The sequence below is a fragment of the Trichosurus vulpecula genome, chromosome 3 (assembly GCF_011100635.1).
Source record: "Trichosurus vulpecula isolate mTriVul1 chromosome 3, mTriVul1.pri, whole genome shotgun sequence".
NCBI classification, from domain to species: Eukaryota; Metazoa; Chordata; class Mammalia; order Diprotodontia; family Phalangeridae; genus Trichosurus; species Trichosurus vulpecula.
In genome coordinates this window covers 206,270,682-206,322,779 of record NC_050575.1, presented here as the reverse complement: position 1 = coordinate 206,322,779, position 52,098 = coordinate 206,270,682, and the positions used below count along the sequence as shown (strand labels likewise).

Here is a 52,098-nt window from a genome sequence, read left to right as displayed (position 1 = left end):
AACTCATCCCTGCAAGTAGGTGGTTTCAGGATGGCTATCTTAGAACATCTAGCCCATTCAAAGATAATAGGTTCAAAAATTAGAAGAGGTCAGGCATGGGTATGTACATCCTGCAATCCCTACTGCCAGGGAGGCCAAGACTGGTGGATTATTTGAGCTCAGGAGTTCTGAGCTACCGTAGAGCTAAAACCAATTGGATGGCCAAACTAAGTCCACCCCCAATATGGTGAACCCCCCACCCAAACCCCAAAGGAACAGGGGGCCAGTTGGTTGCCCAAAAAAGGTCAGAAACAGAGCAGATCAAAGCTCTGACAAAACAGACAGACCCAGTCTCAACAAAAATAAAATAAAAATGGAACTGATCTTGTTGTCCAAATCCTTCATTTTACAGATGAAAAAAACAAGGCCTAGGATGGAGAAATTATTTGCCAAAGGTCACACACATAGTGAGTAACAGAACCAGGATTTTAACACAAGTTCTATTACTCCAAATTCAGAGTTCATTCCACTGCATCACCATTAGTAGTATCAAAGGTTTTCATAAAGATGCCTATCCTTAGTCATTTTTCCTCAGGAATAGGTGATCAAATTCAGTCGTGAAGGATCAGATATGTGGCTCTGATGTCATCAGCACTTACATCCTTTCTCTGTTATACTCTGTGTCCTGGTTCTCAAATGGTACATGAACAACACAACACATTAAGGAAAACGTAAGCAGGCCACATATGTTCCTGAATGATTGCCTTCCTCAGAGCCTCCCCCATCATTCATTTCCCTATTCTCCCATATACCTTACTATAACTTGCACAGGGTTGGGCCAGTCTCACCAGAGTACACCAGAAATGAAAGCAGTGCAAAGATGGCTTTAATGCCTATTCCCATCCTACCAGATATGGATGAAGACCTTGCTACTTACTGCCCAAATAACTTTGACCAAGACATTTAAGAATAGTATAGTGGACAGAATGCTGAACTTGCAGTCTGGCAGATCTGGGTTCAAATCTTGCCCTAGACACTTACTGGTCATGTGAACCTGGACAATTGGATATAGAAATCTATATTACCCAACAAGGAAAAAGGAGGAGAAGGGGAAAAGAGAAAGAAGGGGGGGGAGGGTAGAATGAGGGAGGCAATGGTCAGAAACAAAACAAATCTTTGATGAAGGACAAGGGAAAAAGAATCTATTATGCCTCAGCTGAAAGACAGGGGTAGCAATCATGATTTCAGACAAAGCAAAAGCAAAAATAGACCTAATTAAAAGAGATAAGCAGGGAAACTACATTTTGCTAATAGGTACTACAGACAATGAAATAATATCAGCATAAAGATGTATATGCCAAATGGCCTAACATCCAAATCATTAAAGGAAAAGTTAAATGAGTTTTAGGAGATAGTAAAACTATACTAGTGGGGGACCTCAATTCCCACCCCCCCCCCCAGAACTAGGTAAATCTAACCATAAAATAAATAAGAAAGAAGTTAAGGAGATGAATCGAATGCTAGGAAAGTTAGATGTGATAGCCCTCTAAAGAAAACTGAATGGAATAGAAAGGAGTATACCTTTTTCTCAGCTGTAGATAGCACCTTCACAAAAATTAACTACAGTTCAGGGCATAACAACCTCACAAACCAATGTAGAAAAGCAGAAATATTAAATGCATACTTTTTAGTCCATAATGCAAGAAAAATTACATTCAGTAAAAGATTGTGGAAGCATAGATAAAATATTAATTGGAAACTAAATAATCTAATCCTAAAGAATAAGTGAGTCAAAGAACAAATCACAGAAACAATAAATAATTTCATTAAAAAGAACAACAACAGTGAGACTATACAAATCATATGGGATGCAGCCAATGCAATATTCAGAGGAAAAGAAAGAGCAGACCAGTAAATCGAGCATTCAACTAAGTAATTAGAAAAAAAAATTTTAAACTCCCCAATTAAACAGCAAAGTGGAAATCTTGAAAAACCAAAGAGGAGAGTAATAAAATTGAAAGTTAAAAAAAAATGAACTAATAAGTAAAGCTAGGAGCTGGTTTTATGGAAAAAGATAAAACAGATAAATCTTTGGTTAATTTTTTTAAAAATCCAAATTACAAGTATCAAAAATGAAAAAGGTGAATATACCGCCAATGACGATGAAATTAAAGCAATGATTAGGAGATGTTTTCCTAATTATATGCCAGTAAAACCAAAAACCTAAGTGAAATGGAAGAATATTTACAAAAACATAAATTACCCAGATTACCAGAAGAGGAAATATAATATTTAAATAACTATCTTAGAAAAAGAAATTGAACAAGCCATAAATGAGTTCCCTAAAAAAAAAAAAAAAAAAATCCTAGGATCTGATGTATTTACACATGAATGCTACCAAACATTTAAGGCATAATTAATTCCAATGCCATGTAAAATACTTGAAAAAATAGGCAAAGAAGGGATCCAATCAAGTTTCTCTTATAACACAAATATGGTCTTGATATCTAAATCAGAGAAAGAAAACAATAGGCCAATTTAGCCTGATGAATGTTGATGCAAAAAGTTTAAATAAAATATTAGCACAGAAAGGACTAGCAATATATCATAAGGATCCCACACTATGACAAGGTGGGATTTATACCAGGAATGTACGGCTAGTTCAATATTAGGAAAACTACAAGCATAACTGACTATATCAATAACAAAAACAACAAAAATAATATGATTAAAACAATAGATGCAGAAAAATCTTTTGGCAAAATATAACCACCACTCCTATTAAAAAAAAAACACCAAAAAACATAAAAGATTTTTTCTTCTTAAAATTTATTTCTCCTTTTATTTTTAAAATTTTTCTTTTAAATTTTCCTATTTTATTTTTTCCAATTATACATAAAAAACAATTTTAACCTTTTTTTATAATTTTGAGTTCCAAATTCTCTCCCACGCTCTCTCCCCTCCCCCCTTATTAGAAAGCAAGCAATTTGATAAAGATTATACACATGTAGTCATGCAAAACATTTCCATATCAGTCATGTTGTAAAGAAAACACAAACCAAAAAAAAAGAAAAAAGGAAAGAAAAAGAAAAAAAAAGTATGCTTCAATCTGCATTCAAATTAAATCAGTCATTTCTCTGGAGGAGGATAGCATTTTTCATCATGTCTTTCACAATTGTCTTGGATAATTGTATTGATTAGAGTAGCTAAGACTTTCACAATGGATCATTACAATTGTGGCTACTGTGTATAAGTCTCCTGGCTCTGCTCACTTCACTTTGCATCAGTTCATGTAAGTCTTTCCAGGTTTTCCTGAAACCATCCTGCTCATCATTTCTTATATCACAATAATATTCCATCACAATCATATACCATAATCTATTCAACCGTTCCCCAATTGATGGGCATCCACTCAATTTCCAATCCTTTGTCACCACAAAGAGCTGCTATAAATATTTTTGAACAAATAGTTCCTTCCCACACACACATACCTTTTTTAAAAATCTCTCTGGGATAGACTTAGTAGCAGTATTGCAGGGTCAAAGGGTATTCACAGTTTTATAGCCCTTTGGACATAGTTCCAGGTTGTTCTTCCATATATATTTATATGCTGTTTGTTAGATAGCAGGCACAGAATTTTTAATTTTTATTTTCAATTAAGAAGTATTTATTTTTCAACCCACCTCCCAGTCTTTGAAAAAACAAAAACCCTATCAAAAAAATATGCAGTCAAGCAAATTCCCACATTATCCATAAAACATATAGCTCATTCTGCATCCCAAGTTCCTTATGTCTTTGTCAGGAAGTGAATAGCATGTTTTATCATTTGTCTTCTGAAATCATGGCTGGTCATTGCGTTGATTCTTTGCCTGGAGCCCAATCATGGGTTCTTATCTTTTCTTTCATTTTAAACCCCTCTTCTATAATCACCCTCTGTGATTAGTTTGCCTAGTAATAATCCTGCTCTTAATCTATCCTCCCTCCTACTGCACCCCTCTATTTCCCACTTTCTCTTTTGATTGAAATGTATTTCTGTACCCACAAGCATATGTGTACTTCTCTCCTTTGATCAGATGAAAGTGAGGTTTAAGTGTCGGCCTGCTGCTCCCACTCCTCCCTCCTTTGGAGGGACTTTTACTTGTATACCCCAACTGAAGATAATTACCCCCTGCTGTCTGCCTTTTTCTCCCCTAGCATATTCCTCTTCCTACCTTGGTTATTTGGCTACAGCCTAAGGTCCTCAACCATTCTTTTCCCTGGACCTAGGTGCAGGTCCTCATCTCAATCTGTACAAGATGTTATCCAGCACTAGGTAATGAGTGATAGAGCTGCCAATTGGCACCTCTTCTTGCTCCCGAACAAAGCTGACCCTTCTGTACCAGATAAATACTGCTCTGGCCCTTGTGCACAACTGCAATCAAGACTTTGTTCAATCCTTCTGGAACACTCTGTGTGGCTATTCCTAAACGAATCCTATTCCCAATGTCCACAGATAAAAATCTGCCTCCCTAGGCTGCATGGGGCAGCTATGAAAATATTATGCACTGTAATTTTTTTTTCTTGTTTTCCCCCATCAGGACTTAATCTGGTCCATTTTCTAAATCTCTTTGTGGCACTGTAGGGGAGAGCTCGACTGTATTACATCCTTCTACTCCACCATCTTGGCTGGTCTCCAGCAGATACAATGTAGCTAGGACCTTAATCAAAGGTTTTCCAGCAGTGTAGAATCATTTGGACCTTATTTTCTTAAGTTTTTTTTTTCTTCCACTTTAAGGCAAAAATAGCTGGGAGACAGGAAGGAGGTGCAGTTATGCCAAGAGGCTGAAGTCTCTCATCTCTGCAGGAGCTTTGGAGGATAAGGTGGGCATTTGGGGAAAGGCACTAGAGTGAGAAGATCCCTAAGATGGTACCTGTGTTGGGTAAGTGCTTAGTGAAGGACTACAAAGTGAGGCACAGAAACAATGGTCACCATGGGAAAGAACTAAACTCAAGGGAGCATATTCCCCCAGATGATGTCAGGGCCCTGGGACAAAGCCCCTTTTCATTTTGTGAACTCATTTTGCAAGATAAAATCAACTCTGAAACCCAGGCCTTCTCAGTACCACCTGCCCTTGGGGTCCCTCCCTCCCTCCCTTTGATTGAAGAAGGTGGAGAGGTTGCACATGAGGGATATCCTCCCAGGTCCTCTGAGGCCCCCCAGGGCATTCACTTCATCATTTTCCACCAGGCTGATCTGGTGATTTCATGACCTTCAGAAACTCATCAATCTGCAAGATGAAATAAACTCTGAAACTCATACCTCCTCAGGTAATTTCCCACCCACAGGTACAGGGCACTCTCTGCCCACCACTGCCCTTTCTCTCAACTACCCACACTTCCTCCTCCCTTTCAGCTTCTTTTTATGTGTTGTCTTCACCCATCAGATTGTGAACTCCTTCAGGGCAGGGGCTATCATGTTTTTCTTTGGATCCTCATTGCCTAGCACAGTGGCTGGCACATAGTAGGCACTTAGTAATATCTTTATTGACTGATTCTATGCTAGTTATAGTCACCTCCATACTATGAGACATTAGACTAGAATTTTTCTAAGACTGGTGGTTTTAGAACTTAGGGATTTAAAAAAAAAAAAGAAAAATGGTATAGTTCCTGCCCACAAGAAATTTAAGTCTAATAAGGAAGATATGATACCAGGTTGATCAAAAGGTTAAAATGGTTGGAGGGCTGGAGTGAAAAAGTATGCCTAGGCAAGCAAGAACCGGCCTACTACAATGATAATACCTGGTAGCTAAGGGGAACATTTGACAACTACTCTCCTGCTCCCTCCCTAGTCTAGGCTAGATTTCAAGAAATGGGCTTGTCTCACACAGTTTTAATCTAACCTATGAAGTTTATTGGCAACTTACAAACATTCACATGCACAAGGAAATATGAACCTGTCTCACCACTACCCAGGTCCCTGGGATCCTAAGAAATAAAAGAGCCTACATAATTGTCTTTGGAAAACAGCTCTTCTGAGAACTACAAGCTGATTCTGAGAGGCCCATGGCAGTTATAGACACCACCAGTTTATATCCAAGATGACAAAGGGAACTAGATCCCTTTACAAATTCATCAACCCCAGATACCTTTGAATCCAACTATCATGAGGCTACTAAGGATGAACACAGGGACTGGTAAACTCTCAGCAAATGGTCTCAATTTTTTCAGTAAAATATTAGGCCAAGTTCTCAGGTGAGGGGAAGGAGTAGAAGAGAGGTATGGGAGATTTGAGGAGACAGAAAAAAAATTTGGAAAATCATCTGTGGTGAGGATAGTGGATTGATGAAAAAATAAATGTTACCTATGAAGCAGGCATTCTGAAGGGCACAGTGAAAAGGCTATGTAGCTTCATAGTGTGACATGAGAGGGGTTGGACAGAGGGTGATGGGAGTAAGGGACTGGGTAATGGGGGAACAGAATGAAGTTTGAACAGTAACAACTGTGGGTTCAGAACCACTACAGTGTATGACAACATGTGAGTTTGATAATCTGAGGAATGAGTTCAGGTGGGTTATCTCAACAAGCCCAAAGATTCAGTTTCAGGGTGATGTCCTCTCAGGTAGTAGTGAGACAGTGGTGTGAGGAACTTGATGGAGTTGTTTCCCTCCTTCAAGACCCAACTCGAAAAGGTCTCTCCCCCACATGGGCTTCTCAGAACCCAACTGGAAGTGGTCTCTCTGTCCTGTGAACCAACATAGCATATGGCTTCTCTTACTGCCCTTTAACATTCTGCCTCATAGTAAAGGAATGAAATTCCCTCCTAAGCAAGCTTCCCAAAAGCCAGGACTTGAATTACAAATCTCCTTGCAAGCTTGAGCCAGAATGTATATGATGGCTAGATGTTCCAGAAGAGCAGGGATTTCATCTCATTCACCTCTGTGTTCCCCACCACGCAGGGCACAGGGCCTTGTACATAGTAGGCTCAGCAAGATATTTCCCAAATGAATATGATAAATAGCGTAAGAAAATCCTTCATCTATAAGGCTTCTGTAACACTGGGGCAATCGGTAGAAGATCAGTAAAATATAAACAATTATTTTTTCATTGAGACATTAAAAACAATACAATGATGCCATGTACAGGACTGAATACAACAAGAGCAGGAAAACCACATAATAATTCATAATCATGCTACTGGTAAGATAATACTTGAACTTGTGACTAAACAAAACAGTAACTTTTAAAGTCCTGCAGGCTTCCTACAATTTAATCAGATTGTCTAAACACCTACTACTATGGAAGTTTTGAAAGAAGTGGGAGTAAGAAGAAGGTATATCAAACAATTCTGATGCATGAAGTCCTAAAGGAAAGGCAAACAGGCAGATTAGGGTGAGGGGTAAGGTGAGGGACTTTGGTTAGCCAGAAGGCTCTGAAGGGGGAAGAGTACCAAAGCACATCTACTTAAATTTTGTATCCAGTTCCACCCCTTCCAACATTCCCAGAGATCCAAGGCATTTGCCAAATCTCTCTTGGCATCTTCATCTTCACCCAAGGAAAATTAAAGGTATTACTGAGGTTAGTGAGATGGAAGGGCTGCTTCATAAAATTTAGTTCGCAAGCCTGAAATTACAATTTTGAAGGAAAAGTCTGAGAAATTCGTCCTATCTGAATACATACTGTTTCAATGCACGGACAAAAGCAATGCCTAGCCCACCTCAGATTCTTATACTGAACTCAGCTTATTCATTCTCACCACAATTCCCTCCCCCAAGTGAAGGTCTAGGGAACAGATATGGTATCTTCACTAGAAGGTGGCTCAGCACAGTTGATACTTTGTCTAGAGTTTACGAATTAATTTTCTGAATGAGTCAGCCTTAGATTCAAGTTCTATCATTTGGCATTTCTACAACTTAAAGCAAGTCTGACAACATGTCTCTTACTCATCCATCAAGTTTGAATATTCCCCAAAATGCCATTAGCCTCCTCACTCTGATTCCTCTTGAGAATATTTAACCCATTTCTACAGTAACACAAAAGCACCCTCTACTGTTGAACAAGACACAACATTCTCAGGAAATTACTATACTGTATTATCAAGAGTTTTATGAATAATAACAGGTAATACAGAGCTGGGGGAAAAAAAACCTTTAGTAAAACTAGAGCGGGAAAGCACTACTAGACTATAGTCATTCTGAAAGATCTTGAGGGTTTACCTCAAGTTCAAAAGTGGTCAACAGGGAACCATGGCAATAAAAAAAGTTAATGTTTTCTTTGGCTATACTGAAGTATCTAGAATATTTATACTATTCTCTAGTCAAACTACAAATTAGCATATTATAGAATACTGTATACATTTCTGGGTAACACATTTTAACTAAAGAGATGGAAAAACCAGAGATGGAAATTTTTGGTATAGAAGGCCTTTAAGGTTTCTTCTCAATCAGATTCTGTGGCCCTATTTTCCCATTGGTGAAAAGGGAATAATACCTACCTGGCCTAAACCACAGGGTTGCTATAAGGATAAAAATGAAATAATTTCAAAAAATAAGTTAGCAGCACGCCACGGTTTATTGTCAATGGAACATAAGAACTGCCACATTAGGTCAGCCCCATTTCCCAGCCAGGGTACATGCTCTTCTCAAGGAGATTTCCTCAATGTTGAGGGAGGCTCTCCAAAGCACTTCTTATTTTCTTTAATGACACGATAGACCTATCTTCCATGCATTTACCTAAGCTATTGCTGATCCCCAATTATATATGTGAGTAAGACCACTTACAGACAGTAATAAATTCCTTAAGCTTACTCTTCATTGTGCTAAAGGGCACTTGCTTTTCATCACTCCATTCCAGCTTTAAAGGGAATCTACTCTTCTTAAAATTTTGGAGTACTAATTCACATTCACCCTTCACAATTTTATGGACTTCAACTGCCATGTTTTTAACCTTGCTCTCCAACCTGGAGAACTTTAATATTTATATCAAGCCTACGATATTCTTCTCTAGTTCTGTCATGTCTTTCTTAAGCTATGGCAACAAGACAGATAGAAGACACTGTCCATGTACAAACAAATCAGTTTTGCACAGGGGGTCCATAATGTTCTGTTTTCTGTACTGTTCAGGCTGGTGCTCATCATTTGATTAAACTTTCCGGCTCCAGCAGTACCCTGAGTGAATCATATCAGGGAACATTCTCCCAACAACTTACAGATCTTTCCTGGGTCATGAATGGAATGGATAGTTAACTTAGAAACCAGTTCTAGATAGTCTGGATCACTGTCACCTAAATCTCCTGCTTTACACTTGTCCCCATGGAGGATTTCTGCCTGTTTCCATCAAATGCTACTACAGTTTGCCTTCTGCTAGCTCAGCATTTCAGTGCTACCAGGAGTCTAGCGCATCACCTGCACACCTGAAGAGCTCTGTGAGCCAGTGTTAAAACACATGAGCAAAATCACAGGTCCCACTTGCTACCCAGCAGCCTGAGAGACAATGGACCCTCTGCACGTGCCATGCCACTGAGGGGCCAACTGTTCTGGAAGGCTCCTTTCCAAAGGAAAAGCAGAGCCCTAATTCAGTGGAGTCTGACAGGCACAGACACCAGAAACACCATAGCAGTCTATACCAATGGATATAAACTTCCCCACCACCGCCTGCAGCCATTAAATAACTAAGTCTGCTGCTTGGCTGGGCATCAAAAGGCTGGTTCCTTCTCCCACCCAAGTTCACTTCAATTTGTTAGGGAGGTTGGAGAGGAAGAGGAAATAATATATCACACCTAAACCTCTTTCCAGTGTCAAGTACTGAGGAAGATGGTGGTCTCCATTTCTAACAACTTCCCTAGAGATCTTTCTGCTTACTGAGCTGGGCCTGACAGTCATCACTTGGCTACTTAACTATCTCCAACTTCCAGATGAGAAAATAAAAAAGGTAGCCACCCAGAAAATGGAGGAAGGAGTGGCATTCCTGACTCCCACACACTTCATGAAGTGTCCAGCATTTGGCATGTTTGGCTAAACTCCACAGCATCCAGGTAGTAGAGAATAACTTGGTCTTTCTCATCCTTTTTGCTAAATATGGGTAACAATCCCTATTCTGACTCATTTGGCCTAATTATTCCTGAGGCTCAATAGCCTGTGCCCCACAACTCACACAGACACCAATGCTTGAGTAAAAGTTGAATGGGATGCAAAGCCCAAGAACAAATCATGTTAGCTAACTTGCCTACTGCTGCTCCCTTAAGCTGTTCCATTATTTACTTCCTTCTCTGCAGTCCCTCCTGACTTGCTAGCCTTCTACCTACTGGAAGTATCCAATGTGAAATGAAATAGGCCTTGGCTGGCACTATCCTCAGGTGCTGCTGTTTACTCAGCAGACAGATGGGTTGAATCAGAAGGGCCTAGAGATGTCAACTGAGTCTTCATCACCTTCATTAAGACAGGTTTGAAAAAGAGTCTTCAGGTCTCTAGGGATCCTGGTTTGACTTCTAGATCAGAGAGCTGTGTCAGATTTATTGCCCTATAAGGTACTGCAAAGCAAAACTGCTGGGATGCCTTCATGACCATATGTAGAGTCAGGAGGCTAGGCTTTCTTTCTGCTAATCCTTATACACAGTCTCCTCCCATTCTTGCCACAGAGGGCAACAGAGACCTTCAAAGAGAAACAGCTTTATTAAACCTCAAAAATGCAACATTTGCACTCATGTTCAGATATGGCTGATGAGGAGGGGTGACTACCAGCCTGGCTGTCACCTGATTGGCTTGGCTGGTATCTTATCACGAAAGCCATTGCTTCTTACTAATCTCACCTTTTGTTTGTTTTGACCTCAGTAACCCTACTAAAAGGCAAGAAGCTTTTTCCTCTTTGAGAATGAGAGCTTCTAATCCCATGTGGTGATAATGCCTATAAAGTGTGCGAGCCCCAGTAGTATAGCTATCCACTGCATTAAAGGGGGTTTGGGGAAAAGGAAGGGGAGGGAAGCGGAGAAAGGAGTGGCGTGGAGGCCAAAACCTGCAGATCCCAGAGGATGGTATTGCATTTTGCTGAATAGTGAGGTTACCTAGCCCACTGGCTCTAAAGACTCAGATGCCTATCCTTGATGATTGAGCAGGCAAACAAGGACAATCTCAAAGGAAGTCTTCAAGAAGGCAGACAACATCACAAAGCAGTCATTGTGCCTGCGGGGTTCTTGGAAGGCAGCCATCACAGACGATGAGAGTGGAAACGTTACACAGGGGTCTTCAAGGAGCTGGCGGCAATCGCTATAGGAGGAAGAAAACACAGAATCAAGACTTGGCCAACCAAAATAAAGAAGCCTTTGTTCTACAGATCAGGAAAGAAAGGTAAGGGTAAGGTGGAGGATTCAGGAGTTAAGATCAGTAGTTATACCCTCATTCTTGGAGGCAGCATAAAAATCTAGTCAAGTCAGAGTCCTACAGCAAGACCCTTCCTGAAACTCATATCCTCCTCGAGGCAGTTTTTCCAGTTTCCTTCAATGATTGAAACTAACTACTCAATAAAGAAGAAAGTTACCACATGCAAGACCCCAGTTACACATGGCTGCAAGCAGCAAAGTTCACAAGTATTCACAGGTCATCAGGTACTAAAATTCTTAGAAAACACCAAGCCCACAGTGGTCTGATAGGAGGATCAAGGGTGCTAGCAGAACCGACACCCTTTTCTTCATAAACCTGTAGCATCTCCTAGTTACAACATTTTGTGAAGTTCAGGATATGTAGCAGAAAGAGCTCTGCTGCAAAGCCAGCTGGGGGATTATGTTTAGTTCAGCTTTTCAGGGCAGGAGTGAAGCTAGACCATCAGTCAGTTGACCCAAAGCATCAGAAAAGCTCTCTGAAAACAAGGGACTCAAGCTGGCATGGCATGTAATCATTGCACAGTTCTGCTAACTTGAGCTTCCTCTGATTTAGCTCTCAGATAGGCCCTACTGTGGTTCTATAAAAAACAGCCCAACTCACAGAATGAATATAAAGGTCGTCAGGATCATCTGCCCTTAGAAGAGCCCTCTCTTGGTGATCCCCTGGTCCCTCACTTTTTTTTTAAGCTAACACATACATAGTACTTACTATGTGCCAAGCATTGTGCTGAGTGCTTCACAGTTACCTCATTTGATCCTGACAACAACCCTAGGAAGGGAGGTGCTATTATTATCCCCATTTTACAGAAGAGAAAACTGAAGCAAAGAGGTTAAAGTGGTTCACCAGGGTCACAGAGCTAGCTAAGTGCCTGAGGCCAGATTTGAATTCTGCTCTTTTTGACTCCAGGCTCACTCAATATATCAAAAACAATTTATCTTTTCCCCCAAAACCGTTCCTCTCCTTCTGACTTCAATTTTGTCAATGGTACCCATTCACCTATGTCAAACTCCTCAGTCTCCTTTTCGGGCTCAACATCCATATGACATCCCATAAAAGTGAGTGTAACCCAAGGCTCTATCCTGGGCCCTCTTCTCTTTTCTCTCTTCCTCTTGATACTATGGTCAGTTCTCATGGTTTCAATTATCATCACTAATGCAGAGGACTCCCTGATCTATATATCCTGATCTAGTTTCTACTGAGCTCACTCATATATCACGAACTGTTACTGTTTATTGCATATTTCCATATGGATAGCCCATAGGTATCTCAAACTCAACATGTCCACAACGAAACTCATCATCTTTTTCCTAAATCCACCCCAGTTCAAAATTTCCTTATTTTTTGTCAAAGGCACTAACATACTTCCCATAACCCAGGTTTAAAAGCCTGGATTCATCCTCTTCCTCTCTCACCCCGCCATGTGCAATCAGTTGCCAAATCCTGTCAATTCTACCTACACAATCTCTCTTGCACATATCTCCTTCTTTACACTCACATAACCACCACCCTAGTTCAGAGGTCCTTATCACTTCTCACCTGAACTACTGCAATAGTTTAATTGGTTTCCCTGCCTCCATTCTCTCTGTTCCTCAATCCATCCTCCCCACAGGTAAACAAATTGATATTCTTAAAGCTCAGTTTTGACCATATCACTCTCCTGCTCAAAAGGCTCCAATGCTTACCTATTGCCACAAAAATAAAATACAAATGCCTCAGTCTGGGGGGCAGAGCCAAGACAGTAGCTGGAAAGCAGGGACTTGTGTGAGCTCCCCCCCGCCCCCGCCCAGGTCCCTCCAAAAACCTATAAAAAATGGCTCTGAACAAATTCTAGAGCTGCAGAACCCACGAAATGACAGAGGGAAGCAAGGCTCCAGCCCAAGAAAGCCTGGATGGTTGCTGGGAAGGGTCTATCGCTGGGAGTGGAGCAGAGCCCAGCACGGGCTGTGCCAGGAACAGCCAGACCAGGAGCCAGGCGTAACAGGCCCTAGCGCCCTGAATCAGTGAGCTGTGGCAGTTACCAGACTTCTCAACCCACAAACACAAAAGACAACAGAGAAGGTTCGTGGGAAAAGCTGCGAGGGACAGAGTGAAAGGAGTTCATGGTTTAGCCACTACCCCGGGGGCAAAGGAGGTGGTATAGCTCTGAGGACAAAACTACAGCTGCAGTTGCTTCCAGCCCCAGGCCCACCTGGTGGGAGGAATTAAGCAGCGGATCAGAGCAGGAGCACAGAGCCTGCTTAAGATCTGAGTGGTGATTTGGGTTGGCGGTTCTTGGGAGAGGAGAAGCACTGGTGTGGCAGAGGTTGCTGTGTAGAAATAGCTCTGAAAACAACAGCACAGCCCCTCAAGCTTGGGACAAAGTACTCTCTACTCTACAAGCAGTCATACACTGATTAAAAGCTCAAGGGTCAAATAGTTGGCTGGGAACATGAACAGGCAGCGAAAATGGACTCGGATTCAGACTCAGATTTTGGAATCTTTTTCTGATGACAAAGAAGACCAAAACATACAGCCAGAAGAAGTCAACAAAGTCAAAGAGCCTACATCAAAAGACTCCAAGAAAAATATGAATTGGTCTCAGGCCATGGAAGAGCTCAAAAAGGATTTGGAAAAGCAAGTAAGAGAAGTAGAGGAAAAATTGGGAAGAGAAATGAGAGTGATGCAAGAAAACCATGAAAAACAAGTCAATGACTTGCTACAGGAGACCCAAAAAAATACTGAAGAAAATAACAGCTTAAAAAATAGACTAACTCAAATGGCAAAAGAGCTCCAAAAAGCCAATGAGGAAAAGAATGCCTTGAAAGGCAGAATTAGCCAAATGGAAAAGGAGGTCCAAAAGACCACTGAAGAAAATACCACCTTAAAAATTAGATTGGAGCAAGTGGAAGCTAGTGACTTTATGAGAAATCAAATATTATAAAACAGAACCAAAGGAATGAAAAAATGGAAGACAATGTGAAACATCTCATTGGAGAAACCACTGACCTGGAAAATAGATCCAGGAGAGATAATTTTAAAATTATTGGACTACCTGAAAGCCATGATCAAAAAAGAAGCCTAGATATCATCTTTCAAGAAATTATCAAGGAGAACTACCCTGATATTCTAGAGCCAGAGGGCAAAATAGAAATTGAAAGAATCCACCGATCGCCTCCTGAAAAAGATCCCAAAAAGAAAACTCCTAGGAATATTGTCACCAAATTCCAAAGCTCCCAGATCAAGGAGAAAATACTGCAAGCAGCCAGAAAGAAACAATTTGAGTATTGTGGAAACCCAATCAGGATATAACACAAGATCTAGCAGCTTCTACACTAAGGGATCAAAGTGCTTGGACTATGGTATTCCGAAGGTCAATGGAGCTAGGACACACACACACACACACACACACACACACACAGGGCACAGGGTGAGTTGAATATGGAGGGATGATATCTAAAAAAAAAACAAAATAAAATTAAGGGAGGAGAGAGGAATATATTGAGAGAGGGAGAAAAGGAGAGATAGAATAGGGTTAATTATCTCGCATAAAAGTGGCAAGAAAAAGCAGTTCATTGGAAGGGAAGAGGGGGCAGGTGAGGGGGAACGAGTGAATCTCGCCCTCATCGGATCTGACCTGAGGAGGGAATAACATTCACACTCAAAGGATATCTTACCCCACAGGGAAGAAGGAGGAAGGAGATAAAAAAGGGGGGGACGATAGAAGGGAGGGCAGACAGGGGAGGAGATAATCAAAAGCAAACACTTTTGAAAAGGGACAGGGTCAAGGGAGAAAATTGGATAAAGGGGGATAGGATAGGAAGGAGAAAAACATAGCTAGTCTTTCACAACATGAGTATTGTGGAAGGGTTTTGCATAATGATACACATGTGGCCTATGTTGAATTGCTTGCCTTCTTAGGGAGGGTGGGTGGGGAGGGAAGAGGGGAGAGAACTTGGAATTCAAAGTTTTAAAAGCAGAGGTTAAAAAAAGAAGTTTTTGCATGCAACTAGGAAATAAGATATACAGGCAGTGGGGCATAGAAATCTATCTTGCCCTACAAGAAAGTAAGGGAAAGGGGGATGGGGAGGGGAGTGGGGTGACAGAAGGGAGGGGTGACTGGGGAATGGGGCAATCAGAATATATGCCATCTTGGAGTTGTGGGGGAGGGTAGAAATGGGGGGAAAACTTGTAATTCAAACTCTTGTGAAAATTAATGCTGAAAACTAAAAATATTAAATAAACTAAAAAAATTTGAAAAAAAAAAAACAAATGCCTCAGTTTAACGTTTAAAGCACTTCTCAATCGGACTTCAGGCTACCTTTTCCTAGTTTATTATACAGTATTCCCCCCTTCACACACTCTACAATCCAGGCTAATGGTCCTTCTTGTTGTTTTATTTCCCATGTCCTTGTCTTTACACAGCCTGATACTTGAAAGGCATCCCTCTCTCTTCTTCTCCTCAGAATCCCTGGCTTCTTTCAAAGTTCACCTCAAGTGGCACCTCCTACATTAGGCCTTTCTGCATCCTACCCAGTTTAGCTGCAAGTACACCTATCTTCACCCTGAAATTACCTGGTATTTACATAGATGTGCATATGTTATTGAAACAAACAAAATATGAGCTCCTTAGGGAATGTTTCATTATCTCTGTAGCCCCAGGATCTAGCATAGTGCCTTGCACACAGCAGGCTCCCTAAAAGGTACTGACTGATAGTGCCAAGATCTCTCCCTGTATCAGTTCATCAACATTTCCCAGAATGGCCACTCACTGATGGTCTTAGAGAGGGTGAAGGGGGCTGCTTTTCTACCATTAACTGATGCCAGCTAGGAATCGTTATGCCAACTTCTCCCCCAATAGAGAAATGTCAGAAGAGTGATGCCTATGAAAAGCTTCTGAAGTCATCTAACCACCAACTACTTGCAGCACCTGCTGAGCTTATTTAATAATCAAATCAGGCACAGTACACAATAATAGACAGTGCCCATGAGTCATGCTCTCAGCAAGTGTGCTCAAGACTAGAGTAAGATCCAGTGTTTCCTGGTGCCACCAATCTGTGGAGAGCCTTCCTGAGTTCCATCCTGTGATCTGGAAGATTTCACATCAAAAGCTCACAGTAGTGATCAGATCAAATAAAGAAGGCCATAATACTAACATCCTCAGAAGAAGCAAGGATCAAGAAGCAATGGAAATGGGACAGCTGGGTGGCACAGTGAATAAAGCTCTGGCCCTGGAGTCAGGAGCACCTGAGTTCAAATCCAGCCTCAGACACACTTACTAGCTGTGTGACCTTGGGCAAGTCACTTAACCCCAATTGCCCTGCCATTCCCCCTCAAAAAAAAAAAAGCAGCAATGGAACTGCAGTAAACACAGAAGAAAATGAAGAATGAAGCTCGCAGAGAGTTGGGAAATGGAATACCATGTGTAAAGAACAACAAGAAGGCCAATTAGGGTGTGTGAAGGGGTATAATACATAATAAGCCAGGAAAAGGTAGAAAACTTAAAAGGTTGTTAACTTGAGGCATTTGTATTTTTTCCTAAGTTTATCCTATGTTTAACTAAAAAGAAGCATTACTGACTAAATTTGTGTAAACTCCTAACCTGCAATGCTACTGAAAAAAGGAAGAATATTTTCGGCAAAGACTGCCTCTATAGCTGCTGAGTGATGGATTAAACAGACGGCAAGAGTATCCCACAAGCACTATTAGGTAGGTCTATGCCTTCCACCTACACAGGACCTCCTTTCTCACCAACAAGACTCACCTGTGGGGTAGAAGGCAGAGCCTGAGAAGTGGACTCCTCTAGGGAAGCAGCTCCTGTGCCCATTGGGCTCAATGTGGTGACACGGCTGGGTTGGCCTCGCAGAGTTACTGTAATGGTGGTTGGGGCCTTCAAGCCTATGGAAAAAAGGATCCAAGTTATCATTACAATCTACTATATTGAATGGGGTCTTCCCAGCACTTCCCATTTCCTTTTCCTGATCAATTTCCTTCTGCTCACCCAACCAACTCAATTGTGCCCCATTACTCAAAAGTTCAGAAAGCAACAGCAAACAGCTTGTGTTCTCAAAACCTCTTTAGAGGATGAACCAAAAGAAGGGACTTTAGAGATCATCTAGTCCAAGCTCCCATTCAATGCAAAACTCCCTACTCCATTACCCTTGACACATGGTCATTCAATTTCTGTTTGAATACTGCTAGCAATGGAAAACATACTACCTCACATAGCAGCTTATTCTATTTTAAGATGGTTCTAACTGTTCCTTATATATATGGCAGACTACATCTGCCTCCCCTAAAACTTCTGCCCTTTGGTCCTAAGTCTGTCCTCTTAAGTTACACAAAAATCCATGGAGCCAAATCAGTTGGAGGATTCCTTCCTAATTCTCTTGGGTTTCAGTTTAATGTCATGCCTCACCCATATGACATGAGCAGGCAGGCTACAGAGCTGGGATTTCCCAACGTCTCATTCCCACAAGTCCTCTTGAGACTCACCTGCTGCTTGATTAGAAATCTGAGCCAGGCCAGGGAGGCTACTGGCCAACTTGGCAAGGCCCCCATTGGTCAGCAGTTGGTGGATGGCTGTAGGCTTCCCACCAGGAGTGGCACCCAAGGAGGAGAGGGTGGTGGCCACAGGAATGGTACGAACAATGGTGCCAGTGCCTGTGGTGATGGCACCCAGGCTCTGCATAGGGGTAGGCAACTTCACACTGGTGGTCTGTGGGATATATAAGTCCAGGTATTAAAAGGTACTATCATTTCATGACATTCTTTGAGTTTTCAAGAACCACAGAGAGTTGAGGGGATGGATAAAGGGAAGCCATAATAATATTTGATAGTTTCATCGTCCTCACCAGGCTTGTTGTGAGAGCAAATGAAACAATAACTGTAAAGTGTCCGGCATATAGTGAGCGCTACATAAATGTTTATTATTATTGCTGTTATTGTTATTATTGACCCCAATCCCAAATTGACTGTGACAACCCCTTCCCTAATCTGCCCATCCCAATATGATGTGGACCTCTGGATTGCTGACCACTTACCTGTGTGGCTGGCCCTGGGGAAGCACTAGCTGGAAGGGTAGGAGTTTTGCTGCTGATATCCTGCAGGCTGAAGCTGAGACCCTGGAGGAGGCTGCTGGCAGATGTGGACCCTGGGAGGAGAAGACCACCACTGATGCAACAGGCTTAGCAACTCAGCCCAAAGAAGGCTTCCTACCTCTCATCATCAACTAACATGCCAATTATTGTGTGCTGGTTTGAGCTCTTACTTAGGATTAGTATTTAACTATCTTCCTACTTTTCTCTGAAGATTCATGTGGTACGTGGCAAAAAAGTTGGGGTCCTATATTAGGGACTCCTCACTCTAAACTCATCTCCCAACTAGTCTATTTATGAGACAGGACTTTTAAGTTCATAAAGGCTCTCCGTGGCCTAATTCATACCCTTGCCAACAGACTTTCTGCTACCAACCTCAGTCTGGAAGAGGGAAAAGATCTAAGGGAAGAGCCGCAGTAATATCTCAAGGTCACAACCAGCAGTGCGAAACCTGCAGCCTCGAGGCCACATATGGCACTCTAGGTCCTCAAGTGCTTGTGTTTGACTGAATCCAAACTTCACAGAACAAATCCCCTTAATAAAAGGATTGGTTCTGTAAAACTTGGACTCAGTCAAACGGCCACATGTGGTCTCGAGGCTGCAGATTCCCCACCCCTGCACAACCATGCCTAGTTGGACTTTCCTTAAGGAGAAAGGAAGAAAATATTTGATCTTGTTAATACCAGTATTTTATTGGGTCATGTCTAATTCCATTCCTTGAGTGTAAAAATGTTTATTAAAAGAGAATAGACTCAGATAAAGGTCTCATATCTCAAACATCATACATAAAGGGCTTTGTCAAATTTATAAGAATATGAGTCATTCCCCAATTGATAAATGATCAAAGGATGTGAACAGGTAATTTTTTTATGAAGAAATCAATATGAAAAAATGTTCTGAATCACTATTGCTTGGAGAAATGCAAATCAAAACAACTTTGAGATATTATCTTACAACTATCAGATTGGCTAAAATGATAGAAGGGGAAAGCAACAAATGTTGGACGGGATGTGGAAAAACTGGAACACTAATTCGCTCTTGGTGGAACTGTGACCTAATCCAACTATTTTGGAGAACAATCTGGAATTGTGCCCAAAGAGTTATAAAACTATGCACGCCCTTCGATCCAGGAATACCACTTATTAGGTCTGTATCCCAAGGTGATTAGGGAAAAGGAAAAGAACTTACATGTTCTAAAATATTTATAGCAGCTCTCTTTGTGGTTGCAAAGAAATGGAAATTGACGGGGTGCCCATCAACTGGAGAAGGGCTAAACAAGTTGTGGTGTATGATTGTGATGGAATACTAATGTGCTATAAGAAAGGATAAGCTGGTTGATTTTAGACAAACATGGAAAGACTTGCATGAAATAATGAAGAGTGAAATGAGCAGAACCAAGAGGATGTTGTACAAAGTAACAGCAATACTGTTTTAAGAACAACTTTGAATGACTAAATCATTTTTGAGTATTATACTCAAATCAGCTACAAAGGATCTATGAAGGAAGACGCTATCTGCATCCAGAGGGAGAACCACTATAGAGAAGTACGTATAGCATGGTTTTATATATATTGATTATAGATATATATGTACGTATATACATGAATGTATGTGTATATGTATGTATGTGTATGCATGTATGTGTGTATTGTGTGTGTATGTACACACACATACATATTTGTGTCTAATGGTAGCCTTCCTTAGAGCACAATGGGGAGGGAGAGAGAAAAAATAAATAGAAATGCACAGCAGAGAACAAAAGAAAACTTAGAGAGAAGTACAGAAAAGCAGGTAGCTTTGAAAATAATGTGTAGTATTCATCTTGTGGTTTTTTTTAAGCAAACAGTATGAAATGGAAATTCAGTTTTATACTGAATCCTCTTTTTATGTTTTGCTGTGTACATGGACATGTTTGGGATTTTTTTTTAAGTTTTCTTGTATTTAAGTTCAAAATGAATAAAAAATTTTTTTAAAAAAAGGATGGAACCTGCAGCCCCCAAAATTCCACAAATGACACAATTACAGACTGGGATCACCCAAAGTAAAAAATTAGGCTGAGTAAACTCCCTTATTATGAATGAAGCCTTGGCTAATTCCTAATGACAGCACCATGCAAAACCTATAAGCTAGGCCTAAAAAGATGCCTCCCACATGAATCCACCATCATCCCCCCCACCCAACAGCACACCAAAAAGCACAGGAAGACAAGGTGGGACACAAAGTACCTGGGAGTGTGCTGCCAGGGGAGGCTGCCACACAGTGACCACCACTGGCCACCAAGCGGCTCTGCAGAGTATGGAAGGCACTAGGAGCAGTACTGTTGGGAATAATGGAGGAAGAAGCTGGGCTCACTGACACTGCTTCAGAAGCTGCACTTGATCTGGAGAGACAGGAAAAAGAGCTGAACTGCTCCAAATTTCAGCAGGGCAGACCAATGGGGACGGGATTTATGGGAATAATGTGGAATAAAGAGGGGGTTAAGTGAGGCACAAGAGAAATAAAGAGAGATGTAACTCTGGCCTCCTGACTCTCAACTTCTCACAATTCCCTATATCCTATATATTCCACAATATTCTAAACCAAATTCTACCAATAAGGCATGAAGCCAAGTATAGAAATCAGTAAAGTATAAGGGAGATTTCTATATCTCCCTCTGGGGGCCAGGCCATTAGAACAAGGACATGAGTAATGGTAATAAGGTTGAAGATCCTCAAACAAAAAGTGCCTGTACTTTTTGTGGATATAAATGTAAAATGGCCTACCCCACAGGGAAATGCTTCACGAAAGCAGTCTTAAAAAACTTCAATGGCTAAGGCCACAGTTTATATGATCTATCAAGAAGAGACCAAAAGAAATGACATTAAAAGAAAACAAAGTTAGACGGACTCACTTGGCTGTGGTGAGAAGCCCTGTTAGCTCCTTGGCACCTACGGCAGCTTGCCCCCGAGTCACAGTAATGGGCTTTCCTCCTGAAAATGCACAACAGTTTCTCATCACACTGACTTGATCATGCCTATTTCTGCCTATACCTCTCAGAATCACAGAGCCCTGGGAAAATGCAAGAAACCTGGACTGATCTCATCATTCCCACCCTAAAATGAGCTATGGCTTAATGATAAAGAGCTCTGGACTAGGAATCAGAAGACCTAGTTTCAAGTCCCAATTCCACCCTTACTATGTGACCATGGGTAAATTCAATTCAAAGAACATTTATTAAGCACCTACCCTGTGCCAGACACTAGTAGGCACTGGGGATAAAAAAATCAAAAATGAAAAATCCCTGCCCCAAAGAACTTACATTCTAAAAAAGGGAAGCAACAAGTAAGTACAAAATATGTACAAAGTAAATACGAAACAAATTGGAGGCGGAGAGGCAGAGGACACTAACAACTGGGGGAACAGGAAATGGTTTCATACAGGAGATGGCACTCAAGTTATGAGAACAAAAAATTTTAAGAGGCAGAAGGAAAACATTCTAGGCATCGGAGAGATCCTGAGCAAAGGCACAGAAAAGGGAACTGGCATTTCAAATATCAGAAATGGCAAACAAGCCAATATGACTGGTCCACAGAGTGGGTAAGGGGAAGTAATATGAAATCAGTCCAGAAAGATAGATTGGACCCAGATTTTGAAAGGCTTTAAATGCCAAAAAAAGTCACTATTTTATCCTAGAGGTAAAAGGCAGCCACAGAAACTTCTTGAGCAAGGCAGCCACATAATCAAATGTGTTCTTTAGGAATATTAATTTAGCAGTTAGCTATTTCCCTTCTCTGGACTTTAGTTTCCTTAACAGTAAAATGAGAGAGTGAAACGAAATTTTCTCTAAAAGTTCATTTTAATAGTTTATGACTCCAGTCTCAGATCAATAGACACTCCCTGGTTTCTTCAGCATGCATGCCAACATATGCTTCTACTATAAGCTTCTTGTAAGATGGAATGAAGACTAGACTCCAAAGCAGGAACCACAAATGTGGCAGTCTGTGCTCTCTGTGAGTGTTCAATTAGTACAATAACAGCTTTCCTAGACACTTGCCCTCAGTGGTTCCTGCTTGGGATGGGAGACTTGGTCCACTAGCTCCATCCCCATGAGAGACAATGGTCACTTTGATCTTGGCTCTCTTGGAAGCCTTGCTGCCCGGAGGGGGGCTAGGAGGATGCTGACGCTTCAGCTGGCCCCGAAGGTCTTCTTTATCAGCTTCCTCGGCTTGGTCTGAGGTGATGGGAACTGAAAAGTGAAGAAGATCAGTTTGAGGTCTCCTCCAATCCACGAAGTCCCAACAGACACTGCCTCAAAGAGGTGCACAAGCATGTAAAACACAGATACACACTACTCAAACTGATCAGCCCATGTCCAAGGCCTTGCACCCAAGATGCTTACTAAAGTCAATTCTGCCTGCAGCTGCCTGACCTCAGAATTTACCCCACAGTAGCATCCTGATCCTACCTAGAACCCCATGTTATACCTCTGTCCTGTCCTAAGTGATGTGACTACATCCCTGCTCATCCTACCCCCACCTGGAGAATGCGAAGGTCCAGAAAGAAAAAAAGGAGCAATTTCTCCCTACCACCACTGGGTCCAGCAAGAGAATATGAGGGTGATAGGGAGACTCTCTAATAGGAACAGGTAGCGTTTCCCAGGCTCTGAAACAGTTCCATCCTTCTCTGATTCCATTTGTCCTCAAATCAAAAATCTAGAGTTCCCCTGGAGATTTTAAACATTGCAGAGAGCACAGCAAGGCAAAGAAATCAGCAGGACCAGAGGAAAGCCAGCAGCATACATGAAGGTCACACAGTATACAGCCACCAGCCCTGTACGAGAGAAGGAAGGCTATCCTCCTCTAAAAGTTAAAATTTCCACGTAAACACTGTCCAGCCCCCTAAAATTGTGAGGTTTCCTCTGTCAGATGTAGGAGACCTAAGGGAATTCCATTGTTGAAAAAATAGCTCTCTTCTGTCCTCGGGCTAGAGGAGTTCCAATGGATTCCAAAGCTCCTGTTCCAAAGGGACCAGGGCTAACAGCACACCATGCAAGCTTCTTCAGAGACTGCTTCTCTACAGCGTACAAACGAGCCTCTCTTCACTGATTGGTGAATAGATCCAAATCAAACTCATCTACAAGGATGGCCCAGCGCTCCTTGTTCTCCTCTCACCAAAGTTCCCTTCACATACGCAAGCCTCTACAGACTAGCTCATTCCTTAGGTTTACTGCCAACTTCTCAGGAGACTGTCCCACTCCATCCCTTCCCAATTCAAGCACAAAGGGCAATATCAGCTGCTCCCACAAGGGGTGCTTGGAACCACAAGCATTTCCTCCCGATCTCCATCATAGCACAATCAGCGCTAGAAGAATCATTCAAGACCTGGATGCACTAGCTCGAATGGGAAGGAGTGGAAGAGAGACGGAAGTTTTTTTCAAAAAAGCTCTGAAAGCTTGCAAATGGTTTGCTTCCTTTAGTGGCCATGATGGGAACAGGAAAGCAGAAGCAAAACAAAGAGTATAGAAACAAGGCCTTTCTATATATGCGAAGGCTTGCAGACAAAAAGGGGTCATGCAGATAAAGCAAGAAAATGAGAACACAAAGGGAAAAAGGAAGTGAAACAGAATAAAAGACAGCAGAAGGAGAAAGAACAAGAAAAAATAAAAGAGATGCAACATGGCATTGATAAAGGCAAGAGGGTTCCACAGAGACAAATCCATTGAGAAAGAAATAGGATGACAGAGAGAGGGGCACAAAGATAGGACTAAGAGGTGACACCACAAAACGCTAGAGCAAAACTTCAATCAATTTCAACTCAAATATTAGGTACCTACTTTGTGCAAGGAATTGTGCTGGATTGTATGTGAAAGAGGCAAGTTGAGCAGCAGATGCAGAGAAAGCAAGAGACAGGCAAGCAAGAGAAAGATACTCACCAAAGAGACAGGAGGAGGTGCCGGGAGGAAGAGTTTTCCTCACCAGCATGTTTTGTTTCAGAAAAGCAGCAAACTGCGCTGGAATGAATCAGAAAGAATTACAGAATCATAGCCGGCCAAGGAAGACAAGGAAGGGAAGGGAGCCAGGAAGGGGCCTAAAGATGTCTCCTCGTCACTTCTTGCTGACTGAAACCATCACTAATGGGGTTCTAAGGTTACTGATCTCACTCATGTGACCAACTAGACCCCATTTTGATTCCCTGACTGACCAATGTCCTAAGTGTGCCTATTAGCAAGAAACCTCTAAACACTCCCTATCTATGCCCTATCTCATGTTCCAAATGAGAGTAAAAGCTAACATTTAGACCTTTCCTTTTGCCAAAAACAAGATGAAACACCACTTAATGGTACTTAGCTACATCTACAAAGCCACCAAGCAGAAACAGAGCACAAAAACACTATCACACAAACTAGGGAAACTTGTTTTCTCCCATACATTCACACACATATATTGCTTTCTCTTCTGTTCCTTGTTATCATTATTTTTCTACCCTACCTTGGAGGAATCTAGGGTTTGAGTTCTGACCCTTAAGCACCAGATAAAGCAGATAAGATGATCCTGTTTGATAGGCAGTCTGAGTTCAGTACAGTAAGTTACAGCAGGAAATAACTTCTGCTATTTCCAGGCACTCGACCCCCACAGGGAAATCTGAACATGTTAGATGTTCCTGGATAAACAATTAATTCCCATAATACCAGACCCTATCTGGGCTAAATCAAAGCCAGAATTATCAGCATAAAAATTATTAGCTTCCTTAAGCAATTTCTTCTCTGACACTTTCCTTCTTTCCTCTTCACTGATTCTTTGCAGTGTTCACATTATTAAAAGCTTCTCATTTCAATCACATTTCAAAATTCCCCAAATCAAATGTGAAGTAAAGGATAGTCACAAATCCCTCCCACCAGAAATCCCTATTGGGTTTAGTATGGAAATAATGACTCTCAAGTCACAGAGCAAAGGAAAAACCCAGTGAATCTGAGTATCTCCAGGCCTCACCCTTTCAGAAGCCACTTTCTACTAGCAGTGAATCAGGGAAGCTGTTTGTAGGAAGGAAAAGGCAATGTCTTTCCCTGCTGACCATAAAGATATGAGGTTCATCCCATAAAACTCCTGCTATTAACAAGGCAAAGCAAGGAAGACTATCCTTCTACACTTTCCATACACACCCTTTTAGAATGTGCCTTTGCGACTTCTTTTCATATCAAGACTACCCTTGATTAAAACGGAGAAGTAGGAGCACACTGATATCCCCCAGATCATGCCTCACTCGGGATAGTTAGGGAGGCCAATCATTTAAGAAACCCAAGTTCTAAGGAACAACTAGATGGGAAGATAACTCATTTGGCATTAGGCCTAGGATCCGTACCTTGAGCCTGTTTATGGGTCAAGACAGCTTCTGTCCGCTGTACATGTCTCTTCAATAGCTGGGCAGTGCCAATTTGGCTAGACTTAGGGGCAGAAGTCACTGTAGCCATTTTGGTCTTCGGACTAGAGGTGGGGCTGCTAGACACACTTGATAGATCCTGGATGGGGTTAGAGAGATAAAGAAAAAACATGTCATCTTAACTATAATAATTCAATTCAACAACAAGTAATAGTGTTAGGTACTATGCAGGGCTTCTTAAATTTTTTCCACTCTCGACCCTTCAGCACTTCTTAAACTGCAGGTCATGACCCACATATGGGTATAAAGAGAGGTATAAAGACAAAAGCATGAAATCTGATGAGACTCCTTGGATTCGCAAGCAAGAATTTTCTTTTTATAAACGTGTAAAACCTGAAGCATTAAGAGATTCAAGAGCTAAGAGTTAAGGCTAGAAAAGAGGTCAAAAATACAAGTCTTTTATTTTACAAATGAGGAAACTAAGGTCTCAGTGTTTAGGTAACTTGCCCAAGATAATACAGGTCCTAAGTAATAAAGCCCGGATTTGTACCAGGTCCCCCAGTTCCAAATCCCTAATCTAGTGTTCTTTCCACTTTCCACCTTGCTGAGAACCAAACTTACCAACATGCTCCCTTCCCAATGCCCCCACATACAGACATATTATCCTTAAGCTGCATTACCTCGGAACCAGAAGGTGAGGCAGGAAGTTTAGCAGCAGGAGAGGTAGGCCGACTTCCCCGTTCAGGAAGTTCAAAAGCTAAGTCCCGGCGGGCTGAATCACGAGGTTTCTTCTTCTTCTCAGCATCCTGATCTCGGGGCTCAGAGCTGCTGTGACCCTCAGCACGAGTGAGCACACCAGTCAGAAAGTCTGCAATTTCATCCTGGTTCAAGTAGGAAATGACTATCAATGCCAGTGTCACCCCCAGGGTACAATCTCAAGGATATTTTAAAATCAGTATCAACTCCATCCTCCTTCTGACATTAAAATGAGCTGGTTTTTTCCCTCCCATGTAAAGCCTGACAGTCTTCTCAATCTACAAATAAATACTAAAATTACATAGTAGGACCCATGAAGAACAGTTGAAATTGACAGTACTCTACCACTTTCATCCACCTGAATTTTTCTTCCTCTTCAAGCTGTTTTTCCTACTTCTCTTCTTTCTTCTTCCCCTGATCATGCCTTGTATTTCTCAGTAGCCCCAACAGAAAAAACTTAGTACCGTGAGATAAAGAAGTTTCTGACCCCTCAACTGAACCAAACTCCCAGAATATGACATGACAAGTGTAGCAGAAAGAAAAGAGCAGAACAACTGTGTTTACCTGGACACATCTGTCCACCATGCTCTGAGTCAGACCTTCAGACTTCTTCTTTGCTTTGCTTATCCTAAGAGAAAGGAATAAGATAATTATATGAAGACATGATTCATTGAAAAAAAAAAACACAACATTCTGCTGATTTAAGGGTTGATTTATTTTCTGAGCACAATAAGAAGCATAAGCTAGAAAAAAAAACAGGACAAATTTCTCTAAAAGACACACTCACAAAATTCTAGAGCTGAAAGAGACCTTTGAGACCATCAAGTCCAACACCCTCAAATTTACAGAGGAGGAGATTGAGACTCAGAACAGTGAAATGATGACATGTGGTAGCGGAAGAACTGGAGATCCCACCCAAGACTCTTAATTTCTAATTAAGTACTCTGTCCACTCACAGCACTAATATATAGCACAGCCTCCTAATATATTCATCATAGATCTGAGAGCTGGAAGGAATATTTAGCAATGCATCTCCTCCACCCCCTCATTTTTCAGTCTTTATTCAGTCATGACCCCATTTGAGATTTTCCTGGAAAAGATACTAGAGTGGTTTGCCATTTCCTTCTCCAGATCATTTTACAGAGAAGGAAACTGAGACAAACAGGTTTAAGTGACTTGCCCTGGGTCGGCTAGTAAGTGTCTGAGGCCAGATCTGAACTCAGGAGTGTCAGTCTTCCTGACTCCAGGCCTGGCACTCTATTTACTAGGCCACCTAGCTCCCAACTTCTTCATTATGTATGAGGAAACTGAGACCCAGAGAGGCCACAATTAGAAGACATTTTCTTCCACCTCACTTGAAATCACTCTTGCATGACTCTTTACAGTCCAACAGGAAACAGCAAACACTCCCCAAATGTGCCCACCTGAGATTGTCATCAGCTCCTCCAACTACCACCATGCTGTTATCAGCACGGATCTTCTCCCGAAAGTCCTCCATGGCCTCAGTATGACACTGTAGGGAGTTCTGGCCAATAACAAAGAGGACTGGCGTCTTCATATCCAGGAGAGGGTCATCCACATCCTGACAAGAGAAAAATCTTTAGGAGATATCAACCAAACAACACACATTCAGTAAATGCCTGTGGGAAATCCAGACAGGAAACGGGATGAGACTAGGAAATTTCTTAGGTGTAGGAAAATTCCCTTAGTTGAATGAAGCACAGGAGGGAGACTATAGTGGTACCTGACTTTCCATTCCCATTCTAATAACTAGCCCATAATCTCAATCCTATCCTTACCCCTCTTGGCCCATCCACTGTAAGCAGAGGAAATCCAAGGCAGACAACTGCTGTGACATACTCCATCACTGATACCTGAAAATAATACAATTGTTGATGTAAGGATTCATCTCCTTGCAGCTTTGGCCAACCAAGAATCCTTTAAGTAACCCAATCTACCAATTAGTCCTAACCTCCAAAACACCATTCTGATCTCTATGTCTTTCAGTCATGACATCACTGGGCATTATCTTTCACAAAGTAGTTAATAAATGCTTGTTGAATTAAATAGTAAGGAATACAAGGGGTGTCATTTTGTAAAATAGTCACATAACCCAAAGACCTGGCTTTGAGGTGAACCTGGAAGAACACTGAGGATATAAATGCCACAGCCTTCTAACTCCCCAGAAAAGATTCCAGGCCTGCTCACTTCTTCTCTAGCTAGTAAATGAAATCAGGAGAACTCCAAAAGAGAGTTTTCTACCTCAAGGGACAAAAAAAAAACTCTTTCAATCTTAAATCCAATATATGGCTCCCCGTTACTCCCCCTTTCTCTGGAACACTCCTTTAATACTTCCTTTCCTCTTCTATACCACTTCTGGGATCAGAGAATATATAGAAGATGGATCACTTCCTTCAGTCAGCCTGAATACTGGGTTCAAATTCAAAAACGAAACATTTAACTAATTATATTTATTTTACATTCCTGGGGGGTAAAATTTTTTAGTATATCAAGCAAATCTATATAAACCAATATTCAAATTTATGCCTGATAGTAAATATACCCCTAATTTTGCTAGAATATGACAACAACCCAATGGGCAATACCAAAGACAAACATCTAAAGTTAAGCTTCCACCTTAGAATTGTCAATCACCCCAAATTTTTAGAGAATGGTACTCAAAAAAGATGAGAAATTACTTACATGACAAGCCACCAGGGCTCCTGTATTCCAGCCAATCAAGATGATAGGTTTGTGGGGGAAATGATTGTGAATCTTTGAGAGAAAAAAAGAGAGAAAAGGGAATAAGACAAGCCCCTGGACACCTACAGAGCCAGGCCAAGGTCTGCTATGATACTACAGCAGAGAGAATATTCTTACCTCTAGTACTTTGCCTCGAACAGCCCCAATCATGTGCTCAAGACACTGAAGAACTCCTACTCCACTCCCATTGTTTAGGAGATGAGTGGCAATTGGGATGACCTACAGAAGATGAGGGTGCCACAGTAAAAGACTACATACAAAGGCAAGTTTTGATGTTCCTTCAATTCTTCTCAAAGCCTGGCCAAATCCTAACCTAAATCTCAACAATCGTTCATTAGCACTATGTCTATTTCCACATAAAACCAAAGTAGAAGTAGGCCCCAATAAAATCCAGATCTCTAGAAAATATCTATCATCAAAAGCATTGTTCATTCCCCCCACCTTTTATGCTTTATTCTTCAAAGATCATGTGTGCAAAGCCACCATTTCCAGCACATACCTTGCCCAAGCAGGAGAGCTGTGACTGCCAAAAGCGATGCCTTCGAGAGGTAGGGAACATGGAGCTCGAGGGACCAGAGGAGGCAATGAGAATCAGTGGAGATCCAGGGAGTTTGCTCTAAGGAGAAAGAATCCCACCCACTCACAGATAAGTAAAAGTTGTTTGCCCTTTCAAGTCTCAAGGTCTCCATTCTTCACCCTTTTTAATAAAAGGACAATTTATTTGATGGTATTGCTAAGCAGATTAAATAGACATAATTCCTGAAGTTTATAATCTAAACTTTGTAATTTTCTCACCATAGAACTGGACTCTATAAAGGATAAAATAAGCCCTCAGGGCAGCTGCTGTGTCAGTTTTCTTTATTTTATTTGTTACGAGAGGATTGAGGAGGAAGCGATGGCCATGGAGGGGAGGATTAATGAGAAATGACTGAGTATAACAAAACAAAAAGGCATCAATAAAACTTTAAAAATAAGTAGTGGGTTGTCCAGCTTACTGGTTTGTTATGAGAAAGCACTCCCACAGCAGGATCCCAGGGCCTTTTGAGCAAGAGAGACAAGGCTTCAGCTCCTGCTGCCCCAGTCTTTGTGGTAGATGACATCAACATCCGGTCAATCAAGGTTGGTATCTAAAAGAAAAGACCATAAAGAAATGTTAGTATTGTATAAGTGGGAGGCCTCTCACCAGCTGAGAGGCAGCTGAAGCCCTGCTGTCTAAAACAAATCTCAGCTTCCCAGACATTTTAATCTAATATTATTTGCACCTATGCCTCTCTTAAGAACAAAATATGCAGACCAGCTACAGTATGTGACCGATACAAAATGTTGTTACTCCCATGGTAAAACAGCCTACTTTCAAATGCATATTATGGTTTCAATTGTAGCCTATTTTAGTGCAAACTCGAAAGGTGGTCTTAAATCTGTATAAATGAAGGCTGCAACTATGCTAATGTCTGCAGTAAAATAACTGGAATGAAGAAGGGGATTGTAATAATTTCCATGCCACCCATGAAGGTCAGTGATCCACGTGGCAGACAGGACAAAAGATAAACAGCTTTCAGAGAAACAAGATTTTGAAAATACTAAAGAAACTGGAGAATAGATCTGACAAAGGGTCAAGGAAAATGATCAGAAACTGTGCACCCAGAAAAGGCTAATTCACAGAGATAAGAGGAGCAATGCCACTTAAGGTATCAAGGAATTAACTGGAGTACAATCTGGTCAGAGTTTAACAGCCAGGTCTTCTTAAAAAACAAGACGGAAAGCACCTCATTTCCTCAGTGACCAGGAGAGTTAAAAGAATTACTTTAACTGGGCTGGCAGCAGAAGCACCAAGAGAAATCAAACTGGCAGTGACTGACTACAGAAGCTGATTCAAACAAGTTTAAATGAAAAGCAGCATCATGTAGGCATAATGAACATTGGATTTTGGAGTCCAAAGACCTAGGTTCCAGTAGTACCTGGTACAGCAATCTTCTAGCCACGTTAACTACGAACAACTCAGAACCTCTCAAAAACTCTTATTAACTCCAATAAGAGTTCTTCATCTATAAAATAAGAGGCAGCAAGGTGGAATGGAAAAGGCAAGAGACACAGAATCAGGAAAATCTGGGTTCAAATCCTCCTTCAGACACTTGTTAAATGTATGACTCCAAGCAAGTCACTTAACTTCTCTGTGCCTCAGTTTCTTTATCTATAAAGAGAGGAAGGGGAGAATCCTGGCTTTATGGTCTCTAAGGCATATTCCAAGTCAATAGCTATGATCCTATGAAAATAATATCTACACACTAATATTTGCTACACAAGATTGTAGGGAAAGTACTTTCCCTTAAAGCAAGAGATAAATATATTATTTCTATTTAAGTAACTCAACTGTATACATCTATTTTTATAGTTTTTACCATGAGATTTTTTGACATTGTACTAATTTTGCTCCCCTAATTGACCAAGCATGTATTATACTGAAAAAAAAAAAAAAAACAAAATAAAAAAGGTGCTAGGAAGAAGGGGAAAGACCAAAAGACCATGAACCCACTAATATTTTAACAAAACATACTAAGTATTTTAATATGCATACTACCTAACAAAAATAAAGAAGGCAGCTAGGTGGTACAGTAGATAGAGGACCAGGTCTGGATTCAGGAAGACCTAAGTTCAAACCCAGCCTCAGACACTTACTAGCTATATGACCCTGGGCAAGTGACTTAACCCTATTTGCCTCAGTTTCCTCATCTGTAAAATGAGCTAGAGAAAGAAATGGCAAACCACTCCAGTATCTTTGCCATGAAAACCTCAAATGGGGTCACCAAAAGTCAGATAAGACTGAACAACAGCACTCAACAAAAATAACGACTCAACTTAAATTCAAAGTATACTCCTATCAAGGATCTGCTTTCTGAGAACTGGCAGACAGAAATGATGGATGTAAATTCGGGCTTTCTCAGACCCAAAAAATGAGCTCTCTCTTTGTTACTTAGATTTTAGCAAAGCATATGACAAGGCTTCTTCCTTTCAGTCAACAAAATCTTTTGGTTTAGTCTCCCTGAAATTCAAACATGGACAGCATAAGGGCTGTTCTAATTACCTCTGATAACCTAGGGAAATGATTAGGCTCTCCTTAATCTCTCTTGATATGTTCCACACTAAGAAGCCTTGTTTTTCTGATCTAGCCCAAGTTTAACCCATCTTGAAAATCTAGGACTTCTCCAGAACAAACAGCACGTAGCTTTTCTTGCACGGCAGAGTTTATAATAATAAATCACATTGATACAGAGCTTTAAAGCTTGCTTTATATGCATTATTGCATGTGACCTCTCACTTCTTGCCTAGATTATTGCAATGGCTTCCTAACTGGTCTCCCTGCCGCAGCTTCTTTACCACACTGGTGCCAAAGTTATTCTCCTTAGGTAGAGATCTGACCATGTTGCTCCCCGACTCAATCAGTAGCTCCCTACTGTCTCTAGAATCAAATATAAAGTACCCTGTTAAATTTCACTATCTGGCACCATCTTTCTAGACTTGTTGTATATAATCCCCACTCCCATGTGCTTTGATACAAACTGACCTTCTCTTGGCTCCTCCGACACTTTCTTTCCCATCTCAGGGCTTCGCACTAGCAGTTTCTTAGATCTGGAAAGCACTCCCTCTCTACTTCCACTTCACAAAATTCCTGTGCTGCTTCAGGCACCACCTTCAAGCCTTTCCTGACCCTCTCAACTGCCAGTGCCCTCCCTCTCAAACTATATATTTAATTATTTTGTCTTTATTTTGTATGTATTCTCTTTACATTTCATGTGAATAAACTTACATATGTCCTTGCTGTCTCCTATTAGAATGTAAGCTCTTTGTGACTAGGGATTGCTCCAGTCATTGCATTTATATCCCTATCACTGTGCTAGGTACACAGTGAGACTTTAATAACTACCTGCTGATTGAGCTTCAGTTTCCTCATTTGTAAAATAAGAAGGCTGATCTCAGTCTATGATCCTATGACACTCACAACAGCCCTGTGAGCTACATGGTGACAGCCCACAGATGATGAAATTGAGGGTCAGAAAGGTTAAACGACCTGACCACGGTCACAAAGAAAGTAAATGTGAAGATGGCATCTGAACCTAGGTCTTCCTGACTCCAAGTTCAGAACTCTTTCCACTACTCCATGTTGCCTCTCAATCATATTTCCTTACAAGTCTGTTAGTCCACATAGTCAAAAGACAAAGTGTTAAAAAAAAAATTTAAAAAATTTTAAAAAAAGACAAAGTGTTTCTCTTGCTTTTGAAAATATTCATCATGTATGCAAGAATTCTGATTTTGGGAAGTAGAAGACATAGGAGCTTTTAAGTAAGCATTATAAAGACAATAAACTTTCAATGAAAAACTAATATTGAGATGATTGAAGCTGAGTGGTTTCACAGACCACTTACTCTGCATATTTTTATTTCGTACATGCTTATATATATATTCATGGCATCCCAGTAGAACTTAAATTCCCTCAGAGGAGAAACTGCTTCATTCTTTGGATGTGCATCCCCAGCAACAAGCACAATTTCTGTCACACAGTAGAAGCTTAGTAAGTACTTGTTGGCTATCTGATAGAATCACACATATCAATCTGGAAAGGCCTTCAGAAGCCATCTAGTTAAACACATTTATTTTACCAAAGAGTAACTGAGATGTAGGGAGGCTAAATGATTTGCCCAAGGTCACACAGGTAGTGATAGACACACAATTTGAACTGTGAAGTCTTCATTCCAAAGCCAGTTATACTTCACTTTTAAGAAATCAGTGAGTAGAGAACCGGCCCTGGAGTCAGGAGGACCTGAGTTCAAATCCAGCCTCAGACACCTGATACATGTACTAGCTGTGTGACCTTGGGCAAGTCACTTAACCCCAATTGCCCTGCCCCCCCCCCAAAAAATCACTTATCCAGCACCATTAACTATCTACAAGAAAGCAAAAAATTAAAAAAAAAAACAATAAAAAAAGAGGGAAAAGGCCTCTAGGAAGTCAAAACAGAGGTTTAGAATCCATAAATTCAAGTTCTTTACGAATTATTCATAGTAGAGCTCCTCAAGCAATTCTAATATTCTTTATTATCTGATCTCCCAAGCCATAAAGATTAGAACCAACAACTTAAGAGCATTGAGCAGCTTTGCCCAAAATAAGCATGGTAACACTAAACAATAAGTTGATAGCTGACAGTCTAACAGTGAAAGAAATAGAAAAAATTGCAAAAGGCACCAAAAAACTCAAAAAAGCCTGGCTACAGTCTGGCACCAACTCCTGAAGGAACAAAAAAGTTTCCAGTCCTTGAAAGCCTGCTAACATCATGGTACACAACAGAGTTTGAGATTCATCAATGACAGCTGCATCAGCCCCAGAAAGTTAAATGGCCAGTCAATGTCTTTCATGATCCAGGCTTTTTTCCTACTCTTTCCCTACATAAAGCTGATGTCATAGCCAAGTGGCATATTCCTTGTCCCCAAGAGTCCTTCAATTTCCCCAGTACTCTAACTTTACTCACGTCATTCTCCCTGCCTAGAATGCAACCTTGGTTGCACACAACCCACTACCTCTACAACTCAAAATACTACCATCATTTAAAGCCCAACTCAAATGCTATCATCTTCTTATTAGGTCTGACCACCATATGAAGAAGTCTTCAACCTCTTTCTCCAATTCTTTCAGCACCACATACTTGTACTACTCATCAGAAACTGCCTGGTACTGAGATGATCTGTAAATATGTCTCCTCTATGAGACTATAAACTCCCTGAGGGCAAAGGCCCTATCTTATTTGTGAATCCCCAAGGCCTAGCACAGTTCCCACACTTAGTTAAGTACTTGGAATGTGTTAAATAAATATAATATATGCATCAAGAAGGCACTGGGTAGAATTATTTACTTTTCAAAGAATACAAATAGCAGGAAATGAAGATTTACAGTTTCGTATAGAACCCTATTTTTGTGTTTTATGGTATATATGGAAATTTTTTTTGGTGTTTAAAGTTTAGAATTTTTAAAAAAGAAATACTGGGGGAAAAAAATTAAAGTAATCAGTAAACTATGTTTAAAAGGCAGGGGAGTAATTTTTATATAGGAGAACAATATTTTAGAAAATGTCCATTTTTTTTTTCAAAAGGAGAAACCTTAAAGGGGAACACCAGTTGTGTGGAAACTCACTTATAGAGACAAACTCATTTCCTGATAATATAGCATATTACTGTATCTTTTTTTTTATTATGCTCATATATTACAACCTAAGGTCAGAAAGCCCTATTTAACAATATATACCTGCCTGGTATTTCTCCCTGTTAAATATTTCATGTCCACTGAGGTAACCTGATTTTCATCACACACACCTTACCTCAGGGGTGACAAGTCTCAGTATTTAAAAGCTCAAAAACACATGACAGCTTTCAACACCTACACCTCATCCTAGAAGCAGAAATGATAGAAACATTTAAGTGAAAAGGAAATGGGAAATAAGGAGGGCCATATACAAAGGGAAGGCTTTTTTTTCCTTCAACTTCCTTCTTACTCTAAACAGAAATCCTTCCTTTTTTCATTTACCTGATGCTCTATGACCATTCAAATAGAACAAGTGAGCAGAGACCACCCCTAACTCTTCAGTGCACAGACCAGCGATCTCTGCTTTTGGCAGTGAAGCAAACCAAATGAGTATGCTTACCTTCCCTTTCAATGTCTGCAGGGCATCAAGGTAGGCTGCTAACATAGGCAGGCTCAGGGTTTCCACCAACGTTGTATGCAACCACTGGACCAGTTTAATGTCCCAACTCACACTTGCCAGTGCCTGTCGAACTCTCCTTGCACACTTATCCACAGCAATTCGCCGCAATACAGGCTCATTACAAGCCTAGAAGACAACAGTGTGGGTTACAGACATGAAGAGGTGAAGGGAACCATCATCTTTTATTAACCAACTCTAGGGGCATGGCTCTTTATGGCATGGATGGGGATGTAACACCTGGCTCATGTCACTCTACAAAAGATAAGAAATGCTCAAAAAGTTTTGATAATCAAGAAGTAATAATGAGGAGCAAGCTTTTTAAAATTCCACCGTAGCTACTGTCAAAAGTAACTGAAAGGTGTTGGAAGTATACTGGGCTCAGCCTATCCAACTTACCCCTTCATTGGCTAGCCGGGCTAGCCGGTCAGACTGCAAGGCTTTGAGAATCTTGTTGAATAGCTTGTTCTGGGCAACTGTCCAACCAGTCCTGGAGAAGAAATTGCACAGAATAAAAGTCAGATTTCTATGGTCTCTCTACACCCTTTAAAGATGACCTGATAATACAGTAACTAACCCCTGTTTCCATTATAAGACTGTATAATTAGAAATGGCATATAATCCAACAAGCACTTATTAAGCCCCTGCTGTGTATAAAGTACTATGCTGAACACTGAGGCTATGAATACAAAAAACAGTCCCTACGTTCAAGAGACTGGAAAGATAGGTAGGAATCAGACTGTGGTGACCTGTAAACGCTAAACAGAGAAGTTTGTATTTTATTCTAGATGTAATAGGGAGCCAGAGGAATAACATGGTCAGCCTTGTGCTTTAGGAACATAGATTTGGCAGCTGTGTGGAAGACATATTTGAAGGAAAAGACTTGAGATAGGAAGAACAGTTAGGAGACTACTAAAATAGCAAATGCACAAGGTGATGAGGGCCTGAACCAAAATAGTGATCAAGTAAGTAGAAAGAAGGGGACAGATTCAGGAGATGTTGTAGAGAATAAGTATGACTTGGCAACTGATTGGATTGGGGGGAGGGCCAAGGCTGAGGAGAGTGAAGAATAGAGGATGACTCTGACCCTGAACTGAAAAGTTAGAAGGATGGTGGTGCTCTTGAGAAAAACAGGGGGGAAGTTAGGAGGAAGGGTATGTTTAGATGCTTTAGAGGGGAAGATAATAAGATCTGGTTTGGATCTCTTGAGTTTGTAGCCCCTATGGGATATCCAAGTAGAGGCATCCAGCAGGTAACTGTGAAACTGAATCTCAGATAACTTTGGAAGTTATCTGCCTAGAAATGAAGACTGAATATACAGGAACTGAAGAGACCACCAAGAGAGAATATAAGGAGAGAAGAACACCCAAGAAAAAGCTTAGGAGACACACATACACTTGGGGTGGAAGAGGGTGGGATATGCACGATAATTCATTTAAAAAAACAGAGGAGGGTTCATACAACCAGGAGAACTAAAGGAGAACAATGTCAAAAGACCCAGTGAGGAGAGAACATCCAGGAGAAGGAGGTAGTCAATAGTATCAAATACTGTAGTGTTCAAGAAAGATGAAAGAATGAGGATTGAAAATAGGCCATCAGACTTAGCAATTAAGAGAATGGAAAAAGTAGTTTCAGTGAAGCGGTGAGGTCAGAAGCCAGGTTTCAAAAGGCAGAAAGATAGGAGGAAAAGGAGAAAGAAGCAATAAATGTAGACAGTTTTTTTTTTCTATAAAGGCAGAAGAGATATAAAATGATAGCTTAAGGGTTTTGTTTTTTAATTGAAGGGAGAGATCTGGGCATGTTCACAAGCAACAAGGAAAAAGTCAATAGTTGAGGAAAGATTAAAGATACCAGAAAAGAAGAGTATGATTTAAGAAGATGAGCTGATAAGAAACAGGAGGAGAATGGATTGAGGGTACAGGTGGAAGACAAGAAACCCGAGTTGACTTAACCCACAGGAAATCCCATCCCTTTCTCAGCACAAGCATATGAATAATAATTATGGTAATTATGACTCAAATATATAAAGTATTTTTTAAGGTTTGCAAATCATCTTCCTCATGAACAGCCCAGTGAGGTACATAATGACAGGATTATAATCCCATTTTATGGAAGGAGAAACAAGACAGAGGATTAAGTGATTCACTCAAGGTTAAATAGCTATTATCAAGAGATGAACATCTGTTTGTCTGATTATGATCCTATATCAATATTCTTTCCACTACACCAGTCACTCGTTATATACCACAACATAAGTCAAGAGAAAAGTAATAAACTCTATTTCTGTTTATGCTTATAAAATCAAAGCTAGTCATTTAAAGTTATTCTCTTCATTATGCCATTAGTGAAAGTGTATTTGCAACTCCCAATCTCCACAGCAACTAGTGCTCTGTTCTCAAATAACTGTGTATCTACTTCAAATATACTTTATATTTACTGAATGTATCTCCTGCCTAGAACTATGTTTGTGTATGCTATTTCACCCAATGAATTTTAAGTTTCTTGAGTGCATGGAATGAAGGAAAGAAACAAGCATTTATTAAGCTCCTACTACATGCTAAGCACTGTGTTAAACGCTTTACATATAGGAGAACAAGAAGACAAATACATTACTGGTGGATCTGTGAACTGGTTCAGTCATTCTGGAAAGCCATTTGTTTTCTTCATTTTGTATTCAAATAGACTTTATTATTTTTATCACTATTTGTGATTTTTTTAATCTTTTGCTCACTATTCACTTAAGGTTTTTACCAAAGTAGACAAGCATGAAACTGATTTTCAATAGAGGTTTGCTAAAACCTGGAAACTATGAAGCTTGGTAACATAAAGGAACTGGTACTAGTTCACTGCTTTGATAATTAATTCTGTAACCTCATATAGTGAATTGCCTGGGACACTGAGAGGTAAAGTGATATGCCCAGAGTCACGAGGCCAATAAGCTAATAAGCATCAGAGGCAAGCCTTGAACACAGGTCTTCTAAGCTTACAGATATGCCATTTTATTTTCTTTGAGATAACTCTTACCACTTCACATTTCTGAGTTTGGTACAGACTTTCTTTCAAAGAAAGACAACTAGGATTTGATATTTCTTTAAGATGCTACAAAATATTGTTTTCAATTTATCTTACTATTTATTATAGGACAGGATGTTTTCCTAATCTGCTTTTCTTGTTACTATATTTATTCTGAAACCCAAATTGGTAAGGGGTGGAAATGATGCAGACACTGGAGAAGAAAAAACCCAACTACCTAGAAATTACTATCATACTCTGATGACAGCTGAGATCATATTAAAAGCCACAATGCTGACATGCCAAAAACCAAGAAAAGATTTTAAGGTTGTTGCTGGATGCATGTCAAACTGGTTCCAAGAACAACTGTTCAATGTTTTGTGTCAGCTCTATGGGAGGTCTAAAAAATTAAACTGAAACAAGAAAAATATGATCTAACCCAAGGATCAAGATAAACAGTGCCTGAGAGATATAATTAAAGAAATTTTAAAAGAGGAGGCAGAATTTTAACTACAAGTCTGCAGGGTAGGATAAGCCCCACTGGGCTTTGCTGATGGTGACTGTGGTGAACTGAACTGGCTCCCCTTCCAAATGTTCCCCACCAGATCAATTTTAAACAGGGAAATGATATCTCTTCTTGATGTCTCAGACCAGACACCAAGACTAGCAACCCAACTTCCCTCAAGCTTTGAGTAAGCCCAGATAAGACATTGGGGGGAAGAGGCAGTATTCACAGTTTATGCTGACCTCTGCCCTATGCCAATTCCCACAGTCTTAAGTCCTGGAGAAGCCTTAAATTAGTGAGTATAGCAATACATCCTTTGGTATCACATCACACAGAGTTTATTTTATGTGAAAATACCTAAAAGACTTAAAACCCTAAGAGACACAGACATTGTCATGGTCTTAATTCTCTCTTCATTAGGAAATTTTAACACACCTATGCTTGAACATTAACAAAACTATAAGTCTCCTGGAATCAACTAAATCCCCTTTCATAAAAAAGGTAGGGGACAGGGCAGGTATCTCAAGGATTCAATCACCCAATATGTTTCTATTTTATTCAGCCTTATAAATATCCAGGTACACTCATAGCTAAAACATGCTTCTGACACATATCCAATTCTTAAGGAATATCAAAATTAAAATGAGGTATGCAAAATCTTAGGAAATAATATCCAGCATATATTCTGACTTTGTTACTATGACTTACATTCAAGTAAACAGAGGTTCAACTGGTAAACTTATTAAAGTGTTGAGTAATTACTTATTATCTTGCCTTTCTGGTGTTTCTATAGTTTCTGTGCTCTTCTTTAGCTACAAGATGAACTATAATTAAAGGCAATTAGGTGGCACAGTGGACAAAGCCTGGACCTGAAGGAAGACTCAAGTTCAAATCCAGCCTCAGATACTTACTAGCTATGTAACTCTGGAATAGTTATTTAAACACTGTCTACCTCAGTTTCCACAACTGTAAAATATGGGTAAAAACAGCACCTACCTCACAGGACTGCTGTGAAGATTAAATAACTGGAAAGTTCTTTGGTAGGGAAGTGTCTGGTACATATTAGGCACTTAATAAATGCTTGTTCCCTATACTCTTACATGTAGTTTAATACTGTAATAAGTATATATTGGTCCAGTTCTAACAATGAAATGCCACTGAGGATATTCTATTAACAATCCTGGTAAATATATAGTACCTCTGAATAAGCTCCAAATATATGGAATTGTATCTCACCAAGCAGAAACACTGAAATTTTAGCTGAAGAACAAGCGAAGTGTTTGAGAATGGATAATCACATAACAAAAATGTTCCTTGTAAAATGGAACCTTTCCTCTTCTATTTAGGAGGAACAAATTAATAGCCTGCTGAATTGTGTAAACATTGTATTGAAAGACTGAGATAGTCTATGACAACACAGCTTGTTCACAAACTTGTCTGAGCATTTACTGAATGATGAGTACAATAAAGCATTGCTGATGGAGCTGTGAATTGGTCCAGACATTCTGGTAAGCAATTTGGAACTATGACCAAAAGATCACTAAATTGTACTTACTCTTTAACCCAGTAACACCTCTACTAGGTCTATTCCAGAAAGAGATCAAAGAAAGAGGAAAAGGACCCATATGGACAAGAATATTTATAGCAGTTATTTCTGTAGAGGCAAAGAACTGAAACTAAGGGGACACTCATTAAGTGGGGAATGGCTGAACAAATTATGGTATGTTAATACAATGGAATACTACTGTGCTATAAGAAGTGATGAAGGCAATCATTTCAAAGAAATCTGGGAAGACTTAAATGAACTGATACAGAGAGAAGTAAGCACAATCAGGAGAACAATTTAACAATAACACCACTGTAAGGACAAACAACTTTAAAAGATCTAAGAACTCCGATGCAATACCAAATCAAGTCTGCAAAGGACCTATAATGAGGCATGTTACCCACTTCCTGACTGAGACAGAATAGACTCAAGGTGCAGAAAGACACATCCATTTTGGGATATGGCCACTGGGTGGATTTATTTTGCTTGACTGCTTATTTATTACAAGTGTTCTTTAGAAAGAACATTTCTAAGCATTTGAGTTTTTTCCTTCTCCAATATCTATATTCCAAACCCTTTTTTCCTCTATCTCTACTTAAGGAGAAAGATGTAGTGGGAGGCAGCAATAGTGATGCCAAAAAAAAAGTGGTCCACTAAAGCACTTTTTTAAATGCACAGAGGAAAACAGAAGGGAAGAAGGAACAGCAAGCTAACATATGGGGAAAAAAATCTAAAATGAAATAGAGATGAATTTACATTCAAATAATTTTCATACAAATCTTATACTAGTATTCAAAAAGTTAACTTCACAAGAATTAGATGGGGGAGAGATAGCTAGCCAACAATTTATTGAAAAAGATGGGGGGAGGGCAGCTGGGTGATGCAGTGAATAGAGCACTGGACCTGGAGTGAGGAGCTCAAATCCAGCCTCAGATACTTGATACTTACTAGCTGTGTGACCTTGGGGCAAGTCACTTAACCCCATTGCCTTGCCTTCCCCCTCAAAAAAAAAAAATCTGTATATTTTTAGTAGACTACAAGCTCAATATGAGTCCAAAATGTGACATGGCAATTCCATGTAATCTAATATAACATTAGGCTACACTGAAAGGCAAGATGACCAGAACCAAGAAGAAATTGGTAACACTGTATTCTGACCTGCTCAGACCATATATGGAATAATTTTTAATTTGGGGCACCACATTTTAGGAAAAACATTGATAAACCAGTAAGTATGCAAAGCATTGAGAAGTGCCTTGAATCCATGGCATATGAGAATCAGATGAAAGAACTGAGGATGTTTAGTTTGGAAAAGAAAAAACTGGAGAGGGGGAGAATGGCAGAAGATAATCAATAATTATTATTCAACAAATATTTATTATCTACTATATGTCAGGTATTGTGCCAGGTAATGAGAATACAAAAACAAAAATAAACTAGTGCCTCAAGAAGTTTTCGTTCTAATGAGGAAAAAAACAAGTATACATACATACATTTTTATGTGTTTATTTGTATGTGTACATATGTGAGCATGTGTATATTAAAAAGTACTTTTGAATTCTTCTACATACACATAAATAGAATGATAGATACACTTATACGCTTATATACAGATACACAAAATTAATTACTAAATTAATTAAATACTAAATTTCAAGGGAAAGGTACTAGCTAGTAATGGGACGAAAAAGGGCCTCATTTAGGATGCCACCTGAGCTGGACTTTGTAAGAAGCTATGCATTATAAAAGAGGGAAGTGAGGGGGAGGGCATTCTAAGCATGGGAAACAAACAGCCTAAAGATACAGCGGCAGGAGACAGAATGTCACATAAGGAGAACACCAAGCAGGCTAGCTGGTTGGAACAAAGAATTCGTGAACGGAAGTAACACATAAGTTTGGAAAGGGAGGCTGAAGTCAGATTGTGAAGTCCTTTAAATGCCAAATAGAGGAGTTCGTATTTGATCCTGGAGGCCTTGAAACAGAGTATTCCCCCTCACTGGAGGTTTTCAAGCAAAAACTAGATAACCACTAGTCAGATTATGCTGTAGGGGATAGTCTATTCATTTATGGTTGAACTAGAATCTAGTTACTAGATGATCTATAAGGTCCCTTCCAATTTTGAGACTCTGAAAGTTAACAAACTGCTTTCCTTAGTACCCTATAAAGTACTCTAGGGGCCAATGGTGACTTGAAAAGGAACACTTCCCAGAACTAATGAAGACCTGTCTCCTGCTTCTGTGTCTTTAGGCTGCTTGTTCCCCATGCTTAGAATGCCCTCCCCCTCATTTCCCTCTTGCTGCTACGGGATTCCCTTCATTTGCTCACCACCTAGATTTCTAAATGACATAAACTCTTAATCTTACATATTTATATACAAATCTAATGTTTTATTATTCTACAATTTGTATGTCTTCTGAAAGTTTATCTGAATTGGTATATTTATCTTAATAGCAGTTTATATTTATAGAATGCTTTACCATTTGCAGAGTATTTTAAATACAGTTTATCTCATTTGATCCTCATAACTCAGTGAGGTAAGTAGTACAATTATCCCCATTTTAAGGTTATTAAAGCTTTACATACATTATTTCATTTGATCCTCTCACACCTTGTGAGGTAAACACTACTTCTATTTTTACAGATGAAGAAACTAAGGCTCAGGGAAACTAAATGACTTGCTGAGGACACAGAGTTGATGGCCAACCTTAGAACTGCACCCAAATCTCCTGACTCCAAGTGCTCTCTCTGCCATATCATATCCCTAGGATAGTGTCTGCCTAACTCAACCTGAATTACATAGCACCATGTGCAAACAAGCTTTCAGTTTATGTTTTAGAATACAAGGATGAGATGATAATAAAAATGAATACTAATTCAGAAACTGTGACCATCATCTCATGGGATTCAATGTTTCTGAGGAGGTCTACCTGTTCACATGCTCCTCCCAGTCCTCAGGTGGGGGTGGAGCATCAGCATCAGTCCGGGCAAAGATGACATGGCGTTCACACTCATTCATTACACTTCGTGCCTTCTGGTTGTCATAGAGTGGCACTGGAGTAGAAGTGACAGTCTCCACATCGATAGGAATGTCTGCCTCACTACAAATAAACAAAGGATAATCAGACCACAACTATACTGCTTAATTTATCCATGTGCTTAATGTTTGTTCAACTGCCTATATATTCTTTTTATACAGTCAGTTCTCAATTACCCAATTGCAATGTTATCCACATAAAATTTCTTATTCAGGAGAGTTTCAGCACATGCCACTGCCCTGACGGTATGTGCACAAGGGCAAAAGACTAATTTTAATATTGTCCAAAGCAAAACAATTAGAAAGGTAAACCTACTACAAAAGTCACAAATATTATTCTAGTATTGTTATGAATATTTTAACTTCTACTTTTTTAATGAATGATAAGTGCTCCCTCCTTTCAGGGACATAAATAGTAGATAAATAAATATTTAGGAGCTCCTTTAATCTCAGTAAAGTCCCCATGGCAGGAACAACGTCTTACCCCACTCTCCCTGTCCCTCACGCAAGTCAGGCTAGTTTTTCCTAAAAAGGTATTCAAACATTCCTCAAGACTTTGTTTCAGGGAACTAAGAATTCAGACTTTAGACCTCATTTCCTCCATGCCTGAGTACAAAGCAGTCATGATGAGCTGGAGGGACTCTCAGATGCCTGAATAGGTGGTGCAATAGGACTTCCTCTCAGCTGAATCAAAAGAAGGTGTTCTCAATGCCTAACCTTATTGAACATCCTTTTCCTGCTATGGCTAAGCAAATCTACTCTTGTTAACTGTTGAAGAGGCCTAGTGAATGTCTCATTTTGTTCCAGTAGATAACCTAAATTAACAAGCGATTGGCCTGAATTAGGCCCAGCCTATAACATCCCCCAATCTCAAATTTCATTGAAACTAAAATATAAAGTAAAATCAGCTATGATCTAATATAATTGATTATAATATGCCAGAACTAATGGTGTCATGACAGAAGAATGGTGATCTTCAGGACTCTAGAAAAGCAAAGTCAAACAGTAAAAATCTGTCATGTATATCCAGCACTAGCTAAGGAGAAGAGCCAACAAACCTTACAAACATGAGTATTCTGGTTACCAAAAATGTATATTCTATGGTGAATAAGGAGTTCTGGCTCTACAACCTTCAAAATTATCCAATTCCCTTTGCTCTGATTCCTTTTATTTTCCCAAATACTTTGACACTAAGCCTGATTTCCCCTGCAGAGACTGATAAAATCGATTTCCTGAACATGCAAAGCTGAGCACCAGACGCTGGACCTGCGGCAGACACCTGAAAACAAAAAGCCAACTAGTTGATTTCTCTCTCTAGTCTGTGTCCAACATCATTCAAACTCTAACCCTCATTTTCAAACTATCTACTGATTTTGCTCTCCTTTGGAACTTATTTCCCCCAACCCCAAAATCAAGTATTAATACTGCTCTCTACAATATACCTGTTTTGAGTGGAAATGGCTCCTGACAGAAACGTATCTATTTTATGAAGGCATTCAGATAGAAATCCTACACTAAGGCCAAGGGGGTCCAAGTCTTTCCAATATTTAGCACATGCTCAGGATATATTCATTTTGTGCTATTAGTAATGGTGGATTCCTCATAATGATTCTGAGTAGTTACTGAAGCATAACTGGTACTGAAGTATAAAAGCAATTTAATCAACTCGATCCTATAAAAGTTCAATTACAATTACTAGTCATCAATTAATTTAGATAAAATAAATGAAAAACTGCTATTTAACATGGTGAATTATTCTTGAGAACTATGGCATATATTCAGTCACAGCACATTTGAATTCTGACTCCAGGTTTACCTCTCTGATGGTGGTTCAAAAGATTTATTTTAAGAATTTCATGAAAAAGAAAATATTTTCATGGAAGAGGCTGGCCACATAATCAGAAATTTCATAGGTTAAGTCCTAATGAGCTACTAGAATCAAACACTTAGAGGTCAAAGGAATCTCAGAGATCGTCTAGTCCAACCCTGACATTTGATATCTGAGGCCCAGAGAAGTTAAGTAACTTGCCCAATGTCAAACAGGTAGTAAATGACAGGGTGGGGAATCAAACCCAGGTTCTCTGATTCCAAATCCAGAGCTCTTTATTAGTTCTCGTGTGTTAGGTAATTCACTGAATTTTCTTTTTTGCTAAAAATCTCAAATATGTACCCAAATATTCATAGTGCATTTTTTGTGGCAGCAAAAAGAAAAACAAAACCAAAAAACGAAGTACACAGTGAGCATCCACTAATTGAGAAGTAGCTGCATGAATTATGGTATTTGGATGTAATAGATTATTAATAGCACCAGAAACAATAAAAAAGATAAAGATGGTAGACTTCTGTGAACTGATGAAGAGTAAAGTAAGTAGAACCAGGAAAACAATATATACAATGACAACTATAATGTAAATAAAAAGAACATTAAAAGGAAGCCAAATGCTGAAAAACTGAAATGACCAATCTTGGTCCCCGAGAACAGATGATGAAACACACCTCCCTCCTTTTGGTAGAGAGTTAGGGACTACAGGTGCAGAACGTCAGGTGTGGCCACTGTGTCGGTTGGTTTTTGCTTAACTATTTTTCTTTATTACAAGTGAGGTTCAATGGAGGTGGGGGTATATCCAGTAATGACTGTGATGTAAAAACAAAAGGCATCAATAAAACATTTTCTTAAATGACAGAATTCTAAATATAAAAATCTCAGGCAGGCTGAAATCAGCCAGGCCATATTTTGTCATATGTTGGACACCCAGGCCTTAATCTGATATGCTAAACATCATAAAATTGTCTCGGATCCTTAAATCCCTCAAGCTAGTCTCCTCCAGAATCCCCTGAAACACCCTCCCCGTACCCCATTATCCAACAACCATGGTACCTGTTGTTGGGGCACTCTCAGCACCCTAATGGAGTAAGACCACAAACTCACATGGTACTGTCCTGGTGACGCCTGGGGGTGACAAAGAGCATGCGGGTTGGGCGGGCACTGCTGGCATCTGGGTGAGCGCTCCATGGCTTGGCATAGCTGTGATCCAAAAACACCAGGTCCAGCTCCCGTTCATGTACTGAAAGCTGGAAAAGCAGAGAGGTGCCCATGCGCCGGGCTGAAGTCTGGAAGTCTCGCTCACCACCTCGGTGTGACATCTCTATGGAAGCGACACAGTATCCCAAGGCCTGGGAGTCAGCATGCCGTCAGTCTGCAGCAAGAAGAGATCAAATTGCAATGGGGATAGAGCAAAGTTCAATTCCAGTATTATGAACTTTTGACTCAAATAATCTTGTCCTTTTCTCAGAAAAAGGCTAGCCCATGCTCTGTATTTCACGGAGTACTTATTTCCTATCTTGTGCTGTTTTCTAATTATATATACATTGAAAGGAGCCCACATTATACAGCAGAAAGATAACTGGATTTAAAGAAGCACAAGGCCTGTGCCCAAGTTCCGGCTTAGCCATTCGTAACCTCCGGCAAACCCACTTTCCTCTCTGAAGTTGGGGATAATAATGATTGTGCTGCTTTCCTCCCTCATATGGTCATTTCCATGTAAGATCTCAGTGCATAAAGCACTTTGCAAATGTAAAGCACCTCTATGTGTCAGCTATTATTTAAGAGATCATAAAGAACTCTTAAGAGCGATAATCTTTCAGGGTTTAAAAAGCCAGGACTGATTTTCCTCTGGAAACCTTACCTCCACCCATCACCTTTCAACTGCCCAAGGCCCAGAACCAGTGGCATCCCCCATCCTTGAATTCCCAATCGCCACCTGGGAATATCTAGTTTATCATCCCACCAAAGAGGCGGCTCTTCTCCACAACCTCCAAAGGCCCCAGAGGAATCCTCAAGACTCCTCTCCCACACTGAGGCCCCATGCCCTATCTTCAGACCCGAGGGGAGCTCACAGGATATCACACATTTAGAATATGTCATTTCTCCAGGAAACACAGGCAAAGACTGGACAAGTGACTTGCTCAAGGTCACGCAGAAGACTGGGAGAGCAGAAGCATCGTTGAATTGGGAGTCGGATGCTGTGGATTAAAATCCACAAAACTAAATCCAACAGAAGTTAAAACTAAATAAAATTTTGCTACTTCCTACTCTCAGTGACCTTTAGGAATTCACTTCACCTGTGTCTAGGCCTCAGTTTTGTTCATCCATAAAAAAATTAGGGGCTTGGACTGGATGACCTCGAAGGACATTCCCAGGTTTAAATCAACGTGCTCCCAACTCGCGAAGCTTTGAACCCAGGACCGAGGGCTCTTTTTAAGACACCGCCCTGGCCACCTAAAGAGATCAGGTTCCAACCTCGGGGTGCTTTAATGTCACTTCCCATGGGTTCCCCTGGACCACATCTCCTTAATTCCACCCCTACCTTCTCTCCTTTCTCTTTCCCTCAAACCTCCGCTCGCCTTCTCTTTTATTCCCCCTCCCCCAACCACTCCCTTCCCCTGACCCCACTCCACGAAACGGCGCGCTCCCGCTACCCCCTCCCCCACGTGCCCGCCTCCGCCCGCCCCTCCCCCTTGCGCCCTTATGCTTCCCCTCCCCCACTTTCCTCGGAGCCTCCTCCCCCACCTCCCCTCCACCCAGCGCAGATCACCGCCCAGAGCCAGGACCCCGGTCCCCCAAGGATACCTCCCAGAGGCGCTACCCGGGCCGGTCCCCGGCGCCCCCCCAGGCCCCAGGGCCCGGCCCCCAACGTCGTCCCCGCCCCCTCGACGGTTCCGAGGCCCAGGCCCGGACTCTCACCCGAAGGCGCGCCGGGGCCCAGCGGCGCAACGCCCGGGCCCCGTCGCCGTACGCATGCGCGCCACCGCCCTTGCCGGCCGAAAGAGCAAACTACAAAACTCGGAACTGGATTTGAACCAAGAAGAGAGAACTGTGCGGCCATCTAAAAAACCCGGAGAACTAATCCTTATGTTTTTGGAGCGGAACTGCGCGGGGATACGCCGAGATGCTTTTGTGGGAGATAGTTCCAGGGAAAGGCTAAAGCGAAGATGGAACGTGTTTTATAAAAATCTGCACAGAATTTTCTACATGGACTGATATGGAGTGAAGTAACCAAAGCCAAGAATATATGTAATGACTACAACAATATAAATAGCGCAACTACACACACACCCCCCAAAAAATTAACAGTGAGTGTAACAAAATTCTAAAGGTCAAGCAGGAGGTAGAAGGCACTCCTTTCTTGGAGGTGGGAGGTCCAGAGGCACTATATGTTGCACGTATTTTTGGACTTTTTCGATGTATCTGATTTTTTTTTCTCTTTAAAAAATGCCGTTTGTAGGATGAGATGGCTCTCTCGCAGGGAAAGAGGGTTAGATACTGGGTTTAACGTGATGAGGTGTGAAAAACAGAAGACATCAATAGAATCTTTTTTTTTAAGTACAAGATTTGGGACTCAGAGGGATCCGGAGTTGTGTTTTGTTTGTTTTGGCCAGATCTGTGTAGGGAACTCACAGTGAGGATACTCTGTACCAATGCAGCTCTGCACCAGTGCTGCAGTTTATAAGAGTATACGTTTATATAGCACTCTGAGATTTGCAAAGTGCTTTACAAATATCGTATTTTACCCTCCCAAGAACTCCGGAAGGTAGGTGCTGCTTCATGCTCATTTTGAGGAGGAAAGTGAGGGAAACAGGTTAAGTGACTTGCCCCAGGTCCCCCAGGTACTAAATACCTGAGCATAGATTCAAACTCCGGTCTCTCTAGTTCCAGATACAGCGCTCTATCCACTGCGATGTAGATGCCAATCCACCAATCGTTTATTAAATACCTACTATGTGCAGAGACAGTGTAGGATGTTGGATAGATTGGAGCCAGGAAACTGGGTTCACGTCCTGTTTCTGACTCGCATTGGCTATGTGACCTATGGGAAAGTCACTTCTCAGTGCCCTGGAAAGTGCTGTCATTCTTTGACAAAAAGGAATTTCCTCATCTAGGAATTCTCTATACCAAGGTAACTAAGTACAGGTCCAGGCCCTATCTCTCTTTCCTACTTTGTGCTTGGCAGTGTATTACGCCCTGGGGATACGAAAGGGAAACAGCCGGGTCCTCAAGGGACTTACCTTCTAATAGGGAGGAAAAAAGCATTTAAGTGTTTTACTCCCTTGCCCTGTCTTACAATGGAGCTTACATCTAAAAAGGGAGGCAACTTGAATGAATAAAAAAGTACTTAATCAATGTTTCCTGTGGCCAAATACTATGCTAGGCAATGAGGATACAAATAGAAAAGTGAAGACAGTCCCTGCGCCAGGGAGCTTGTGTTCTAATAGAAGACAGCACACAGGCAACCAGAAAGGAATAGAATGGCATATTTCCAAGATCAAAGATGGTGTTGACTTGACTATGGTACATATCAACACACATATAAGTCAACAAGCTTTAATTAAGGACCTGCTAAGTGCCGGGCACTGGGCTAGACACTGGGGAGAAAAAGATGAAAATGGAACTGTCTACCACATAAGACAGGTACTGGTATAGATACAAAATAGATACAAGATGATTGACAGATTGGGAGGAGGGGCAGTACTACCAGCAGAAGGGAATCTGTCAAGTAACAGTCAAGCATTTATTAAATATCTATTATGTGCCAGGCACCATGCTTGACCAATTAGGATAGAAAGACAGAAATGAGGGTCTGTATCCTCAGGGACAGGACAACAAGTCCCCAAGGAACTAATATTCTGCTAGGGGAGAAAATATGTACATGTGTACTCAAATGCTCAAGTGGATCTATGATTTCATTGACTTGGAAGTTCCTTTTAAAGCAGATAGCCATCCATCCATGGATGCCCAATCCCATGAGACTAGAGCCTACATCCTCCCAACAGTTCTCCACAGAGGACCCACTCATTGGGTCGGTGCCCTTCCTCAGTGTCTGCCAACTTCAGCAGAGTACTTAGGGAAGTACTCTGGTTCTCCACCAGTCACCCTTCACTTCTCCCACCAAGAGACTATCTTCTCTTCTTATCCCACAATTCCTTAATGGCTTCTTTTACTCCTGTTCTTCCAAATTCTTCATCCCATTATGCATTTGCAGCTCATTCATATCTACCTGGATCTTCTCTGTTGCCGGTTGTTTGAGACTTAGTTTTGTTTCTTCTGAAAACAAGGTATTCCATATTTCACTACCAATTGTTCTTCCGTCACTTTTCAGGCACGTCCAAACTCTTTTGATCCCATTAAGCATTTTCTTGGCAAAGATACTGGAGTGGTTTGCCATTTCCTTCTCCAGCCCGTTTTTACAGATGAGGAATTCAGACAAATGGGGTTAATTGACTAGCCCAGGATTACACAGCTCTCAAGTGTCCCAGCCCAGATTTGAACTCAGGAAGAGGAGTCTTCTTGATTCCAGGCCCCGTACTCTAACTACTGCAACCTAACTGCCCTAACAACACTAGTAAAATGCTGCTCTTAAAAGGATGGGCCTTGGGTTTCCTGGGAACCTTGGGGGTGGGGAGTGGGGGTGGAGGTTGTCACTGAAAAGGCTTGCAGCTTCCTAAAAACAACCTAGTCTGCTCTCCTCCTCTTGTTCCCCTCTAGACCTACCTTGGCATCAATTTCTACTGTTTGTCCCCAAAACAGACTAGTAGACAAGCACTATAGGTTGTACATCTAAATATGTTGAACCATAGTTAATATGGAAATATGTTTTGCATGATTTCAACTGTATAATCGATATCATATTACTTGCCTTTTCTGTGAGTATCTGAGACTACATCTGAACTCAGGTCTTCCCGACTCCAGGCCTGGCACTCTAACCACTGTACCACCTGCCTCTATATATAGCTGCCTCTATATCACTTACCTTCTCAATATAAGGGGAAGAGACTGGAGGGAAGGAAAGAATTCAGAAGTCAAAATCTTAAAAATGATGTTAAAAATACATAAATGATAGGTATATTTTCAAAAAATAAAACAATCATTGACTTTTTTAAAAAAAGAAAAGAAAGAGAAATCTAAGCTATAGAAATTCTT

General features: G+C 40.7%; 1 protein-coding gene across 5 annotated transcripts; it reads right to left on the bottom strand.

The window, feature by feature from the left end:
* Positions 1-5,846: 5,846 nt before the first annotated feature.
* Positions 5,847-48,958, bottom strand: KANSL3 (KAT8 regulatory NSL complex subunit 3). 5 transcript variants are annotated; one of them, XM_036750812.1, is made up of 22 exons: positions 48,865-48,951; positions 47,050-47,317; positions 44,014-44,184; positions 36,423-36,513; positions 35,967-36,152; positions 30,274-30,405; positions 29,778-29,894; positions 29,396-29,497; positions 29,219-29,290; positions 28,315-28,389; positions 27,940-28,097; positions 27,080-27,143; positions 26,440-26,640; positions 25,742-25,898; positions 24,315-24,392; positions 22,437-22,628; positions 21,294-21,372; positions 20,629-20,783; positions 18,350-18,459; positions 17,802-18,024; positions 17,071-17,204; positions 5,847-11,216 (listed from the first exon to the last, which is right to left on the bottom strand). In XM_036750812.1, exons 2-22 carry the CDS (start codon positions 47,262-47,264, stop codon positions 11,196-11,198), a joined length of 2,733 nt encoding a protein of 910 aa, XP_036606707.1. In that variant the 5' UTR covers positions 47,265-47,317; positions 48,865-48,951; the 3' UTR covers positions 5,847-11,195. The 5 variants fall into 5 exon arrangements, with proteins under 5 accessions (XP_036606707.1, XP_036606708.1, XP_036606711.1 ...); XM_036750813.1 differs by lacking the exon at positions 48,865-48,951 and adding an exon at positions 48,751-48,837; XM_036750816.1 differs by lacking the exon at positions 48,865-48,951 and adding an exon at positions 46,617-46,754 and having other exon boundaries at positions 47,050-47,133.
* Positions 48,959-52,098: the final 3,140 nt, after the last annotated feature.

Coding starts and splice junctions, on each gene's coding strand:
- KANSL3 (XM_036750812.1), bottom strand. CDS start 47,264: ATGTCACACCGAGGTGGTGAGCGAGACTTCCAGACTTCAGCCCGGCGC. Junction 36,514..44,013: donor TGGGAGGAGCATGTGAACAG/GTAGACCTCCTC, acceptor TTTCTTCTCCAG/GACTGGTTGGACAGTTGCCC. Junction 18,025..18,349: donor CCCCAGGGCCAGCCACACAG/GTAAGTGGTCAG, acceptor TATATCCCACAG/ACCACCAGTGTGAAGTTGCC.